A 60,948-nucleotide genomic window follows, 5' to 3' on the forward strand; every position below is an offset into this window, starting at 1 on the left:
AATGAATTGATTTCACATAAATATACAAGTATGATGTAATTTAAAAGGCCTATATCCATGCAAAATCACAAAACAAGTACAACAAAATCATAAAGTAACGTTCAAATTCCCGTTACCTTTTCTTGTTCACAATGCTTTCTTGGAGCATAGATGAAAGAACTAGGACGAGTTTCTCCCGGACTCCCGAAAAAGATTTGTTTAACGTTAGATATCGCCTAATTTTATATACATAGGCTCATCAGCTAAAGAAGTAATTGAAAATCCACGTTTGGCTCGATTTTTTAAAGTGTATGTAGCAGGAAAAACTCAATAATCTCAAACAATTATTCTGATCACGTCTCTGATTCATTCAGTTTGGAGGGCATCTTTTTAACCACCCAATGTAAGAGTTAAACAGCATTCCCTTCCGACACGATTTAATTGGTTCATTAACATGCCGAGAACATACTTGTTTACCTAAAAAAGCTCCCAAAAGATCACAGTCGCTTGCGTAATATAAAATTAAATCAATTTATAAGTGGGAGAGAGATGGGGAAGGAAAGAGATGAAGAACAGAGCACATGAAAGAGGCAGGAGAGGAGAGGGTGAGGGGAGATAGAGGAAAGAGGAAATTGGGAGAGAAGAGAGGAGACGAGAGGGAGAGAGAGGGAGGGGGAGACGAGGGAGAGAGTGAGAGAAAGAGAGAGAGAGAGAGAAAGAGGAGAGGAGAGAAAGAGAGAGAGAGAGAGAGAGAGAGGGAGAGGAGAGTTTAAATAGAGGTAGAGGGGATGAGAGAGAAGGGGATGAGAAAGAGAGAGAGACATAAACAGAGGGGGGAGAGAGGAGATGAGAGAGAAAAAACGAGAGCCAGCGACAGAGAGACAAAGAGAACAGAAAAACAGAGAGAGAGAGAGAAAAAGACACAGAGAGAGAGAAAGACAGAGAGAGAGAAAGGGCGGGAGGAGAAAGAGAGGATATTTAGATTCAGATTCAGATTCAACTTGTATTGTCGACTTTAACGAACACGGAAATGTGGCATTCACTAGCAGAAGATAACAATAAATGACATAAGAATAAATGTGCACAAAACAAAAACATCAACATCAAACATATATATAGGGAGGTGAGAGAGAGAGAAAGAGGATACGGGGAGGTGAGAGGGGGGACCTCAGTAATGAATGTATTTGGAGCAGAGTAATGCATTGCTATTCGCCCATTTCCCCTCACGTCAAATTGAGTTAGCTGGCAGATGTAGCACCAACAAAACTGCATCATTGAATAAATTCCTCTAAAATGAGGGCTTTCTAAACGGAATGAATTGTACCTGTGGATATCATCGGTCTTACGAGTGACGAAGGCAAACTCAGGTCACCAAAAACATTAACTTTATAAACCTGCGTCTTATATCGACATGCTGTACTATTGTAGGTAGATAACCAGCGTTCTTCTCCTCCCTTCAAAAAAATGTTTCATTTAATACTAAGCCAATTTCTTACTTTATTATTTTAATTTTAACTGAGGGCTGCAAGCACATCAAGCTTCATGCATACGCTGTATTCTTCCTTCATCATGTTTATTATATGCATTAAGCGTGTAACTTAATTTCTCACCTATACTATATACAATGTATACATTGGAAAACAAATGTATCGAACGTGAATTTATCTAATGTAAATGTCACATTAATGCAAATTAATGTGTATGTTTTAAAAAATGATACAGAAGTCAGTATATGGATCAATCTTATCAATGATCAACAATAAGAAGCAAAATAAGTTATAAGAGTGTGATAAAGATAATGATGTTGATTAAACTGATTACAATAATAATGACATTACACCAGCTACTATGACCACCACCACCACCATCACCACCAATGATTCTCCATCTTCATCTTCTTCTTCTTCTTCTTTTTCTTCTTCTTCTCCATCTTAATAACAAGTTTGTGTCGAGAGCTCCGTAAATAACAATACCGCTGGGACACTAGATTATGAGGCAATATCAAAAGTTTACCGTCTTTTAAAATGTTAAGCGTGGTCATGTGAATTCCGCTGATATTTTGCTGACTTAATATTTAGAGAGTCTCCAATGTCGCCGTTTATGATCTGAATATACATTGCTTTTTTATTGGTACTTATATTCGCAATGTCGCTGTATTGACTTAATAATTGACAATGGCGGATCCAGGATTCCGTGGGCCATAAGTCCGAAGTAAATAGAACAAGCAAGAGGAATAATGATAAGTAAATAAATAAAAGCTATGACATTTTCTTCCCATATGGCAAACACGATCACACTTCATTTTTTTCAAAAACGTTCCCCATTCGTTTGTCCGACCTTAAAAGGAACTATTTTGTTCATTTGATTCGGACGAACGCCATGACCTTGACTGTGAGTTTTCATCTAAGTAGCGATCAGCATTAGCTTTTAAGCTCTTAATATCCAAAAAATGTCATGTTCGCATGTCCGATTAGTTCTATATAAATCGAACTCCGTTCACTTGAAACACGTTATTTCTAGCATCATATGATGCGTATCTTCTTGTCATCCACGTGACTGCTTTAGAAGTGCTCCATTTTCCCCGGTGACAGATATTTGTCAACAGTAACGGTAGTTTCAGCCATTTTCGGTTTTTATGTGACAATGTGTTTTCAAACTATTGTAATGCTGTATGAGAAAATACACATGTAACCAAATTACGTCACTGACATAAATACTTTTCCAAAAGTTAGTAAGAACATGTACTACGTCAAACATTAATTCAAGAACTGAAATTTCTTTAAACATAATTCAATTGAATTATTATTTCTGTGCAATATTGCTCTGCAAACATAAAAATGGTCTTTTGCCTAAAAGTATATGCTTTATGCTCACTTCGAATAGTTCGGTACATCATTACGATACCAGAAAGGCGACAAAATAACAGTTATGGGTTGTTGATAACATTTGTATGGAATTCTCTTTCAAATGAAAAGAAACGATTTAAAAAAAAATGGTTTTAAGAGAAAATTAAAACCACTCTTCCCATTTTCTGAATTTGAAATCTAAAGCTGTATCGTTTGTTGCCAAGATTTGTTCAGGGTTGTCTGGTCTTTCCCTTTAAAAATATATTTATATGTGTTATTACATCTTTTAATTATTTTAATGAGTTTTTGTTGTCTTTTTTTTGTTTTGTTGCATATTGATGTTGGTAAATGTTTGAATATGTTGTACTCTCCTCTTGCTTTCAAGCCCTTTCAATTTTGTTCATATGGATACCATCTCGACAAGACCGCCTTAGTCTTTAATGGTATCCTTGATTCTATGTATAATGATTTACCTTTGTGCTGTATTTCTGAGTCGTATGCGTATATGCTTTTACTGGAATATAATAACATCGAAATTGAAATTGAAATCGTAACTACGGGGTACAGGGTCAAGAATTCCAATTAAAAACAGTCCAATTAGTTCCAATTCGGTCATTATGTCATCGTTGAAACTTGAATAAACCGTTTTGTGTCACCTCTGAACATACTTTCCGATTATTCTCCGTGATCCCGATGCGCTAAAAGCCTTTTACACGGTTACCATGGTAAGGAATGTAGCTTGATTAATGATAGATTAACGAAAAAGTCATGATCAATCGAGAGTGACTTTATTACTTACCTAAATGGAAAACCCTATTCGGATCCTCCAGTACGTAATTACGGAGATGATTTTTGTAATCACCCCCCCCCTCCCCCAAGAATATAACATTATCTATAGCTGTTCGAATGACTGTGAAATGCTAATAACGATGATTGACTCCGTGCAAGTAAAATTAAGAAATCGTCTGGTGGCGTTACATAACGTTTGCAAACATAAAATGTCATTAAGAAATACATTTTGTGGAAAACAAGCTCTTCCCCTCTCTCTCTCTCTCTCTCTCTCTCTCTCTCTCTCTCTCTCTCTCTCATTATTGGTGCCCATTTTGATCCGCTTACACTACTACAGAGGCTCATTATTACTAGTCGTCATACAAAGTATTAGCAAATAGCAATTAATTGCTGTTTCTCGCATATGAGAAGAACCTTTATTACGTATTTCAAACATTAAATCGTGAACCACTTTAGTAAAAGGAAAACACCAGGATATGACAAATTTGTTATCATTGATAATTATTTTTGCTCATATATCTATGACGAAAGAAGACAGAATCTCTCTCTCTCTTACACACACACACACTTTCATTCTCTCTTATTGCTTTATGATAAAATGTTCGGTAGAATATTAAAGTAAAACGACAATCTCAGCCAGTAGATGTACCATTATAATAAAAGCGCATTATATGATACCATTTGATGCGCTTTAACCTTCTTTTTCTTTCTATAATTGTCAGATTGTCAGGTAGACCGATGATGAAATGACATTGTCGAATTCCCTAATCGAGGAGAACTTCAGAGCTGGAAAGGTCGGCAGATAAAGAAAGGATCGATTTCTGAATTTTCTTTTGGATATACATGTATTATCGTAAGGCGTATGATAATAATTTCTAAAATGTTTTTATAACCACCAGTATTTCTTGATTTGACAACTCGTTTATACGTTTGTCTCGGGAATTCCCTTGAAGTCACCCTTTGTAATGCCGCTAATGTACTTCACCATGAATAGCTCACGGTTACAAGGAGCTCGGGAATTATAATTGAAAGAGATGCGGCTCTATTTACCTCGGCAAATCATTGAATGAATATTGAAAAGACATGCTGTTACCGTAGAAACCAAGAAACGAGATTTTACGTTTAGAATTTTCTTTCTTTTTTTCATTTCCATGTGTCCCTAACTCTCTGAAGGAACTGATTCAACAAAAGAGAAAGACAAATCATTATTACAAATGGATATGGCGTCGGCTATTTTTTAATCGTTTTGCCTTGATATCTCCTGTCGAAACAATTGATTTTCTACCGTTTTGGTAAAACATATAATATGACATCACCTATTTGACTGTATGCATAAAATATACCGATAACGCTGTGAGTTGTTGTTTTGTTCGCATATTTTCAATTAATGATGGAAGAGAATTACGGAAATTGCCTCAGGTTGAGTTTTCGAGAGTCTTTGCTACCCTATTCGATATGATCCCCCCTCCCTTCACAAACATTTTATGCTGCTTTAGAGTGGTGTGTAAGTAAAATAAAAAAAAGTGAAGACCTTCTAATTAGTATAAAACAATTCTTTAAGAAAAACACCAGAAGTATAGAATAAAAACAAATATAATCAGAAAGAAAAAATAGTAAAGCTCCTCATAGGCATGTCAGAAAGGATCTTTTCTTTCACATGTTCACACGTATTCATCATGTAACTCACTTGCTCACTCGGTTTATCTTTATGGGTAGCAGACAGGTTGAAATATAATTTTTACAGATTTTCATTTACGTTTGGCGAATGATGTTTCAACAAAGTGAGTGGTTTATTTCAATCTTTAAAACAAAGGCAGACGCTGTTCTTGAATGTTTCATTTCCTACGCAATTAGGTTTTTCGGGACGTTGTTACCATATCTTGTAACAAAATTACTTTGATATTATCATCACATTCCGTCTGGAGCTTTACATTCTCAAAACTCCAGATTTCTTTCTATAAGCCATATATATATATATATATATATATAAGTAGGCGTGGTTGGGGGAGAACCTCCACTATAGAATGCTCTTCCAAAGATTCCAAAGATTTGTAATAACAGATCACTTGAAGTTTTCAAAAACAATCTGAAAATGTATACTTTTGATTCGGCATGTAATTTATCCTTTGCCTTCATTTTCGTACATTCTTTCATGCTTCTGTTCATAATGTAGATGTTTTCATGTGATTTCACAGTTTTGCACACGTGCACCCTTAAGTATTTGATTTCAAATGACATCGACGCATTACTAATCTTATATATTTTATCTTGCAACGAAATTCGAAGTTTTTAATTTCACGTGTTTAAGCATGGAATCGAATTCCTGACTTCCTATCGAGTTGTTGATTGAGCGTTCACTTACCAATATCACAGCATTTAATCCTTTGTTGAATGGCAGCCTGAGACTTTTAACCACCGAATTTCAGAAAAGAATCCATAGTCGTGTTTTACATCGGATATCATCTGACTGTTGTGGTAAAATTCACTTCCAGTCCTTTCTGGATCTCCTGGTCTGATGAGAGATGGCCCGCTGAAGAAGCAACAATGTTCGTTTGACAAGTGAGAGAGAATTGAGTGAGGTATACTCGTTCTCATCCAGCGACGCCGAAATCGGCCGAAAAGCATAAAACAACCAGAGCGACCAAAGATCGCAAACCGTTTGAATATCGTTGATGTGTGGCTTCCGCGATACAAGCACGCACTCACAATATTGACTATTGATTCTACGTTGAGTTTCTGTTGTCTGTGATTGGCTAAACGCGCACGTACCACGTGTGTAACACAATAGTGGCATGGGCAACGCACACTCGGTCTTATTGCAAAGGATGGCTCGTCAATACTTGATTGTGACTCTCCTTGGTAAAGTGGATTATTGAGAGAATATCAACTCGAGCTGTTACCAATCCTTGAGTTGACTGACATATCAATCGATTTCACGCTGCTGTGATGCCAAAATGACACCGAAGGTGATCATGGTATAGATTTAAGGACTTATTAATTAACGTCAATTCATATCTGTCACAGATTTTTGATCTAGGCCCATATCATGATTTTTATAAAAAGGCAACTTTATACATCTTTAAACAAATTTCTCGTTTTCTCCTTATTGTTTCTTATACCAAATCTTTTTTCCTTTATCTTTTAATAGGTGTTCGTATCCACAGAACATCTCATTAATACCCTCCCTCTCAATCTCTCTCTCTCTCTCTCTCTCTCTCACTCTCTCTACCTCTGTCGCTGTTTTTGCTTCTTCTTTTCCCCTCTCTTTTTGTTCTTCTTTGTCTTCTCCTCCTTCTTAACTGATTGAAACGGGGAAACAGTCAGGTTTAAGGGAGAATTTACCTCTTTATTTCTTCATTGAACATGCTTCCCTCATTGACCAGATCCCAATTTTCTACATGGTATTAACTCAGAGGAGTTTTCATCATAGCTCTGAATCCAAGCAGGTTATCATTGGTAGTGTTTCGTATTCAGAAGCTCAAAATATCCCCTGGGTCCAATGTAGCACCCGCACAAATGCCGAATAGCTCGAATGACTTGATTCGTCATACGGAATCTACACACTATGAAATAAGGTGCAATTGGTGGCAGATTTGCATCCACCTACGCGTATTTGGCAGAATGTGTTGCTTTTCTTGCAGAATTGTATCCTTATTTCTTAGTGTGTACTCCGTTCTATTAACATTCAGTTTGACCCATTATTTTTGTATTTTTATGGGAATAGTCCCATCTCTAACCGACTCCATACCTACTTCAGACCAATCTCCATTCGAACTAATACTCCAGTCACACCAACTAGTCCAACACCAGGGGTGTGTTTCACAAAGACTAAGATCGACTTTAAGTTGGACTTAACTATGGCAGGCCTTTCATGCCACTAGTGGTCTCACCATTGGTCTCTCAATTATGATCTTTAGATACTATTTATTTCCTTGAATAATAAACTATCAAACAGGTAAATTCTGTACATTTGTGACCACGAATTGCACGTCCTATGAGAAACCAATACCAGGAATGGTTAGAGGAACTAGTGGCGTGAACGGCCTGCCATAGTTAAGTCCAATTTAAAGTCAATCTTAGTCTTTGTGAAACACCCCCCAGGTCCTATATCCATTAAACCTTACTAAGCTAGCTGTCAACTAATTTCATAGGCTGTAGTTGGTTGTCAACTAGGTTTTACCTCAGTCACACCGCCAAGCCGATATCAAACCGACCACAAACCGAGAGAATCTGTTCCAATCGGGACGAAGCGTCAGTTGGCTGTCAGCCCCCACCAATTACAGATAAGACGAAATGCTAGTTGTGCATGTTTCTGTATGCATTTTGGCTATCGGTTTTGAAGTTGAAACTGGCTAGATGCAATCGAGCTGCGAACCAGCTCAGTTCGGGATCTTCGGTTTGTTGTCGGGAATGCATCGGTCCTCGACACACCGGAAGTTGAGAATTTTTGATCGATTTGTTGTCTGTTTTCTTTCGGTCCTCTCGGTGTGACTGCAGCATCAGAAAGGTTTCATGGACCCAAACCGACCACAGACCGCTCAACAAATTACATTACCTCAAATGACATGGAATAACATGGCTAAAGTAAAAATAAGGTAAGTATTTGTTTGTCTGTCATCGATCTGGAGTTAGAGTCTCGTCTGCGTGACTGGGATATGAAGTGAGCTGTCAGTGACGGAATTAGCGTAAACTCTGATGATAATTCTCAGGATTGAACAGACCGTGCGTTCGTGATAAACATTCACAATCGGACTTCCTGTAAAGATGATGATAGATCTACAGCTTGAGGATGTACAGAAGGAGAAAGACGGATGGTGGGCTGGAGGAATAAGAAGATGTATTTTTAAAATGAATATAGAGATGAAAGAAAGAGGCGGCCTTAAAGGGATTGGGTAACTTTGTCTCAGATTCTGAAACAAAATCCTGGATTTAGCTCATGCTGCAATCATAATTATAAACCTTTAGGTCAGTCAGGAACCCCATGACTCTTACAAGCCGATTGCTGTCTGATTATCAAGATATTTATGATTGGAATCGAAATCAAATTTTGCGTTTTCCTAACAGTTTTCATAACACTAAGTCTATTGAGGGAAATGAGTATGGTAAAACCGGTTACTCAAAGATTTTCACCTGTTTGAGGCACTTCATATTCATTTTGAAACGCAGTTTTTGTTAGGGCTTTAATATTACACCATATCACAGACACTGATAACACGTACGGCCATGCATCCCAGATTTAAAATTAATTAAACGATGCCTTTAAGTCACGAGGAGAAGAGGGAGACTCCGTAAAATGCCATGGTAATTTTTTAGTCAAGTACTTATTATGCTAATGCAGTCATTGTCGTCATCATCTTTTATAACGATTAGTGTTATTGGTGAAATTGATTTGATAATTGGTGAACGCGAGGAAAGGTGTGAGTATGATTTAACGTTGATGGTAACTTACGTAGACCGAACACACTCAATCTATTTCGGAAGGCCCAAAATGAATGGATACTAGATTTTGATGTATAAACTTTGGTGTAAACGGGGAGGGGGATAGTAACAGTCGTATTCATAATGTGTTATAGAGGGTTTGGGAGGGGGTTGTAGATAATTCGTTTGTAATGTTATATTTTTGTAATTTTTTTTTCCTTTTTTCTATGTTTGATTATGTCTGGACCTCTAGGAAGAACAGAGCCTTTTTAATAATGGCTCTCAATAGAGCTTTCCAGCCGTTTTTTAATTCTTGATTTGTATCATTTGTAAATTGTATTCTTGTGTATATTTGAATTTTTAAACGGAAAATAAAACCAAACCAAACCAATGATAATGAAGATGACGATGACGATTATGGTTTAAGAAGAACCATGGAATATACAAGTAAGCCTTTACTTATACTGCCCTTTGGCTCACGTCATATTGATTAACACAATTTCTACAAAGATTTGCTACAAAAAGGATATAGAATGTGTCAAGGAACATTAAATCAAATATTTGGATTTCCTTAAAAGGTGGCGGCGTCAATGTCCTCTCAAACGAATGCTTTCAATACCAACCTTTGCTGAATGCATGTTCGGGCCTCTTCCTTATTGACTTATGAAATGCGTGAACGAATTTTACGTGACAGTTTTATGGAATTAAGTCTTTCTTTTATTTGTTATGATTGCAAGCGGCCTCATTCATTTTCCATCATCCCACATATAAACGCGTGCGCATACCCTTACACACCCCCACAAACACGCACACACACATACACGCACGCATTCACCACCCACACACTCTCACATTATCTTTTCCTTCTATTTTTGTCCTATAGATAAGACCGGTACCAGACCGACAACAGATCGACCCCCCCCCCCCCCAAAAAAAAAAAAAAAAAAAAAAAAAAAAAGTCGGTTCGGAGTCGGTCTGGAGTCGGTTTCGCAGTGTAACTGTGGTATTCAACACTTTGCGTCCCACAGGGTATTAATCTATCCCTTTCCTTTGTCTATTTTCTTTCATGTATACATGTATACTTCCATACAAAATGAAACAACAACACACAACAATAAACAAAAACACGACAATACAAGACAAATCAAATTTTTTAAATCTCGTTCGAACTACCATGCCTCTACTTTTGTTTTTGCCCTCGTGCCCTGCAAGAGCCATCGAGTAGGATTATTGATATGGACGTTGAGAAGCGACCCTCTGACGATGACAGCTATCGTGCTGAAAGTCAACACAAAATCAGTTTGTTTAACGGCGGCGCAAATGAAGATCGACTTGGTGGAGAACATCTGGCCTCTTAAGAGCCAATCGATCAAAAATCTAAAAATGGGATTATAAAGAGATTGTAAGGAATCCTCGTTAAAGTGCCTTTTGAAAATGGCGGATGGATTGAATGATGATCAAATGCAGTATGTTTGCTCATATGAACCGGATTCCCCACCCCTTCCTCAATTTTTCTTCAATGACATACAATAGATGTGGGAGAGTTAGTCATTTAACACTATTTTGAAAACACTTAACAACAATTACTTTGACTGTTTGGTGGCCTTTTTTTTCTTTTTCTTTAAGATACTTGGTAACATTGTTCAGAAGAGAGAAGTGGTTCTAAAGTAGTGACTTCAATGCTACTTTTTCAATTACAGATAATCTGAACGTTTGAGTGAAAACGGACCATTAATAATGAGGTAAATCAGGAAAAACTGATCTATTCGATTCCTTAATTCTCCAAACTATTTCATTATTACAATTTAATTGCATTTTAGGTGAATGTTAATCGTCACAAAGCAATGAATTTGCTCTACACCTGTATTTCCTATTCCAGACATTTAAGTGTTGAAATATTTTTTAAAGCCTGTCTTATGTCTTTTTTTTCCATGGAAATACGGTTGAGAAAATTAAAAAATGGTTGGGAGAATTTACTGTTAACCACTGTTAGAGGGTGTTCCACAGTGACACCTTCAAAGAAAACCATAGATACCTTTGTGGTTTGATAATTTTTGGGGGATTTGTTTGCATGTTAGAGGGTGTGTACAGTAAAAGGAAAATAAAAAGTAATTTTTTTTCAAAATGTATGCATCTTTTTCATCAGCTTTAACATTAAGAGGGGAAGGAATGACAGGGAAAATGTACAGATGAAAGTAGTATGAGTGTGTGTGTGTGTGTGTGTGTGCTCTCACCTCAGCATACTTGTGGGGTTTTATGTGCGCTTCACATACCCCTTGTGAGGCATTTTTACTTTGTGGGGTATTTTTTCAGGACCCCACAGAGTAAAGTCTTTCAAATGACTGTATATTCGGTGTCCTATGCCCTGCGGGGCATTAGAAGTGGTACCCCATAAATGACTTTTTGTGAGCGTGTGCTAAAACTTGCACACTTTTTTATGGTAACATCGTAAGCACACCGCCGGGTTGTTATCGCCAGGTTGTACATACCCCACTAGTAGGGGACCACAAGGTATATCTGGAACACACAGAAATACCCCACAATCAGGTGCCCCACAAAGGCCCTGATGTGAGAATGCGTGTGTGTGTGTGTGAGAGAGAGATAGAGAGAGGGAGATGGGAGTAAGATAAAGAGGCGGGAGTAAGAGAGAGAGAGAGAGAGAGAGAGAGAGAGAGATATTGCGTGAGTGAGAAACGGTGAGAAAGAGAAGGAGAGAGGTGAGCGTGAGAGAGAAAGAGAAAATGCGAGGGGGAGAGAGAAGTGGGCGTGAGGGAGAGAGGGCGGTATATATCCAGAAATTGGAAGACACAGGACAGAGACAGACGGAGAGAAATGGCTTTTTATTTGACGAAAATCTCTTTTTTTTTTAAATGGCAGCTAGGACGTAAGTCAGGAGGTGAGAAGTAAAAATACCCTCAACTTGAGATTGCGGGAAGGAGACTGCACAAATATCCCCACTTTTCAAGTAAATAATAAAGTTAGAATCCATCGGTTGTTGGAGAAAGTTTTGACACAATACATATACATGACTTGTATAGTAGTGATAGTTTCTCTTACAAATGTAATAGTCTGTGTTTGTGCAAATGTGTACACATGTGTGTAATGTAGGTGTATACAAAGGATATGTGTGGGGATGTTTACACAAGGAATCCCGCAATAATATGTATCCTTTAAAGGGTCCATGACATCGAAATACAAGTGTATTCCTGTTAGTGTGCAGTCCTGCATACCGTCTCACATTTTGATATGTAAACTTCTGAATTAGTTTCATAGATTTTTAAATATTCTTTTAAATATTTGTTTTTCAAACTTGCTAAGCTCCATCTCCACTACCTCCAGATCTCATTCCCCTTGTGACATCGAGTCTGTCAGTCATCAATAAGCCAACTTGAGAAAGTGGCATGTAACTTTGCCAAAGTTGACCACCTGTTACAATACCACAAACAATAGCAATATATAAGTTGATATGTCAGACATGTCAGACTAAACTAATATTCTAGAATATACAATGGTATGTAATTTCTCCCAGCTTAGCATACGTTCATAATAGAATTGCATGCTTCCTTACATATGTACAATACATCATCATTGCCTTTGTCTTCCTTGTGATACTACAGCATGTCTGACATAGCAACTTTTATGTTTTATTTAAGCTTACCATTATATGCATCTGGCTCGAATTTTGCTTAGGTATTTTGTACTGGATGATTAAAAGTGTAAAAGTGAACTTGTGTCCTATTGATTCTAGTCTTATCCATTTTTATTTTTTTTATTCATTCAAGTTCGATTGTTTTCTGACTGTTTTCAAGACAATATCTTTTTGTCGATCATAGTTCTATGTAGCTTGATATCTCATGGTAATTTTGAGGGAAAGCAATCCAAACAACGATTTCTGAATTGTAGCGCCGATCGTTCGCCTTTGCTGCTCTTCAATAATACTATGACAAGCAGTATTAATTTAATTTTTCAAGGACTCATGATAAATTCCCCTCGGTTAATTCATTTGTTCGCATTATTTGGCGGGGAGAGATAGAAGTGAATGGTCTCACGCTTAACGATGTTGTATATTCTTATTTGTTCATCGTCTCTACGATGCCCTTTGAATCAAAAACAGCTTTTATTGTTAGGCTTCCTGACAGAAATTTCGATTGTTGTTAAGAATTTTTTGGTTGCACTCTGTAGATTATGATGATGTGTTTTAGATGTTATTGAAAACAAGATCAAACACATGATGGAAATATACTGGGTGCATGCCAATAAGTTATTTACAACAATAAACAAAAATGAGGTGCTATTTCGTTTGGCGTACACATGGCAATCACATGGTAGATAAATGATCATCAGTACCGGGTCTAATAAATTAGAGAGAAGTGAATTTGAACCCAGGCCATAGGCTCCCCCCTCTCTCTATCTCTCTCTCTCTTTGTCATTGCCCTTCCTTTCCCCCGCTTATTTCCTTTTTGCCACGGAGTATGTACATGTAATGTGCATGTGCAGGCGCGTACGCAGGAAGGGGGGATGTTTTGGGAGTTAACCCCCCCCCCTCAATTTGTTTTGGGGTGTGCTGAGTAGAAGAAAACAAATCGTTTAACAGTTGATTCCCCTCGGTTGATTCTTTCGTTCGGATTATTTGGCGGGGAGAGATAGAAGTGAACGGTCTCATGCTTAACGACGTTCTATTATTATTCTTATTTGTTCATCATCTCTACGATGCTCTTTGAATAAAAAAAAGCTTTTATTGTTAGGCTTCCTGTAAAAAAAATCAATTGTTGTCAAGACATTTATCTTTTGCCAGTGTACACGTATGTGTCGAATGATCTTAATATATGTTTAATATATTTTTGCTATACGTCTGTGAACCTGTATGTGTTAAATGTTTAATATATATATTTTTTAATTTGACCCAATAAACAGAACACTAAAAAGTAACCTCTTTTGGGAGTGTATTTTAAGTGATTTTAAAGTATAGTGCCTTTTGAACTAGATTTAAACGTTATCGACACGTGCCTTCATTTAAACAATAAAGGTACTCCTGTTCATGTTTTCATCTAACCTAAAAACCACCAGTTTATCACGCGACTGGAGTAACGTGATTCCACTTACCTCTGTAAATCAGGTGTTTATGACCGAATAACCACTTGACCAAGCAACGAGTTTTTTGTCAGTTAACCGATGGTGGCGATAAATACGTAATTATTTGGTCTTGTAAGCACCTTTATTGATTGGTTTCACAGGTTATCCAAGGTTGATGGTAATAATCACGTTACTTACACCGGCTAATCGTCTTATTGTTCTGTCCGTGAATCTCTGGTTATATTCAACTAGTAATTCTGAGGTGTCTTACACACCTCTTTAAAAGGTTTCAAAGTTACCATAAATTTCTTGGTTATGATCACGTGGCTCAAGCTGATTACTAATCTAAGCTGTGAAAACGTGATATGTAGGTGTGAAAATTAGTAATTATTAAGTGTGTTAAAACACCTTTTTAAATGGTAGTCAAAGTTGCCATAAGTTTCGCGGTGATGATCTCGTGACTCAAATGGATTATTGATCTAAGCTGGTCATACGTGACTTTTAGGTGTGAAAAATTAGTCATTATTAGGTGTCTTAAAATACCTATTTAAATGGTTTCAAAGTTACCATAACTTTCTTGGTGATGATCACGTAGTTAAAACTGATTACTAATCTAAGCTGGGCATACGTGACTTTTAGGTTTGAAAAATTAGTCATGATTAGGTGTCTTAAAACCCCTATTTAATTAAATCATAGTCAAAGTTGCCAGCAGTTCCGCGGTGATGATCGCGTGACTCAAACGGATTATTAATATAAGCTGGGCATTCCGTGTTTTCCATGTGTGAAAATGAGTTATTCTTGGGTGTCTCAATGGTTTCACAGTTACCATTTAAGTTCCGTGGTGATAATCCCGTGACTGTTGGCATATTTCTATGTTCACCAGTTGATAACTGACTGTTGGCATATTTTCATTGCACCAGTTGATAACTGGAGTGTGCATATTTCCAGTTGCACCAGTTGATGACTGAGCGTTGGTATATTTCGAGTTGACCCAGCTGACACCAATTCATTTGCATATTGAATATGGGGTGCGTGCAGATCTATGTTTTTTAAACAATTTATCTAAATTTACAGCATATTTCTTAATTACTGATGATTTAATTATATGCAATTCATTTCGAAAATACTACAAATATAAATTGCCAGTTATTAGGACATTTCGCTACTTCGTATAAATTACATTTAGTTAAACATGAATAAGGGAAACATTAACTGTGAACTAAAATAATTTCAATAAAGTACAAGTATACGAATTTTTTTCGTTTAATTCAATTATGTAAGTCTACTTATTACCAATGCCCTTACATTGGAAATACAGACGTTCCAGTATTGAAGTATTGTTGCTGTTCAACTGGTTGGAAGTTTTACGAAATGGTTCTCATGGCTCAGCTAGACCAGTTGAATTATAACTGGCCTGGATCAACTGGATCATTTAGCCCATTTCAATTTCCAGGGTTACCAGTTGGCATTAAATGGTTCATCAACTGGACCAGTTGCAACTAGCTTTCTCTTCTGGGATGTTTGCACCCACCCATCCCCCCCCCCCCCCCGATCAACCCCTTCTAATCCCAAACTGCTTCCGGCGCGCCTGGACGTAATTATGGAAGATCCAAGACACGATGTTCAGAAACGGGATGAGAACGTCATTATTTTGGTTCATTTATTGTGTAACATTTGCGTAATTATTGGGTTGAACACGGGTAACAGTAACATACTTCCTCTTCGACGTAAATTTCACGTGAATGAAGAACATGATTCATCTCAAGTCAGCCTCGTAATATTCACGTGAATTTCACGCAGACATTTTGACTAAAACTATCACTAACGCTTCACGTGTTTCTGTAACGCGATAATTTCGTGTAGGAAGATGTAATTTCATAACCAAACAAACACGGGAGTATTAGGTTTACAAACCATGGTCTCCAAGGTAGGGATAATCACGTTATTATAATGGTGATATTGCAGTGACAATTGCGTGATTTAGTGTACGTGTGTTTTAAGTTACCTAATGCAATAAACGTATTAACACATTTACGTTAATGTCCGGTGTTTGAAGAACGTAACTCTCCTCATATCGATACCTTGATATTGACGTGATTTTCACGTGATTTTGTTTATTGGGGATTATTTTGTAAAGAGGTCTGTATAAACGTATAAAGTTCATCATATTTCTCTCAATTTACTATAACTTTCTCTTTCTCGTCATTTTAATTTATGTTATCCATGAATTGAGTTCACATCTTATCGTTTAAATAAAAAATGAGTGTTACAGTTTGGATCATGCATTAAGTTCCGTTGATTATCATTCTGTTCATTTGATCTTGCATTAGGTCACGTACGATGATTGTGTAGCATTCAAATTCATTCCACTTTTCATCCGGAATGATACTCGTTAAATTACCTAAAAAATAATTATTACACTGTACTTCTGGAATCTCATTTCAACAAATTCAATTCTAATTAATTCCATTTCCAAATCAATAAAAACGAGCATAAATGCACATAAATATCATAAACAGAAAATGACAACGACCAATATTTGTTTTTTGAATGATTGAAAAGGTTTTATTATAATTGCACTTCGCAGCCAGATGGCTGAATTATGAACAATGTTATCCTAAAATCGCAACTCATACACACATCTGTGCGTGCACCTTACCAATTTGAAACGACTAGTATGTGATGGCGTCCTTGCGACTAAGCTATCATACAGGCAAGATTTACAGTAATAACTAAATTACTCATACCCTTACCAATCTTTTCAATTTGTTTGAGTATGTGAAAAATTGATTTGTCCCGACTTATGTTTCTTGATAATTTAACATTTTTAGAAGTTAAGTCTAAAACTATTCGACAAAGGCCATAATTCAACCAGTCCGCCTTCCATTTTTGAGTTACAAAAATCAAAAGTAACATCAAATTTACAAGTCTAGATGTTAATTATTCAGTTGTTAAATGCATATATTCTACTGGGTCTGATCTGGGTTTTCTTTCGTTGAGAACAAATATTTTCCCATTGTAAGTTTATTTTGAACAAAAGCAAAATGGGTCTATACCTGAGCTATATATATTTTTGTTATTTTATTTACAGCTGCAATACATACTTTAACAACACTACAACCAACATGTTATAACTACTCAAATATCAATCGATCTTATTTACTGGGTGTAAGCCACAAATATGTTTAAACTACTCAAATATTGTGTACATTTATACTAACAGCGTGAATTTTGAAATTGTTGATTCACATATTGATAGTGTATAAGGGATGGCGAAGATGAACTCGCCGTAAACAAAACACAGAATATGAAAGGTTAGAAACATGAGAAGCCTACAAATGGAATATAACCCTTTAAGATTCATCTGCAGATAACCACATATTGAAATAAGACACGATCGCAAAGACTTTCGAAAAAAATCAGCCTGGATTAATCTCACTAAAGTTGTCCATCACCCTTCAAAATGAGCGAACAATACAATGACGTATTACGTAATTCGTATATCATATTCTTACTCCAGCTAGAGCTTAGCCGCCATAATAAGGCGCTAAAGAAATCAAGGAATTCCTTCTTCCGGGTTCCATTTAACGTCTCCTGGTGAAGAGTGGCAAATGCAGATTAATTTCTTTCCAAAAGACATATCTTGTCAAAAAACAATTTATATCGATAAATAATTTCTATTGAAACAAATGATAAGCCTATTTACAACGTAGCCTTTGAAACATTTGATAAGCCTACAACGTAGCCTTTGATATACGTGAATACACCTATTTTCAGGAAAGGAGCAGTTTTTTTCCTATACGAACCACCAAAATGCAAAAAAACATCTACTTATGATTTGTTAATTAAAAATTCCCTACACTACAAAATACACATAACTCCTTATCTATCTAATAACAATTGGGGGAGGAAAAAAAACTCTACAAAACTCTAAGAAGTAAGAAATTACAATATACAAAGCATCCCTATGCTTACACCCTATTCTTTAGAAAAAGCACGCAAGACTTTATAACTTACTCAAAAATTACAAATGTTAATACAAAAGTAAGAAATTGCAATCCACAAAGCCTCTCTATACTTACACCCTATCCTTTAAAATTGCAAGTAAAACCTTCTAAATGACTCGAACCACGACACCCTAGACCTAGATTAGGTAAAATATTGCCTAATTCAAACCGATTTTTAGCGAAACTATATAATTCATTTGTGTTCGTCAATGAAGTAAGAAGTGTAGGCCTATAATTCGGTCGTATGGGTTTCCATTCTGCACCATTACATTGGTGGAGGTATTTGGACTACTCATTCTAGTAACGTCTAATTAGCCCAAGAAAGGTATATGTATACAGGCCATAGCAAATTTGTTTAGGTGTTATATATGTGGGAGTTAAAGCAAATTATCGCCTCCCTTTTTTCTAGAGATTCTTGGTGATCTCGGAGGCTACTACTTCCTCGGCGCTTAGTTTGTCCTATCGACTCAGTGAGAAAAATTTGTCCTGTCGAGTTGGTGAGAAAGTTTGTCCTATCGTCTCGGTGAGAATAGTTTGTGCCATCTTCCTTACAATCGGTCATTGTTATTTATCAACTTCAATAGCTCAACCAAAAGTTGACCACCCCTGTATCCGGTCCTTTTTTCATCCCAAGAACTGACGACAAATGATTATCCAATAATGGTTTGTCGGACTCTATAGGACAGGTTTACTTGTCCGTCCGGATCATATTTTTTGACCTCTCATTGACTACACTATTCTTTTAATTCACATTCACATTCGTTACATTATGATATAAATCAAAACGCTTAGAACCTTAACTAATAATTGAAAGCTCCGAGGGAATTTCCCTCGTCAATAAATAATTAAGAAAATACACGGTAAGCACGTTACTGGCGGAAGGTAACTCCTAACAGCAGGTGATTGCTCGACAGTGAGGCCGTTTCAATGGTGAAAAAGTGCTAGAAAATGAATTCTAAGTACAAACTGAAACTAGCTTTTTTGTAAAATATGCTGCTTGGAATCGTTGCAGTTATCTTACCTATGAGGGATGTACTGGATAAATCAATTGTAAACCTCATCTGTGCGAAGTTTGGACTTGTTGTTTTCAGACTTTTTTTATGTTATTGCTTGCGATCTTGATATCCTAATGTATCATTCCTGTTGATGATATCAGCAAACCCCTTTGTCAATAAATTTCTTTTTCTTGTTCAGCTTATTGAAAAAATTGTTAATGCCTTTAGCACTTATACATCTGAACAAGAACAATAATTTACCAAATATCACATTCTTAAAAACCATTGAAAAGTATGCGAGTTTAGACACCGCATCTTACTCAACGAACGCAACACTTTGTTTTTCATTCCGGGATGTTTAAAACTATGTATAATGTAATGTTAGCAAAATTGTACTTAAGTACATTATGTAGCGCCTTGTAACATTGTAAGCGCCTTGAGAACCCTCTAGGTGGATATGTTGCGCGTTATAAATGTCTGTATTATTATTATTATATGTATTATGGTATGGTGTCCTGCTTTGTAGGGATCAACGACTTAGCCGTAGAGAATCAATGAAATTAGATATTTTAAGATGCTTCTTATCCCATCTTCTGCAGCTGTCTTACAACAGTAATTGACATACTGTAAGAAAAGAGCCAGTGCACCTAATATCCATCCATCCATCACCCCAAAAGCTGTTTATCACTACACAGTTCTCAGTGGTTTCAGGTCCATTCGGCTCGCCGAGTAACCAATCTGCGTGAATAAGAATAATTTTTAAGGTAATTTCATCAATTTTGAGATGATTTTTGTCAAAATATGTCCAAACATTGTAGCAACAGCATATAAGATCCCAAATGCAAACTACTACTTTAAAATTGCATTTAATAGGCAAAGACGAAAATTGTTTTATTACATCTTAAAGTGTGGCTAACCAGAAATAGTAACAGTGATACTATTATAAAGAAGGAGAAAGAGAATAACAACACCAATCAACAACAACAAATTTAATAGATTAAAAATCATATTCATGCTTCAAAGGACGGAACAAAACAGAAGAAAAATAGAACTAAAGGCATCGTTTACATGGGAAGGTTTGTCTGCTTTTATTCTACGGTTGGGCCATTTTAATGACGTTTGTATGTGATAAATATAACATTAATGATAGAACGGATGACAAGGGTCAGATACAGTAACATTCATAGCCTGTTTAATCTTTTTCCAGTTAATTCTCATATCATGTTTGTATAATACAAACACATTTTCAAAATATATTTTTCGTTTCCAAACGAATAAACTTAGTCCAAATATTCTTGTAAGATTTATATTTAACTTGTAATCGTTATGTGCCTTTTAAGTTATATCTATAACAAAAATTATTTTTCCAGTTTATCGAACGTAATATTGATTTAGAGATCCAAGGGAGCCTTGGTGTTTTTTTAATAATTGTTAGTTTTTATTTCTATGTTTAGGTATGCAAGTATCTCATTGGTTATTCAAAATATCGCAAAAATTGTCGTAAGAGAAATTCGCTCCATCTACACCATAAACAGGAGACCAATTTCTATGTTCAAGACTAGAATTGATTGAGACATATTATAATGTGTTACAATGGGATAATGGTCGGTTAAGTCTGAAGGAACAATAACAGAGTCAGGGTGGGAGATTACATTTGAAGAAATATTATCTATCAATGAGGCAGAGGAGTTTGATGCACGAGAGTGCTTAGAAATAAAAGGTAAAAAAGAGGCAGAAAGGAGAGTCTAAATAAACTTTTGTGACACATTATCATGTTCCTGATTTAATAAATTTATATTAAAGTCCGCCACTAAAAGAAAATATTTATTAATAAACGCTAGACTTCGCAATAAGTCAGATAACTGTATTAAAAATGATCTTGGTTTTGAATTAGGGGGTCGATAGATTAGTCCAACCATTATACATGTTTATCTCTAGGATTCATACATTCAATAAAAAGAGTTTCAAAGACATTATTAATTATTGAATTATTATCGATTGATTGATTGATTTTATTCGTCAAGTATAGTACATTGAATGCATACATAAAGCAAATGGAACGAGAAGATACATTGACAGGATAACCCATGAAAGCCGGAAAAGGCTTATTTCCAACGGGGTCCTATTAAGTACGTGTACAGTACGGCATGAGAATAAAATATCACAACTAATAACTACTACGAATATTACGAATAAATAATATAACATAAACAACAACAAAAATTTCTAGAACTTATAGCAAACAATGATCTACGGTATATTATGCAAGATTAAACTTAAAAACATGCGCTACACATAATGAACTGTGATTTAAGATAACTGATATTACTGTTCTTGAAGGGATTCATGCTTTAGGTATTGTTTTAATACACTTTTAAAGTGTGAAAAATTCTTAACTATTTTGACATGTTTTGGGAGAGAATTCCAAAATTGGATACCATTAAAATAAAAAGAGTTTCCAATTTGTCCTTTTCGCTTGGGTAAAACAAAATTAAAATGACTATTTCTTGTATCGTATCCATGGATATTTGAGACACGAGTAAAATTATTAGTAATATAATGATCTACATCTGAGTAGTATATTTTATGGACATGGTGTAACACGAGTTGTTTAGACCTTTGACCTACATGGAGTATACCTGCTTCTTCAAGTTCATTTTTCCCGACGTGTGTTCTTGGGCCTAAGCAATTAATAAATCTTACCATCTTATTCTGAATTATTCTTAACTTTTTCTTATCCATCTTGCCCAGACTACTGTACCAAGCAGCATTAGCATAATCAAATAAACATTGTATCAAAGCAAAACACAAAATACGTCTCGACTTCATGTTCATACAAGTTTGGTATCTATACAAAAATTTTAAGCGAGAATTAGCCTTTTTGGCAATTGAATCTACCAAACCTGTCCATGACAGATCACTAGTTAAATTTATTCCTAAATATTTTACTGAATCTTTTCTCTCAATCACTTGATTATTATAGGTAACCTTGAAGTCACGTGTATATTTAAACTTTCCCTTCGAACAAAATAAAATACTTTCTGTTTTTCCAACATGTAAACTAAGCTTGTTGTCTGTCATCCATTCGATGCATTTTGCCAATTCTGCACTTAGTTTTTCTTCAATTGACTTAGGATTTGTATCTGAATATAGTAACACACTATCGTCAGCATATAAAAGTAATTTAGAATCATTAACACAAGTACACATATCATTAATATAACACATAAAGAGAATGGGGCCTAAAATGCTCCCTTGTGGAACCCCGCATTTAATAGGCAGGGAATCAGATATTACCTTCTGCATAGTTACCACTTGATGACGATTAGTTAAATATGATCTAAACCATTTAACACATGCCGAATCCAAACCCATCACTTCCAATTTCTTTAACAGTATGTTATGATTTACAGTATCAAAGGCTTTTTGTAAGTCCAGAAGAACCATTCCAACAAAGCGCCCTTGAGAAACTTCATTCCTAACAAAATCCGATAAATGTATTAAACATGTTTCAGTGGAATATCCGTTACGAAAGCCGGACTGAAATTCATATATTAACTTTTTTTCTTGAAAATATTTCTCTATTTGAGCATGAACCGATTTTTCCAAAATTTTTGAAACTACGCTTAAAACACTGATAGGCCTATAATTACCAACGTCAGTTTTGTCTTTCTATCATGTACAACATCATAAACACATATAAAGCAACACCACCGCCGACTCTTCATTGCTTATTTTTGAAGACAAAATCATAATTACCGATTAAAAAGGGTAAATAAAAATCATGGGATAACCAAATTTTCTGTCAGTCCAATCCAAAAAAGCTGTGTATTGGAATGGTTATCTGAAAATTTATTGCAATTCATCAAAATGCTAATTCAAACTTCGTATATTTAATTGCAATAAAGAGAATGTATCACTATCAAAATCTTAAATGATATCATAAAATTGTGCATTTGTTTTATACTTTGTAAAATAATGTTGTGATGGATCCTCCTGATCAAAATTCAAATTCAACTCTTGGGATGATAATTTAAATTTTCAACAACAATTTCATCAAAGGTTCCTGGAAGATTAACAAAGGGTTGATTACTAGCTTGAATAGGTCTTTATAAATCAAAGAGGTCATCGTCGCTCACAGACTCAAAAGGTAAGTGGTGATCTAAATTAGCCATAATAATAATAATAAACAAAATCAAAATCTGAGCAACCCAAACCTGAAAGCATAATCAGCATCAATGTAAGATTCGCAGCGCTAACTAATTCAGATGGCGGATCAAACATAGCACCTGTCACCGACGCCATCAGATAACGCCTCGTGTTCAACGGCCATAAAAAAACTATAATAACGATTCTGTTACCGATGATTTCAATTGTATAGCATACGTACATTTTGTAGTTTCCCTGGTCCCCGCTCCATCAACGTCACAGATGAAATCCCCTTCGTTTAGCATGTCGTTGCAGTTGATCCAGACAACCTGACCACGTAAACTCATCCCGTTCATGACGTCACGGTACCCCTCGATATCAACGAAAAGGAGAGACGGGTTTTTTACTCCTGATACTGTAGTGATTGGCGACAGGTTACGACAAAAGCTTTGTGCATTTTGCCAGGTCCGCTTTTCTGCGTCAATCCGGTAGCACTTAAAGGAAATGCACATCCAATCAGGATCTATATTCAAAGCATAGGGGAAATGGAAAGTTTAGTGTTTTCTTATAATAAATTGTGTGTTTAGGTTTGTTAGCTTTTTTTCTGGACAGGAGTTCCAGTGTGTGGAGTTTGTGTAAGAAATGCCCAATATGATCACAGCAAGTGGTTCGGAGGGAGGGGCGGGCTGAAGCCCCAACAAATGTGAAGTCCTTCCCCGAAGATTGTTGATTATAAATGATTTTAAGCTTTAAACATGTAGAAATATATGCGAGAACCCATGCAAGCCCTCGAAAGCGCCACTCCCGAAAGAAACAAAAATCTTCTACAACTGCTCCTCATGATTACAGTTCCAAAAGGTATATACAGGGTAATGAATTGAAGCGTCATTTTAATAAAAAGACAAAGTAGATATATTACTATTAACTGAAAGTGTGCACATATGCTAAAATACATTTTAAAATTATTTTTAAAAACTTCTCCAAAACTATATTCAATTTTCATCAGCCTTTATTCATAGCTAGCTGTTTCCTTAACCCTTACTGTTCTGGGCTATTTTGAGCACCCTCTGACTGGGGGGCTATGATCTCGGCCGTCGAATGTCCGATGAACACGAAAATTTGCATATTTGTAGATATTTACGTAAGGAACAATTATTTTTTTCCTATTATGCAAATTTTTGTCGTTATAGCCTAATTAATTATGCAAAATGCTAATTTTATGCATTTTACCGAAAACTCTACAAATTTGTCCGTAGACTTGTGAAGAATCTTGAAAATGTATTGAATAAATGTTTCCTTCATCTCAAATTCATGAGGTTTCATTATTTTTATGATATTTGAAAATACATTATAATTTGCATAAATTATGAATACGCAAATTACGCATTCATGAATATCAAATCTGGAACTATATTTAGGGAACTAGGATCATTACAAAAATTGTCAGACTCCACTTTTTGAATGTTTTAACTCATTATTCATATGAAACATCTTTTCTAACGCAAAATAGTTATTTGATGTAATTAATAATGATAATTTATGCAAATTTGATGCGATTTTCAACAATTTATTTTCTTATGTATTTTATTGTTTTTTATTTCTTATTATATCTATTGTTTTATTTCTAATGTATTCTTTTGTTCTGGAATACATCAAATTACTCTGAGAAACATATAAAAGCAATTTGATATCAATTCATATCTTCACATTTCTGCTTGTACATGAATATATGCAATTATAGCACTTTTTTGATGACATGCGCATACTAATTATTTATGTAACACCTTACAGGTATATCCGATTTTGACGAAAATGGTATCAAAATGTGCGCAAGACTTGAGGGAAAAAAGTCATGAAACGACAATTCGAAATTCCAAGCGGTTGCGGCGCGATCTCCGAAAATGTCGAGGGGGGGCCTCCCAGGCCCCCCCCCCCCCCCAGTACAGTAAGGGTTAAGAAATAACAACATCGTATTGATTTCAGACTGCTAAGATTTCTTTCAATGCATTTTCTTTTCAATTGGTTAGGTAAACAACAACATTATATCTAAAGAAAACGGTGATTGTGTCACTTTTTAGCGTAATGTAAGTGTCAATTCTATAAATTTTGTTACACAAAATTCTATCCAATGCATATCCAGTAAAATGTAACATTTTACCATCAAGGAATAGCTTAAGGATCTGCTGTAAGAATCACTATCACTTCCAGTATGGAGGATCAAGAATGTGGGTCTGCTGTTGTGTTGGGTCTAAATTTGCCCAACATTGGATAGTATCCGATTAAATTTTGGACAGTGGTGGAGGTAACATGGAATATTTGTGCTCACTTTGTACGGAAAAAATGATCGTCAGTGATTGGGCATAACTTAAGTGGCCAGGAATAAACCCTGAAGTTGTCGGATACGAATTAACAGGTAATTTTTACCCATCGAATCATACAGATTGCAACGTGAGAATAATGTAGCCAAGGGCGTAGGAAGTTGGGGTTAGATGTGTGGGAATTGTGCGTGCGCAGCGTAGACATGAGTGTTAGTGGTGTCGTTTTGCCACCCAATCCCGAAACAACATTTTGACCATGTTCCTTTAAGAAGATTTCCGATATGCCAATATAATTCAATAATGATTTTATTCAATGTTCGTGTCTATGTGGGGTGGTAATGTGTGTGAGGTGTTTTTTGTACTTTTAATGAAATTTAAAAATAGGACGAACCCAAATCTAGATTTGAGGAGATTATCGACTCCTGCAGAGGATTAAAATAATTTATTTTTTGTTTTATATCACGTAAGATAATGTTGTATGGGTTTAATCGTAGAGTAATGATAATAATAGAAATAATAACAATAATGATAATGATAATGATAACAATAATAATAATAATCAAACAATTAATTATGTTTATCCAGGAAGCCTCATCAGCTCCAATGATCTTCATCTTAAGAGTCTTATAAGTACTAATACCCTAGCGGTTGCCGGGTACCCTTCACATCTGGGTGGAGAGTGACGATCATTGATCAATATCTTGCAAAAATACGTTAACTTAATAGTGCCTGAATGGGATCCGAACCCTCAACCCTTGGATCGAGAGTCATATGAATGAACCCCGACACCACGACACCCCAAAGTGTGTATAATATATCAGCCACGGTAATGCAAAGATTGATAAGCATCATAGGCTATGGATTATGATTCTACCATTACTGACCCATGACTGGAGGTTCCCCATACAGCTCCATACGAAGTGCTATTTTCGAGAACCAGTCCACAGGTAGGAGACGTACATAGCGACACACCTTGGGTTGTGGTAAGGCGTTGTAGACCACAGTGTCAGTGTCACTATTACCCGCGAACACCTTAAATAGCAATGAATATCAAATTGCTTCTTGATTATTCGTCTGGAGTTGTGAACGAAACTTACACTGAATGTTCAAGATTACAAATAAATGTCATTCGCCAAACAATTTGGTAGAAAATGTATACTGGCTGAGTAATGAGCATAGAAAGATAAGGAAATCAAGGTAAGTAACCCCGACACCATTTGTGTAGTCCCATATACATCTTTCTGTGTACAGTGCTTGTTACTTTACCAAGTCTGGGTTAAATTTATTAAGATTTTGATGACTCCAGAACCTTGCAGTACACACCAATAGCTACATGCTACATGATAAACTTTTTTCTGATCCATTCCACACCTTTTCTTTCACAATGCAATTGCATGACTAGAACTCAACTTTATCTTTAAGAAGCCCCAAAACCAGATGCAATTACATAATATATTTCTAGATATTTCAAGATATATAGTTTGCTCGTTGTCCAGAATTCCTCAGATTTTGATTTATTCAATTCCAGAACAAACATATATAACAACAAAGACACTGATGCTGGTTAAACAAGGAAAGGAGTTGCCCCTACTGTGGGGCTTTGGAATGATTTTTTTCAAAAAAGGACCCAGTCCTGTTAATGCCTGGATTACATTTAGCCTGCGATTACTCTACGAAGCCCGTATCCTGCCCGTATCCCCTTTTCCGTGCGGCCTCCGTGCGGAGGCAGGAGGCGGCCGTGAGATTTTCGTACGGATTCACGGACTACGCGGCCCTTACGATTTTGTTTCGCAGAAAGTTAAACAAATTTGAAAAGTCGTAAGCCCGTAGTCCGTAGACATGTCGTAGGTGTCATTGCACAATCCCCGCAAGGATGACTCGCGCTGATCGTGCAGCGAAGGTACGATTTTTCGGTGAACATTGAGGCAAAAAAAACCTTAAAACGGCACGACGGCTGTACGGTCTCCGCGCAACCTTTGCACGGAAGCTGCAAGGGCTCCGTACGATTTCCGTGCGGAGGCTGCGGAGACTGCACGGCTACTGCATTAAAATTGAACGATTGCCGTACAATCTCCGAGCAGCATTTGTACGGATTTGCCCCGGCCTGCCCCCAAGGGCCAATACAAGAAATGGCACGATGCTCGTAGATAATGTAAACACAAACAGCGAAAATTCCCCAAAATCGCACGAAAAATCGTAGACTAATTTATCGTACGGCGCCCGGTGCAAATGTAATCCAGGCATAACTAATCACGTGCACTGCACAGAAAACTTGGTATATAGTACTGGACATCCATGTACATCAAAGTTTGGCCAAATTATCTCTCGTCCTATTTTTTATATAATGATTTTTGAGGAACAATCCTTCCCAGAGGACGTTCGTCACATACTTCCTAACTGACTTTACAAAAATGAGGAGGCTGGCAAATAAGCTTCCATCGGATCGTAGCTTTCTCTCTATACAATTTCTTTGAGAGAACACAATATTATGATATAATAATATTCGGTTCTTGTATAGCGCATAATAATTATCACATTATACAACGTCTCTATGCGCTTCCAAAGACTTTGGAAATTATTACCCTAGCTTTAGCTCCGGCAGCCGTAATCAGCACACAGTGCATTTCAAGGAACAATCCTACCAGGTACCCATTTACCTCACCTGGGTCGAGTGTGGCAAATGTAGATTAATATCTTGCCAAAGGACATTAGTGCCCCAGCGGTAGTCGAACCACGGACCTTGTGATCCACAGTCCGGTGACATATCCGCTCGGCCACGACACCTCATGCTCATATTAGGTATACTAGCATGACTAGTCGAAAGTAATAAAAACGAATGAATACACCAACCTTGTCAGTTGCGGGGTATGTGAGGATGTCCTGTACTGTATCAAAGGTAATACCGTCTACGCTATAGTTGATCTTGTAGTCAGTTACCCACTGGACACGATGTACACGTCCTTGCGTCGAAACTCCATCAATACGGTACATGGTTAACAGATCGACCTTGGGCATATAAATTAAAATCATGTTTATTATCTAAAATATCAATAGATATCCAAAGTTTAAATATGTAATATCTTACTAACTACTTTTTGTAGAATCGGAAAACCACACTCAGGAATTATCAATAACTACGGAGAGAATTCCTTGGGATACATGTATTTATTTGTACGGGCTACATTCATCATAAATTTCATGGTTCGTCGTTAGATTATCAGGGACTTTTAGATTTGCACGACGAGAACGTGGACAGGTACGTGTGACATCCTTATAAGGCAATGTGACGTCCTTTTAAAGATACTATGTCCCTTTTGCAGCCAACATCGAATTCTGTAGAACTTTGCAGGAATTATGAATATGTCATGTATGTCCTATCTGTCAAATTTAAACGTAAGCAGGAAACCCGTTTACTTGCAAGACTACACTGTTAGACACTATTGAGTGACTGACTGGCCCTTTTCTTCTTTCGTAATAACATACATAAAATGAGCTGTAAAAGGAACATGAGCATTTGTCTACATCAATAACCCACTTCTTGTAAAGGCCTAAATTAAACTGATTGATCTTTGGGCAGCATAAAACGTACGACCATTCGGTACAATGGTCTGAAAATCAGACTATGATTTACTGGCTCTATAGCTCTTAAGTCGTTTCTAAAACCAATAGTCGTTATTTTCCCACTTGAATACATTTTCAAGCTCCCCCCCTTTTTTAAGGGAAGTTCAAAAATTAGTATTATCTTTCAAATGCCGTTGGAATTTAACCTTTTCATTTGTTTTGGCCTGCAAATGAGACATAGGTACCTTAAAGGCACTGGCAGGGCCAATCAGTGCCTTAAAAGGACGTCACATTGCCTTAAAAGGATGTCACACGTAGCGGTCCACGTTCTCGTCGTGCTAATCTAAAAGTCCCCATTTTAATGGTTTGATGGTAATTTTGTTTTCCCTGACTGCTAAAGAAGCATTTGTTCGCCTGTAAATAAGCAACCGTGGGAGCGACGGCTCTAAGTCGTCCCCGAGGGACTTGGTAATAAGGATTATTGCCTCAACAAAAGGGCACTAGCGCACTGACTAGGGATCGGGGCACGGGAGGGCATATCGGACTACCGGTCTACGGAGAGAAATTAAAAACTTCCAACACCTGCCTTTATGGAAGCCTTTCCGTCGATCACGCCGATCTCACCTGTATCCATTGATTCGTATCGCGGTAGTGCGATAACCAGGCTCCACATAAGAAGTTCTCTCCTTTTTCTTCCCTGACAAGGTGTAAGCGCGCCCTCTCAGGAAAACACTGATTAACACTATCCCATGCACTAGAAGCTGTCATGGATGAATCTGGAATGGCTCCACTCTCTATGCCCACAGGGTCCAGAAAAGCATCTGATGATAGAATAAGAAGTTTAATTTCTTACTTTTGCATGAAATATAACAACAGATCAGAATTTGCACACCAGTGTGGTAGAGTTTACTCATTAATAAATATGATTTTAATAGACTTGCCGAAGTGTAAGAGTAAAGATCCCGGACACTAATATGCCCTCAAGGGTCGGTTAGAAAATGACCAAACGCTGGGCAATTTCTGCTTGACGTTATTGATCAATTCCCCCTGATCAGATTTGGGCTAGAGTATACAACTTTGGGAAATTTTTTAACCAACTGTCTGTCACCCAACTTAATTTACCAATTGTTTTAAGAGTGGACACCGATGCATGTTGAAGATTTCGAAGGAGAAAAAAAATGATGCAGATAAGCTAATGTCTCAAGGGCAATTATCGTCTAATTAATGTGGGAAAAAGTTTGAATGAAGATGATAAATACATATATGAATATCATGATTTAATTCGACTTGATTCGATTTACTTCTCTTCATGATCTTTTTCAAAAGTTATAAACTGAATACAACATAATCATGGTTATAAACAAATGATATAATATACAAATTATAAACGTAAAATACTTGCATTGCATTATTATCAACAAGCGATCATGAAGAAGGATTGCCATATAAGCTAAGCTTGAAGGCAATCCCATTTATCCCATATACATGGCAATCCCATACAAATCTTACTAATTCCTGTATACTAAAGGATTTTTTTTTTTTTTTTTGGGGGGGGGGGGGGGTAATGGAAAAGATCTACGGGGAGATGACAAGAGGGTGTGGTAAATAGAGTGACAAAGGTGATGGCTTTGTTGAAGAGATACAGAGAATTAGGCACAAAAGCAGAAGTGAGGTGATGAAAGGTGCAGATCAAGAGGGACGGAGGAGAGGATAGAGACGGAAGGGGAGATAGAGACAGACAGATACAAAGAGAGAGACAGACAGATACAAAGAGAGAGACAGAGAGAGAAAGAGCGAGAGAGAGACAGGAAGACATATATACATGTATAAGAAACTTTTTCTGTAAGAAGATCTCATTGGATTCCATTTTTGGATAAATGCGATGAATCGTACGGTTCCTTTTTCTTGGTTTATTTTTTAAAATCCTTTTTATCCTACAAAGAATCCTAAATTGGTTAGGAATTTGAAATAAATAAAGCGAGGATAAGTATTTACAGGTGTTGATGGTGATTGTGAAGTTACACGTTGCTTGATTTCCGCTCTCATCGGCAAAGACGTGCTCAACGACGGTTGACCCGACTGGGAATCCGTCACCCGAGCCATAATTTGAGGAGACCAATAAAGCCGTGCCTGACATATCAGTAGCCGATGGTTGTATGAACTCGATGGATGTTTTCGGAGCAGACATACCGAGTTCGACAGTGACGGTGATATCGTCATTACATACTACATCAGGAGCGACCGTATCAACTGATTGAGAAATTAAGAGAAATTAGATTTGGTTTTAATTAACTTTTATTAGCCTCAAGTAATCGTGTAACTGATTTTGGAAGACTCATTAGTTATTCAAATATATGTTCATTTCACTCATATAAAGTTTCCGATTAATGAATATGTCAAGAAATCTATGCATGACAAAACGATGATTTTTGAATGGAAGGTACAGCATACAAGAAATTACTGCTATACATTAAAGGAATTGGGTATCTCAAATTCTGGAACAAAATCCTGGATTAAGCTCATGCTATAATGATAATTATAAACCTTTAGGTCAGTCAAAAAACCCATGTCTTTTACAAGCCGATCGCCAGTCTGATCATCAAAATATTTATAATTTGAATTCGAAATGTCAAAAACCGTTTTCTTAACGGTTTTTATAACACAACCTATAACACCATATCACAGACGCTAATAACACCAGTATAAACCAGCATTCAGGGACTGACTGGTTAGCGAGAGTTTGAGATTTTACCCACGGTCCACTTGAGATCTGTGCTTGAAGGCCGGACGGTTTCTGGTCGAGTGCAGGATGGTATATCTATATTAAGGTAGGATCAAACTTTCCAAGCTGTTTTTCAGTCCCAGTCCGCCCCTGCCTGATACACCCTTATGGCTATCCTGGATGGCTTACCTCGAACCATAGGTTCATCGCGTCCGGTCGAGAAGTCGCGTCGCACGACCTTTCGTGAAACAAAAGCGGAAGATGACGTGACCTTTCGTAGATTTCCCGTAGGGTTATCACTAAGTGTCGGGTTGAGTGGACCAGACCATTTGTAGATGAGAGAGGTTTATATTAAAACATTACCCATGATTTTCCGTGAATAAAGGGGAATGTTTTTCACTAAAGGTCGGGTTACGCGAACACCCGACCCGACGCAATGACCCCATGATTCGAAGTAAGCCTGCTGGATACACCACTGACTCTTTTGATTTTTCGTTTGGGTTCTACTTACTTGAGTTGACGATTACGGTGAAATTGCAAGTTGCCTCATTTCCGCTCTCGTCAGCAAAGACGTACTCAACGACGGTTGCCCCGACCGGGAATTCGTCACCCGAGTCATAATTTGAGGAGACCAGTAAATCCGTGCCTGACGTATCAGTAGCCGACGGCTGTATGAACTCGACGGATGTATTCGGAGTAGGCCTACCAAGTTCGACAGTGATTGTGATATCCTCACTACAGACTACATCAGGAGCGGTCGTATCAACTGATTTAGAAATTCAGAGAAATTAGATTTGGTTTTTATTTAATTTGTATTATCCCGAAGCAATCGTGTAACTGATTCAGAAAATTAAAGGCCAAGTCCACTCCAATAATAATTTGCTTTTAATAGATGTAAAAAACACACAAGAGAAACAGAGCAGAGGTAATTTGAGAATCGGATAACTAATCAGGAAGTTATGAATTTTTGAATTAGTATAACAAACTATGGAACAATGGACATGACTATTATTGTCAATTTGGTCAATTTGTGACGTCATCGCCTCACTTTTTATCAATTGCTTTATATATTTTTATCCTATTAATCTTTTTTCTCTTTCTATCCCAGAAACTTGATTTCCCTATGCCTTTGCCCATGTTATATGATTTGTATCATATTGCGTGCATGACATTTCACAAAATCTTTTATAAACTTTGAAGGATTCATACTATTTTCTGAATATTGTATTCAAAATCAATGTTTTTTTAATAAATATTTTATCAAAATTAACATTGGTCTTGATTTAACTGAAAAGAATTACTCTATATCAGTGCACCCACACGAAAACATATTACTGTCAATATAACTTGGATGCTGGTGTGAGGAAATAAGGGGTAAAATGGGAAATTAATGTTATCAATATAAAGAAAACAATTAGTGAGGCAATGATGTCACAGAATCATGAGGGAGTTGAAAATTTGTCTTGTGATTTTCAAAGTTTTTCATGTCATTAACAATTCATAACTTTCTTATTAGTTATCAGAATTTGCTCAAACTTTTTTTCGATTGGTTTGTCTGATTATTTTGCTTCTATTGAAAGTAAGTTATTCTTAGAGTCAACATGCCCTTTTTAATGATTTTGTTATTGGTACATTAGTGTATTCAAATATATGCATATTTCACTCATGTAAAGCTTCCGATTATGTCAAGAGCTCTATGCATAACGAAACGATGATTTTTGTATGGAAGGTACAGCATACAAGAACTTACTGCTATTCAATAAAGGGATCTATTAGGTAGAATCAAACTTTCCAAGCTGTTTTTCAGTCCCAGTCCGCCCCTGCCTGGTACTATCCTGGATGGCTTACCTCGAATCATAGGTTCGTCGCGTCCGGTCGGGTGGCCGAGTTATACGACCTTTCGTGAAACGGAAGTGGAAGTTGACGTAACCTTTCGTAGATTTCCCGTAGGGTTTTCACCAAGTGTCGGGTTGATTGGACCAGGCAATTTGTAGATGAGAAAGGTTTATATCACAAACATTACCCCCGATATTTCGTGAATAAAGGGGCATGTTTTCACTATAAGAAAGGTCGGTTAACGCGACCACCCGACCCGACACCACTGACTTTCCGTTTGGGTTCTACTTACTTGAATTGACGATAACGGTGAAATTGCAAGTTGCCTTATTTCCGCTCTCATCAGCAAAGACGTACTCAACGACGGTTGCCCCAACCGGGAATTCGTCACCCGAGGCATAATTTGTGGAGACCAATAAAGCCGTGCCTGACGTATCAGTAGCCGATGGCTGTATGAACTCGACGGATGTATTCGGAGTAGGCCTGCCAAGTTCGACAGTAACGGTGATGTTCTCAATACAAACTACATCTGGAGCGGTCGTATCAACTGATTCAAAAATTTAGAAAAATTAGATTTGGTTCTATTTCATTTTTATACGCCCTCAAGAAATCGTGTAACTGATTCAGAATAGTAATGATTTTGAAAGACACATTAGTATATTTCAATTCATGCACATTTCATTCATTCACGTAAAGCTTCCGATAAATGAATATGTCAAGGAGTCTATGTCTGATGAAACGATAATTTTCTAAGAAAGATACAGCACACAAGAATTTACTGCTATACATTAATGCCATACACGTATACACCAGCTATATGGGACTGACTGGGTATTGAGAGTTTGAGAGTTTAACCCACGGTCCACTCGATATCTGTGCTTGAAGACCAGTCGTATTCTGGTCGAGGTCCGGATGTTATATCTATTAGGTTGAGTGGGCCGGTAGCATCAAACTTTCCAAGCTGATTTTTCAGTCGCAGTCAGCTTCTGCACGTTACACCCTTTTGTCTATATTGGATGGCTCACTTCGAATCATAGTTTCACTGTGTCTTTTCGGATGGTCGAGTGCACGAATTTTTGTAAAACGAAAGCGAAAGAAGACGTACACGAACACCCGACCCGACGCAATGACCCGATAAATCGAAGTAAGCCTCCAAGATACAGCTATGACTCTATTTCATTGTAGTTTCTACTTACTTGAGTTGACGATTACGGTGAAATTGCAAGTTGCCTCATTTCCACTCTCGTCAGTAAAGACGTACTCAACGACGGTTGCCCCGACCGGGAATTCGTCACCCGAGTCATAATTTGAGGAGACCAGTAAATCCGTGCCTGACATATCAGTGGCCGATGGACGTTTGTACTCGACCGATGTATTGGGAGTAGGCTTACCAAGTTCGACAGTAACGGTGATATCCTCAATACATACTACATCTGGAGCGGTCGTATCAACTGATTCAGAAATTTAGAGAAATTAGATTTGGTTCTATTTTATTTGTATTAGCCCCCAGAAAGCGTGTAATTGATTCAGAACATTTATGATTTTGAAAGGCACATTTTTATATTCCAATAAATGCACATTTCATTCATTCATGTAAGGTTTCCGATTAATGCATATGTCAAGAGGTCTATGCATGACGAAACGATGATTTTCTAAGAAAAATACAGCACACAAGAAATTACTGCTATATATTAATGCCATACACGTATACACATGGGGGTGTTTCATAAAGCTGATTGTAAAGTTACGCATGACTTTACGAAAGACTTGAATATGAAGCGCCAGACAGGATGACCAAAGTCTTTCCTGATGTTTTCACAAAGTGTGACTATATTTCAAATAACCTCAATTAAATTATGGCAAAAAATGTACCTTGCCATAGAAATGTTTGTCACGATAAGAATGTTAATCTAAATCTGCACAGTTTAACTTTAGTTGATGCACTTAATAATGATTGAGCATCCCCTTTGGCTTTTCATATTTAAGTCATTCGTAAAGTCATGCGTAATGTACGAACAGCTTTTGAAACACTCCACAGTTAGCTATAAGGGACTGACTGGGCATTGAGAGTTTGAGAGTTTAACCCATGGTTCACTCGATACCTGTGCTTGAAGACCAGTCGTATTCTGGTTGAGGGCCGGATGGTATATCTATTAGGTAAAGTGGGCCGGTAGCATTAAACTTTCCACGCAGATTTGTCAGTCGCAGTCAGCTTCTGCACGTTACACCCTTTTGTCGATATTGGATGGCTCACTTCGAATCATAGTTTCACTGTGTCTTGTCGGATGGTCGAGTGCACGAATTTTTGTAAAACGAAAGCGAAAGAAGACGTACACGAACACCCGACCCGACACAATGACCCGATAAATCGAAGTAAGCCTCCAAGATACAGCTATGACTCTATTTCATTGTAGGTTCTACTTACTTGAGTTGACGATTACGGTGAAATTGCAAGTTGCCTCATTTCCACTCTCGTCAGCAAAGACGTACTCAACGACGGTTGCCCCGACCGGGAATTCGTCACCCGAGTCATAATTTGAGGAGACCAGTAAATCCGTGCCTGACATATCAGTGGCCGATGGACGTTTGTACTCGACCGATGTATTGGGAGTAGGCTTACCAAGTTCGACAGTAACGGTGATATCCTCAATACATACTACATCTGGAGCGGTCGTATCAACTGATTCAGAAATTTAGAGAAATTAGATTTGGTTCTATTTTATTTGTATTAGCCCCCAGAAAGCGTGTAATTGATTCAGAACATTTATGATTTTGAAAGGCACATTTTTATATTCCAATAAATGCACATTTCATTCATTCATGTAAAGTTTCCGATTAATGCATATGTCAAGAGGTCTATGCATGACGAAACGATGATTTTCTAAGAAAAATACAGCACACAAGAAATTACTGCTATATATTAATGCCATACACGTATACACATGGGGGTGTTTCATAAAGCTGATTGTAAAGTTACGCATGACTTTACGAACGACTTGAATATGAAGCGCCAGACAGGATGACCAAAGTCTTTCCTGATGTTTTCACAAAGTGTGACTATATTTCAAATAACCTCAATTAAATTATGGCAAAAAATGTACCTTGCCATAGAAATGTTTGTCATGATAAGAATGTTAATTTAAATCTGCACAGTTTAACTTTAGTTGATGCACTTAATAATGATTGAGCATCCCCTTTGGCTTTTCATATTTAAGTCATTCGTAAAGTCATGCGTAATGTACGAACAGCTTTTGAAACACTCCACAGTTAGCTATAAGGGACTGACTGGGCATTGAGAGTTTGAGAGTTTAACCCATGGTTCACTCGATACCTGTGCTTGAAGACCAGTCGTATTCTGGTTGAGGGCCGGATGGTATATCTATTAGGTAAAGTGGGCCGGTAGCATTAAACTTTCCACGCAGATTTGTCAGTCGCAGTCAGCTTCTGCACGTTACACCCTTTTGTCGATATTGGATGGCTCACTTTGAATCATAGTTTCACTGTGTCTTGTCGGATGGTCGAGTGCACGAATTTTCGTGAAACGAAAGCGAAAGGGGACGTGAACTTTCATGGATTTGCCGTAATGTTTTCACAAAGTTTCGGGTTAATTGGACCAGACCATTTGTAGAAGAGAGGGGTTTATTTCACAAACCATACCCCAGACAGTTTTTTAATAAAGGGTCATGTTTTGACAAAAGGTCGGGTAACACGACAACCCGACCCGACGCAATGATCCGATGATTCGAAGTAAGCCTCGTGGATACACCAATGACTCTATTTCCTTGTAGTTTCTACTTACTTGAGTTGACGATTACGGTGAAATTGCAAGTTGCCTTATTTCCGCTCTCATCAGCAAAGACGTACTCAACGACGGTTGCCCCGACTTGGAATTCGTCACCCGAGTCATAATTTGAGGAGACCAGTAAAACCGTGCCTGACATATCAGTAGCCGATGGCTGTATGAACTCGACGGATGTATTCGGAGTAGGCCTACCAAGTTCGACAGTGATGGTGATATCTTCCACACAGGTAACATTAGGAGGAGTGACGTCACCTGATCCTATCACACGATAGTTGATGAAGAAAGACATTATTATAACTTGTTGTGGGGGGGGGGGGGCTGGGTGTACTTACACTCTAAAATATTACTTTATTTTATTCCATTAACAAGCATTGCCCATGATGTTGACGAATGATATTTTACTCGAATGACCTTTTGAAGGTTAAGTGTAGCATATCCATGATACTTGTGAACATAAATTCACAATTTCACCATGAGGGTAGTCCTGAAAAGCCCTGTTCTGTTTGAAAGGACAATATTAACACTATATTCTATGCCCCTATAAATCATGTTATGGTTACATAATACTTCAATTTAATACTCGTATATGTCAATAAGTGAATCACAAAGCTTTTGAAATTGCCTTAGATTTATTTTTTAAAGAAGTTGCTAACGTGATTACTGTACATGCATCTCGAGTTGTCCAATTAGACAGACAGACAATATCCTAAAATTTGATCAAAGCTTTTAAGACTTTTGGCCAACATTTATTAATGATTTGATTGTAGTCCAACAAGGTGCATTAATATATATGCGGCCTTGTTCAACTATATGAAATTCCTATTTTTAACGGAATTATTTTTTGTTTTAATTGTCTTACGTTCATTACAAGCTTTGCCTTCATATCCAGGTGAGCAGTGGCATTCATAGCCTTCCATAGTCTCCTCACACCATCCGTTTTCACATGGTTTCCGTTCGCAATCTTGGGAATAAAAAAAGAAACGGTATACATTAAGGCTAAATATCCACAATAAAGTAACTTTATGATCCCTACGTGAATAAATGGTTTGCTTGCAACACGTTCTCCTGGATTGAGAAAGTCATCATGATTATTATACTTTCAATGTCTTCAGGATATGTAGCAGTCTATAAAGAAGTGGAACGTGACCACCGAGACGGTCGAAAGCCAGATGGGAAGCCCCGCCATATCCTTATAAAGCTTTTATCCCCCGCGATAAAGTTCAAGTAAATGAAAACATCTATAAATTAAAGTAAAATGATCAACCATTCTTTATCCTCGACGATCTAAACTGGGTATCTCACTGAGTATCCCCTACTTTAATACTATCACTCTTAAGAAGATGCCCTTAACAAAAATACGTTCACAAAGTCACCGTAAAACCCGTTTCGAAGGAAACTCCACTTATCGGCGCGAGCGTTGATCCAACTAATATACTGCTATCTGGTAATGACCAGGGGGTGTTTCAAAAAGATTCAAAGTCCAAGTTGGACTTCAAAATCATGGAGAGCCATTTTTAGTCTCAAACTGAAATATATTTAAAAGCGAAAATTCAAATATTTTAGAGTTTTCATAAATTCCACATCAAGAACATGAAATCTCCTTGATAACAGAAAATATTAATGATTAGAATCACGTTTTATGCCTTTTAAAATAACTTTTACTAAATATTTTCATGGATGCTAACAGCTTTCCATAATTGTTATGTCCAACTTAGAGATAAGATCAACTTAGGATCTTTATGAAATACCCCATGGACTGTTAATGTAATAATCCAGATAATTTTGTATCGCAATTCATTGACAATCACTGTAAACAAAAAAATAAACTCATTCAGTATCTTACACTCTAAAGCAAGAAGCCTCAATAACACCTTTGAATTCATTGAAACTCTCCAATACATGCTACAAAAAATTCCCTTCTCTGTAATAGCCATCTCCGCAACATTGTTAATTAAAAATTCCCCTCCCTTATTTAATTTAGGATATTAAACAATGATTGGAGCAGATCGAGCATCAGGAAAAGAAGGTGTGATTGCTTTATATATTTATGACGAGTTCAATTTTAAACCAAAACTGGATGTTAACATTGAAGGAATGGAATCATAGTCTGCAAAATACTCTGCAAACAGCCTTACTTTTTTAGTTTCCGTTTCTATTGATCGATTTCGGCTTTCTGTTTCATTCTTGCGTTTTACTCTGATGAGTGCAAGTCGAAAAGCTTTAGTTATGTCTCTTTTCAACGCTCTTCTCTGTAGTACCAATCGTCTTTTCAGCCTTGCTTATGTTTAAGTATCACTACACCAGGTTCAATCCCCCCATGTGATATATCTATGCTAAATAGACAGAGACATAGCCTTTCATGTCCAACCCGTTACATTAATAATTACCACTTTTTTGTTTATTTGTATATAAATGTACATAATTCGACCTTCCGTTTCGCCAAGCGTACTGTAGACTAATTTACTGTATTAATGATATGTGACAAACGATCGGAAAGACTTTCGATTAATCAAATTCAATGCCATGTTAATACCTTACTGTATATTCAACAATGATGTGTAATCGTCCATGATCTATCATCGTTTATCCATTTATAAATGAACCTGCATTCAATCAGCAGATGCATGAGATTTATTGTATTATTACCAACGCTCCTTCTCTCCCCTCCCTTTTCTTCTCTGCAAGTCACTCTTTTCCACCCTTGTTTTAATTGTTCTATCTAAGTTGAGGGCTGTGGGCACGTCAAGCTACTTTGCTTATTTCTGTAGCCCTCCTGCATCTGATGTATGTTAATTATGCATTCAATATTTGTTTAATTTCGTTTATTATCTGTATAAAATTATATACACTAAACAATTTGTATCAAACCATATTATGTTCTTTAAAATGTATGATCAAAAAAGAAGAAGATGCAGAAACCAATAAATCAAATCAAATCAAATACCCATCGGATCGTATCAGGACAATTACCCCCTGGGCAATCACCCCCCGGAAAATAACCCCCCGGAAGACTACCCCTGTAGGACGATTACCCCCCGGAAAATTACCCCCCCCCCCCAGGGCAATTACCCCCTCCCCCCGGAAAATTACCCCCCGGAGAAATACCCCCCCGAGGACAACTACCCCCCGGGGACAATTACCCCCCCGAGGACAACTACCCCCGAGGACAATTACCACCCGAGGACAATTACCCCCCCCCCCAGGACAACTACCCCCGAAGACAATTACCCCCCCCCCCCATGGACACTGCTGGATATGGTGGCTCAGTGGTTAAAGCGCCCGCCTCATGAACGGGAGGTCGTGGGTTCGAACCCCGGCCGAGTCATACCAAAGACTTATAACCATGGGACCTTATGCCTTCTAGCTAGGCGCTCAGCATATTAGATTCGAGAAGAGTACTAATAACATATTATATTATGCAGGGCCCGCTGGAAGAGACGTTTCATAACTGAAGTGGCTACCCTGGGTAAATAAAACGTTATTATTATTATTATCATTACCCTCGAGGACAACTATCACCCAGAAAACCACCCCGAGGACAATTAACCCCGAGGACAACTACCCCTCCCCCTTCGAGTACAACTCCACCCCACCCCCCCCCCCCCCTCGAGGACAATAACCCCCGGAGGACAACTACCCCTACTGACAATCACCCCCGAGCAATTTATAACACTGTGACGTATAACACAAGCTTCTCTCCAAATTGCTATTTACAGAAAATTGCATAAACCTTCATTTTCTTTGTTATTTATGAAGTTCATTTCAGTCTTTTCAAATTATTCAATTCGATATGGGGGGGGGGTGGAGGTTGCCCAATTCCCCTGTAGTTTTGCTACCGAGTAAAGAACAGAAATTACATTTCTTAGAAATTGAACAATACATTGCGCGCAGATGAGTACGCGTTACAGCCTCTGTCACCATCAATGGCACAACAAAGAAATTAGGATGTAAGATTTCCTTTATGTATCCTCTGTAACTTCTAACAGCTGATCGTGTATTTGTCTTTGTATGTATAATGGGCCCTCATCCATGCCATGATCCATAATTAAGGTTTTCTTCACGTTATCTATTTATTTCTGTTCATGCTGAACTTGCTGAAGTATAATATGTTTTCGTGTACGTTAAATTATTTTGAAATATAAATTGCCTTCAAGTTATTTGTACGGTGCCATGTCAAATAAAATAAATATCCGCTCTCTGGTAATTCATCTCGTTTGATTTTGTAACTCCAGCACAGCGTTTTTCAACCGGGGTGCCGCAATAGAACGATTTGGAAAACGTTGATTTTGTTTTAAAAAATCAAATACCAGAAACGGTTAAAATATGTAATTACATGAGAAAATAAAATTTTGAAGATACTAAAGTTATTTCCTTCAACGAGAGGCCCGAACATCCTCATATTCGTGTATCAAGGTCATGACCGAATATATCACTTGTTATTTAGGTACATTCGGCGGCAAGGTGCCCGCATACAGTACTTTAAATAGTTTCTAGTGTGTGGATTACAAACTAATTTGTTACCAGTTTGAAAATGTCTTCTCCTTTTTATTCTTAAATGTGCCCATACGTCTGTGCATAGCACTTGACGAGAGCCAGAGCAAAGTTAATAGTCTGTAAAGACTTTGGGATTTGGGAGAAAATTTTTAATTTCTTAAGAGGGTACCGTGACTAACAAAAAGTTGAAAATAACGCTGCTCCAGAGAAATGTATTTTTATGCATTTTGAATAGCGTTGGATAATTACCTAAAACTTACATCCTTCGTGGAAATTAGCAACCGCACTGGCGTTGCATAAATTGTAATGAAAGGAAAATGTGTAGTAATGAGGAAGACAACGTGCTATAGTATTTGAAAGAATATGGGTTCATGCAGGGGACCTTATGGGCTCGTAGCCATCTCTCAATGTATCAGATCCTCTTTTGCTATTGAATTCTGATTGTCCACAGGGGTAGTTGTCCTCGGGGGGTAATTGTCATCGGGGGAATTGTCCTCGGGGGGTAATTATCACCGAGGGGGATAGTTGTCCTCGGGGGGTAATTGTTCTAGGGGGTAATTGTCCTCGGGGGGTAATAATCCTAGGGGTTAATTTTCCTCGGGGGTAATTGTCCTCGGGGGGTAATTCTCCGGGGGGTGATTGTCCTTGGGGATAGTTGTCCTCGGGGGATGATTCTCCGGGGGGTAATATTCCAGGGGGTAATTGTCCTTTGGGGGTAGTTTTCCGGGGGTAATTTTCCGGAGGGTAATTGCCCAGGGGGTAATTGTCCTAGAACCCCATCGGATTGATGTTTGGATTGTGTAATATGTCATTTCTAAGTTCGTACATGTCACTAGGTGACACACAAGGCTAAATGAAAGTGACTTGGGACTATTTGTTCTTGCCCTTGCGATTACAATTATAATAAGTACAAAGTAAAAATACAATCATGTCTCCAGATAAAAGCCAAAATGGAAAAAAAAAAAAAAAAAAAATTGGCATCATAAGAGACTTGGTCGGATTGAAAGAACAATAATGACGATGGATGTAATTATAATTATCTTCCAAGCATAGCGCTTATTTGAAACGCTAGGCCAACCAAGCTCACGAACAAAAGAGAGTGAAGGCTCCTATTCCTCCTTTTGTGTGTGTTTTATTCTAACGAAGAAGATTTTGTGGGCATTTTATTTCATCATTCTGTAGTATAGAAACTCAAACAGGCTGAAGAGAAGTTCTTCTTTCTTTGACCAGAAACAGAATTGCATTAATTCGTAAAATAGTGATACTCGACATGATGAGAAATAAAATTAACGCAACAAGCAAAAAGAAGGGGAACGGGGATACCTTGTTATCAGTGTTTAAGTTAGCGTTCAGCAATTTTAAACCCAAAACATGAACAATGAAGGAAAGTTAGTCCACGTTATTTTGGCTTACTTCGAATTATCGGGTCATCGCGTTCGTTTGGGTGTTCGCGTTACACGACCTTTCGTGAAACGAAAACAGACGATCATGTAAAGATTCTACGCGACCTTTCGTAGATATGCCGTAGTATTTTTACAAAGTTTCTGGTAAATTGGACCAGACCATTTGTAGATGATAGGGGTTTATTTCACAAACATTACCCACGACATTTCTGGAAGTAAAGGGCATGTTTCCTCAAAAGGTCGGGTAACGCGTCCTCCCGACCCGACGCGATGACCCGATGATTCGACGTAAGCCAGTTATTTTGGTGTCGGCGTGCAAGGCAGGTCTGTGAGCAACTGATGGGCTAGAATATATAATGTCTTGAAATAGATAAACCCAGCAGAAAACAGTAGGAACAGTGAAAGTGAAGGGGTTATATTCGAGTGGTTTAAGCACTTCACTGGACTTCCAAAGTCCTGGGTTCGATATCCGGCTTGGCACTAATGTCCTTCTGGTCAGACATTTTTTCAAAATTGCCCACTGTTCATCCAGGTGTTTAATTGGTATCCAGAAGGTTGCAAACATTGGTATGGTTGGATTCGTATGTGTCGGCATTGTAAAATGGCTCCTGCCTTGAATACTCCAAAGGGAGCGGAGCGTGTACGCACTATAATCTGCGATTTAACAATTAAATCCAATGACCGATGTAATATCAATTGTAATGTTAAACGTTTAGAAACGTAGTTACTATTTGTTATATTGTTATTATTTTGATTATTCTCCTTCTAATAATATTATTATTATAAATATTATTATTATTATCATCATCTTCATCACCGATATTGGTATTATCATCATAATTGCTATGTTTTCATTATTATTACTACATGTACTACTTTTATTATTATGATGATGAGTATTATGTGTTCTTTTCTAAGCGTAAGAGTGCCATAGACACTAAAAACGAACTTGTGTTAATCAGTAACTACAGAATTAAGCCAGCTCATGCATTATATCTTCTCAAAAAATCTCTGAATGAATGAATTCGGAAGACAATATCATGCACTGCAAATAGCTAGCTCACAAAAATAGCTTTGGATAAACAGAGAATTTTTTCATCCGCTGACAGATCATTGTCAAGATCCTCTCTCCCCCTCTCTCTCTCTCTCTCTCTCTCTCTCTTGCTCTCTCCCCCTCTCTCTCTCTCCCCCTCTCTTCCTTCTCTCTCTTTCTCCCCTCTTTGAATGCGACGCTTTTAAAATTTCGTATAATTTGATCAAAGACGGCAATCATTGTAATTACTACATTAATTATTCATAAAAGCAATCGACCTTTAGATTCTTGTGAGCATCTGAAGCCAGGCTTAAGCACTCACTATCATACACCTAATTATTGTTAATAACAAACTGCGATAACACGTTCTACAGATAACACAATAGCAGCTACTTTTGAAAATCAACCTTAGGCAATTTCAATAGCCTTCGGTGTCACCCACTGAAATATTACCACTTTACATATTGCGAACACGATTTCTATACAATAGGGCATCCAAGTTGCCCTTGAGTATTGTCTTGTCCCTTTCTCGTCTCTGTTGGACTCCCCTTTTTTCCCCCCTATTTTGTAGTTCCTTTTGTAGTTACAGATTAGTTAATTTAATTACTCATTATTCCTAAGTTTCATTTGAGGTGTTCACACTTGTACAAGCATTGCTTTTTAGTGGACCCCTCTGTTTCCAAAATGTATTTCTTAAATTTATTTTAAATGCTTATAATTGATTTGTAATGTTTTGTTCGAAACATGAATAAATTTGAAAAATCTTGAAAATCTTGAAATTTTGAGTTGACGTTTCGAAACTATTTGTTACCCTGTAAGAGGGTTTTCTTTTCGGAGCACTTTGATATTTAGAGATATATTCAGATTATCAAATTCCTGACCTGCGTTTGACCTTTGACTAGGCATGTTACCTACATTTATCACATGTTTATGCATTGATCCACTAGGGCTAGGATAAAGATTAACACACGAATTTGCGAGCGTTTTGGGAAATTATATCAAAAAATGTTATGCACCATTTTTTTTCTTCTTCATTTCATTTTTTCATTCTCCAAACATAAGTTTAAAAATATAACATGAAGACATGTGCATGGTCTGGTTGATAATCACCAACAAAACTCACAATAAATAAATATATTATATGACATGGTTCATACAAAATTAACGATTACCTAATTATCAAACACCTTAACAAAGCAAGGCATGAAAACAAGAAAAGATGTTTGGAAACGCAATGCCAACATGGAAGCCATAGGATTGATGACCACAGGCAAAAGAGCAAACTTACTCGCACACACACACACACACACACACACACAAGAGCACGGTATGAATATAGGGGAACTGAAAAGGGGAAAAAGGGGGAGAGGCGGGGCGGTTGGGGTGACCTGGCATGTCTCGCTAAATCCGGTAGATCCGCATAAAATGGATAACAGATGTATAATAACAAAATTTTAAAAAAAAACAATCAAGAAATAAACGTTTCCACGCACGCAAAAAAGAACAGGCCGAAAATATCTCTAAATATCATAGTGCTCTGAAAAGGAAACTCTCTTACAGGCCGAGCTTAGATTAAGATGATAAAAAGGCTTTAAAAAAGTGGGAAAAGGAATATGGTTATAACCCTATGAAGAATATGATTTCAATGAATTAACGAATAGTTAGTATTATTTCTTAAAACCTCTTTTTTCCCATTTTAAATACAATGAGATAATCGGAAAGTGAAAGACAATACATGAGCCTGTGGGGGGGGGGGTGCGTTATGTTGTGTTTTTTTTTGGGGGGGGGAGGCTTTACGGGGGTTATAAGATTAATTTTCTGAGTGTACCTCGCGCAAAGTGTTGGGACTATACAAATTTTCTTTTTTTATTAAGAACTTCCCTAAAACCGCAACTGAGTATTTCTCAAGGGCTGGAAAATAGAGATTCATTGTTGAACTCTAGAGAAGTAACAAGAGCAAGAGATTCAGGGTCGAATATCGAACACAATCTTTTTTTTGATGATTACATTGCCTTGCTCATCTTTGAGTTCAGTTTTATATCAACGGTCATCCAAACAAAATATTTTATTTTCTTACGCTGTCACAGGGACTATGTCGTGTTGTAATACTCATGTATTCTCCTGTAAGTATACTGAATAATCTTCTCCCATCATTCAGCAATATTCCGCCTAGGAAATTCTCCACTTTCTAATTATCTGAATTTCCTTTAAGGGATAGTTGAGTTTTGTTGCAGAGGGTGCTACATAAAGTAATTGTTTGTGAGATAATGCAAAACTGAGTGTCAAATTTGAAAGAACGTACAATTTAAATGAAAAAATCTTCTTTGTTTGATCAAAATCGGTTCAGTGACGGCTGAAATATCCATAAATATAACCATTCTAAATATTGTGGGGCACCACAAATATTCGATAATTTTGAACCAGCCGTTGAAAAAACGATTTAGCGCATTATACGTTTTAATCCAGCCAATGCCAATGTTTGCTTTTTGTTGGCTTTTCATGATGGTTATAAAATGCACAACCAGCTGTCCCTTGTATTGATATCATTAATTAATTAACTAATTAACGGCCCGTGTATTGATATTATCAACGGCTCGTGTATTGATACTATTAATTAATTAACTGATAAACAGTAACCGTATTTCTATTTTAAAGGGTAGCTTAATTGATACTCGTGTTTAATTTTAATTTCACACATTTTACAGACTAAAAGTACCTTCATAGCAATTTTAGATCCTAAAAGGGTGCTAGAAATATCATGAATAAGAATAAAAGCAATTACCATTCCATTTGAAGGAATTTGCGGTCTTAAACAAGAACTCAACTATCCCTTTAATCCCTTTTTTCCTTCACACCCTTAATTATTATTTTTTTAATACCATCTGATGTCCCCCTTGCAATTGTTAGATTGTTATACCTTTTGATTTAACTTTCCTTATGGAAACATCGTTTATTCTACTCCCCCAATTACTTTTCTTTACTCTTCGGTATTTTGTCAATTATCTCTTACCACTCTCGTTTGGAGTATACTAATGTCGTTATGTTGATTTGAGGCCATTCACTATTAAATTGTGCTACTATTTAAATGTTGTCTATTTAAAGGTATAGACCAGTTTTAGAAACGCCCCATCTCAAAATGAAATGGAAGCTCTTATTACCAATCATGTAAAAAAATATGTTTTTACTAGTACGTGATGATACAAATTTTGCCGGGAATCCGTCTAATAATTGATATTATAATAAATTATCATATCGTTCCGGCCTTGATAGATATCGCGAATGCACTTCAGCATTTGGGCATAATTTCTGCTTTTTTGCGAATTTAGGTTGAAATATTGCCATCTAAACATCTGAAGGCAATTATTTAAACAATATTGAATGGATATTTTGCACCCAAAACCCTTAAACCGCAATTTTACCATTACCGGTCTATACCTTTAAAGGCAATGCAATGCAATACAATGAAGTAATTTCTATAGCGCTCTTACAAACTAACTGTTGTTTCACAGACAACACATTAAGTCACATTTTTCAGTCGTTGACGATGGTCTTAATAAAGTGATCTAAAATTTGTGAACTCGAAAACAAGACTCTTGCCGGAGTTTTTTGTTCAGTGATTTTATGTATGTCTGTGTGTATCATCAGTGGCCAGTGGCGGATCCAGGGGGGGGGGCCCGGGGGGCCGGGCCCCCCCCCCCTTGAGAAAAAATCATGTAAAATCACGTGATTTTTACGATTTTTGGGGTTGGGCCCCCCCCCTGGCGCTCAAGGGGGGGTGCAAATTGAAATTTTTTTGAGGATCAAAAAAAAAAAAATGTGCTCACTACCCCCCCCCCCCCCCCCCCCCCCCCCCCCCCCCCCCCCCCCCACTGAGCGAATTTTTGGCAGGCGCGTTTTTCAAATTTTCGGGAGCAAAAAAAAAAAAAAAAAAAAAAAAAAAAAAAAAAAAAATTGTGCTCTGTACCACCCTCCCCCCCCCCCCCCACTGAGCGAATTTTCGGCCGGCGCGATTTTCAAATTTTCGGGAGCAAAAAAAAAAAAAGTTGGGCCCCCTCCCCTAAGAAATCCTGGATCCGCGCCTGTCAGTGGCAACCTAGGATGCCTTCATCTCTTTCAGACTATGTATTCATGTTTCTTCAATATTTATTAATAAAAGTTGAACAAAACGTTTATCGCATGTTAATGCAAGTAGAAGCGTTCTTGATACTATTTAAACCAATATATATTATATTATTTCGATAAATGAGTAAAAAATTTGTGATGAAATAGTTTAATCATATGTCAAAACGCTGCTACATGAACACACATTCAGTGGATATAGGGGCAGGATGGTGAACAGTACTCCTGTAGGATCAAAAATATTGATTGGACTAAGGAGCAAGTTAAGGGATTTATTCATGATTCAGAATACAAGTTTTATTGGGGACAGTTTGAAGTGGAAACTGAAACCAGACAAGTAATATGCAGAGAATTAGAGCAGTGTAAGCACGAAGAAGGCATCACAGAATGGACTACCTTGAAAATTTAGGACCGAATCTCCCAGTCTCCAAAAAAAAGACATTTTTGTTTAGTATCAGCCTATTTTCATCTTATTCATACATATTTTGTTTATTGTCAAATAGGAGAGAAAATGGCAGAATAAGGAATATACACTGCAACTTTTTTTCGCCCCTTGACAAGAAGTAGACTTCTTTAAATACCAGAAACACTTCATAGAATGTGATGACATGAAGCGATAAAAAGGGTTAGTTATATCTATGCTTAGCTGGATATTTACCAGGGTGTCTGCAAACTCTGTAGGTGTGAGGTCTTCCTGGTGTACCCTCTCTTATAGGGCATCTAGCAAAGATGTCAAGAGATATGAGCTTTGGGATGGTCTGTACTAGGCTGCCATTAGAATGTTGTCTTTTCCTACACTCCTTAAACATTGGTAGTGTGTAGTTCAAGCCAAGTCCATCTGTACAACATGAATTTGCTCCGTCGGTTACTTCTGATGACACCAGTAAGACTGTGAGTGAGATTTATTTCAAAGAACAGAAAATAATAAAATCATTCGTAACCGTGAACATCTGATACAAAATAAGGAGGTTATGAATGCGTTAAGCAAGCAAAATCGAGCAAAAGAAAATCAAGCACCATTCATGATTATTGTTATTATTTGTATTGTTATTATCATTAACATCATTATTATCATCATTATCATATTTTATCATCATCATACATGATATCAAATGTGATTTCTTGCATACAGACTGTTTGTGACACCTCAACAGACATGAGATTCTCAAGCATTCGAAGAACCAAAGCACTGCTCAATACATATCAGGGAAAAAGGAATCAAATAGTTCATGTTATATTAAAGCAGTACGTACCGATGGACAAACAAGTTGTAATGCCATGTAGTATCTTCCAACGAGTCATCTGTTCCATATTCTGTGGGTAAAAGGGAACACAAAAAAGTAATAATCAGATCTTCATTATTTTCACAGTCTTTTTGTATCATTGAAAATGTCGTAGCACCACTGTTTGTTTTTACCGTTGCTTCGACAAGATTGGATCCTCTACAAGTTCGAGTTCAAAGTAACATTTGCTTTCTTTCATTTTTCTTTCATTTCTTCATGTCAATAAAATACTCAAGTGACAAATATGGATATGTATTATAGGAACTTAAACAATTTTCAGAGCCTAATACAAGCTTTAATACAAGAAAGAAGATTTCGAACTTGGAGGTTGATTGCAACATTCTTCCCACACGTCTCAGTTATCTGCCATTTCAATACACGCTTGCAGTGTCATTCCACACCAGGGGAGTGTTACACAAGACTAAGATTAAGATTAAGACTTAATTATGGCAGACCACACTTGCCACTATTTGCTCTCGCCATTGCGATCTTTAGATAATATGTTTTCCTTTAATAATGAACTATCCAAAAAATATAAATTCTCTATATTTGTGACCACAATTTATATGTCCCTTGAGAAACCAATGTCAGGAATGTTAAGAGGAACTAGTGGAATGAACCTAACTAAAAATCGATCTTAGTCTTTGTGAAACACCCCCCAGGTATTTATGTTCTCCTCCCAGTTGGTTCTTGGCTTCCCTCTCGGCTTAGTACCGTCTACCTCTCCCTCTAATATATCTTTCAAGAGACTCTGACGTCTTTTAATATGACCACGACATTTCTCGCCTATCTTTCTCTAACTATTCTCATATTGATATCTTGTTTAAGCCCTGCTATACGCAATATTTCTCTGCTAGTTTCCAAATGCTCATGATATTCTCACCATTCTCATGTTAGCCCAAATTTCTAAAGATGTGAGTTTTCTTTTTCATAACGTTGGTTCAATGTCCATGTTTCCGCTCCATGCAACCGAATGGACATAGCAGTTTATCAGTTTCATTCCAAGTTCAAATTCTTTTTTTCTTGTTGTAAATAAGTAAATAAGTGTAAAGACTCTCTTAGCATTCACTATTTGAATTCAATTATTGAAATTTATAATTTATGGGGGGTGGGGGTTAACTGTATAATATTACAGAAGACAGTTTGCTACAACTCACCATTTTTGAAAAGCTAAAAAATAAATCCTTAGGAGTCATTGATGAGATCCGATAACGATCAGTGCTGCAGATATATTCATTTCTTCAATCGACAGGGAAATGTTGACAATATAAAATATTATTGTTATCCAATATACTCGAGGAGAATACGTTCATCATTGTAAAGTGAAATCATTCTTTAAAAATCCCCAAACGCACTCATGGTGTTCAATCGATCAATCGAATTGAATCGTTCGAATTTTAGTGAAGCAATTTTGGTAAGTATCTTTTCCTTCACTCCTTCAATAATGAGAGTCGGGTTACAATGAGCGACAGCGTGAACCAATGAAACCTTTGCTTGGTCATTAAACCATGGTCATCACTATAGAAACAACGTGTCTAAGTGTGAGATTAGCCAGCCCTAGTGTTCTGTGTTTTACTATAGAAACGTGTCTATGTATGAGATAACCCAGCCCTAGTGTTCTGTGTTTCGCTGTTGATCGGTCACGATCTCTGAATAAATACGTGGTTTCGAGCATGAACCTTTAGTCATTATTATTTTTAATGCAGTTGAGGAGCATTAGATTCATCAAAAACGATATATCCACAGCGTTTATTGAGCATCTCTCAAAGTAAATTTAAGTCACTTTAGGTTACCAAGCAACTATTTTACCCTGTCTTTGCGAAATATACATCATATTGCTAATAAGATGTTTCACAATATATGTTTGTCTAGAGTAAGGCTTTTATTTATTCGCTAATGCCACTGGAAGTGTTATTTTGATAAAAAAAAATAATCTTAATTATATATACATGTACTATTATATATCACAGTTTAGGTTGCTTATTTCCTTTTTGTTTTCCTAAAAAGAATTCCACAAAGGTTGTCGCATTTTAGTTGCCTTTCCACTGGGGAAGCCCAGGATTTTCCTCAGTGCGCCCTGGAAAAAAACGGAGGTGGTACAGTAATCCTCCCCCCCCCCCTCCCCCTCCCCACCCCGACCGGCTCCCATGTTCATGCTAAAACTCTTTGGTTTGTTTGTGCTTGGTTACATAAGGGGGAAAGGATTTAAAAATGACAGGTCTGCAAACTTGAAATTCAGATCTTAAAGATAAAGGTGAGTTCTGGTCATCGATTACATTGTGAAAGAAAAGGTGTGGAATGGATGGATCAGAAAAATTTGATCATGTATCATGCAAGTATTGGTGTGTACTGCAAAGTTCTGGAGTCATCAAAATCATAATAAATTTGGCCCAGTCTTAGTCAAGTAACAAGCACTGTACACAGAAAGATATATATGGCACTACACAAATGGTGTCGGGGCTACTAACCTTGATTTCCTAACCTTTTTATGCTCATTACTCAGCTAGTATACATTTTCTACCCAAATTGTTTGGCAAATGACATATATTTATTATCTTGAACATGTAATGTAATTTTTGTTTGATATTGTGAGAACTTTTTTTATATTTTCTTTACCAGAACTCACCTTTATTTTTAATTATCTCAATAACGAACAAAACACAGACAACTCTTTGACATTCCAATCAATGGAAACTTGTAGACACATATAATGATAAGGCAATGATTTATTTATACATGTATAACAAATATAGGCATGACAATAATTTTATGAGACATATCTCTTGCAGAAAGGTTAAAGTACAAGTCCACTCCAGAAATAACTTACTTTCAATAGAAGCAGAAAAATCAGACAAACCAATCAAAACAAGTTTGAGCAAAATCGAATAACTAATAAGAAAGTTATGAATTTTTGAAAAAGTATATAAATGGAACAATGAAAATCACTACACAAATTGCCAATTTTGTTTTCAGTTTGTGACGTCATGTCCTCACTATTTAACAATTGCTCATATAGTTTAATAACATTAATTTCCCTTTATATCCCCCAAAACTTGATTCCCCTATACCTTCGCCCAGGTTATATGATTTGATCTACATTGCGTGCATGACATTTCAACAACAACAAAAAATTATGAACTTTGAAGAATTGATACTATTTTCTGAATATTGTATATTACACAGTTATTGACTGGCAGGGGGTGTAATATTATAGTATTAATGACTGCTTTGAGAGAAATAGTTGTTTTTAAATACGCTCAAGGGAAGGTTAGAATTGTGCTATTGCCCGAGGCGTGCCCAGGGCAATAGCCCAATTATAACCTTCCCGAGAGCGTATAAAAACAACTATTTCTCGAATATTAAAGCAGTCATTAATACTTTTAGATGCCGTAAAACAAAAGAGTCAACTAATGACACCACCTTGGCCTTTCTCTAGTTTATCTGCACGGTTGTTTTTATGAGTGTATCTTTGAGAGTAGACTAGATCTAGATTCTAGTCTAAGCAAGATATTTTTACAATTTTGGGGGTGGGCCGGTCCTGTGGGAAATATGGAGAAGAACCTGCGCTTTCATATGACACCTCACTTATTGAGTATCACCTTCAGGATCAGAACAGATAAAGGTTTGAATCTCAAATTGAAAAAAAAAAAATTGACTTTTTTTGCATGGTCGCGCAATGCACGTAGACTGCATAGAGACTGCATTGCGTGCAATCTCTATGGGAAGAATTTCAGCACACAACATCGGGTGGGCGATCAGACATCCTGACTACTAGGCCTAGATCTATTTTCGTCTACGTCTATGCTGGTACTCCATTTTCAGCAACTAAACGAACATGTTTATGGATAATTTCACGTACCCTTTTTTTGTTGTTCTTGCTGTCGTGCCAGCGAGTCTTGCATTTGATAAGTTGATATCTTGGGAGAGTTTCTTTAGCCATTTTTGTCTTGTTTGGAATTGTCTTGTCTTGTATGAAAATACCGACCAATTCTTCGCACACGTACGGTATCCTCGATCGCTCAAACCATTTCACCAAGACTGAACTATTTTTCCGGTAACCATGGTAACTGGGATTTTAGAACTGTTTTCCCGGTAATCATGGTTACTGGGATTTTAGAACTATTTTTTAAAACTATTACATGGGTTTGGAATTTTACAAGGAATTTTACAGGAATAATTAAAGTTTATGAATGCAATTTCGACCAATCAGATGGCTGGTTCCAGTTGAAACCAATTGAATACAGCCAACTGGATCCAGTAAGTTGAAACCTATTGAACATTCCAAACTGGTTCCAATTGTAACCAATTGAAACCAGTTGGAGATTTCAAGTGGTTTCAATTGGATTTTGGTCCTGAGATAGTAATATTATCATGTGAAATGAACGAGTTGTCTTTTTCTTGACTGTTTTTTTTTCCAAGAAGGTTGATGTTTATGCTCGTTTACTTTGATATGACCATGATAGATTCGTGTGACAACGTGCGCATGCGTCCATCTTCCTCCTGTGAGCATAACGACCGCCAAAACGACATCAATGCGTCCAGCTTTTCAGCCGATGCTGTTTTCCGCAAGTACGCTGTACACGTTATGAAATCAGCTAGTTTGTCCCCTAGCTCCGACTCCTCATCAAATAGATCCGTGAGATCCAACGTTATATCCAGCTTCTTTGTACTAACGGTATATCCTTTTTGCTCGGACACCTTGCGTATTTCATCAGAAAGTGATTTTCCGGTTACGCGGAAACTTAACGGGAGCCATGTATTCTGAAGGAAGGTTTCTTTTATCAGTTTGCATTCTGAAATGGAACGGATATATCAAGAAAATAAAACTGGAACGAGATTCCAAATAGTTATTTAAATAAAAACGATTGAGGCATTCAATTGAGAAAATTATAACGAGATCGAAAAGATTTTCGAGAAAGTAATTGAAGGAAATATATCCTACTGTATATCCCAGGGAAATCAATATTGGTCTACGTAATACGCCATCCTCATGATTGCAAAATTTAATTTGTGATGTCCAAGGCTATCGAAAGTGCAAAAAGTTGATTTTTGCGAAAGTTCTTGTAATCATCATTTTCTTGATACGGCATAACCGTTTTATTTTATGGTTTGAACCAACGATATCAACTGGGGGGGGGGGGGGGCTTTCACTTCTTATTGGAAATTGTAACCGTTCGTTCCTTTAGAGGAAAGGAAAGAAAAACTAATTCAAATTTGATAAGGATTGCTAATTCGATGATTTAAATTTAAAACCGAAATCACGATTTGGCAATTGTCTCACTAGGTATTTTCGTTTGTTGTGTTGCATGGGCACGATACCTTTATTATTTAATTTTCTAATTGATTCGTTGAACGAAAGCCTACCTGACAATACAATGATCTTGATGCCATTGTCTTTTAGCATTGACATCAGCCTGGTGAAGGTCGTCTCAAGGTCACCAGTATGATACATCGAGTGTATAGCACTGATTAGGTTGTACTGGCACTTCGCCAAAGGATTTTCAGAAAAGAACTGCGAGAGAGGACCAGTGAACCACCGGGAATCATGATTGGATTTATCATCAGAACTCCATGCAGCTGCGTTGGTTTTGAATGTTTCGAATAAGCTTTGATTTGGCTCTACAGCTACATTTCTTATTGACGTGAAGTGAGATCCAAGACTCTTTAGAAAGTGAAGTTCATGATGGCCTGTAAAGAATGGGTGAAATTACGAAGAGCACTCATATTATTTAACTGATTGAGTTGCCACATTTTCGAAGAAGAAAAGGGAATATAAATCAGTCAATTTTAATTGGATACGACATAGGCTTTATGTCTGTTGTATATTTTCCTTCACATCCATCGCATATTATTAAAAGTAATACAAAGTTTTGAGAAATTTGAAAATTGGCTGGATAGTGATTCTTTACAATTTTAAAATATTTGGATGCCCCTGTTGATTGTAATATAAGCACTAGAAAAGTTAGCCCTTAAAACGCTTCTGCTTTTGAGAAAAATTGAATAGCAAAATTTACCGGTGCTCCCGGTAAATTTTGATAAAATCAAATAGAGCTTACTATATTAGTAATTAGTACAAAGGTAGCTGCGACCATGAAAATCTCGGAATATTTAGTTGTGATATATAATTTCCAAGCGGGAATAGCCAATCGGTCGATTTACGTCAAGAAACCTTGTTTTATGACTTAATTAATATCTTGACACTGAGAGGGAGCTTTTCAACATACAGAGTTTATTATTTACAATTTCATAACTTAAGACTCGATTTCAACCGCGACAATGATCACTGAATATTGAAGGATCGCATATGCTTCCACTATGTTCATTTGAACCAGATTCATGACCCATACTGCCATTTTGTATTACCTTTAATGGAACCGAAAAAAGGAAAAGGCAAATGAAAAGGGGAACGTATGTTGAGGTCTTAAAGTGTAACATGGTCTTAAAGTGTAACACGGTGCCTAAGTTCCTGAAAAATTAGTCGATGCGCACAGCGCCTTGGCATAATACATCTAGCCAAGTGTTTGCTGTTCACTCGAACTAACCAGCTGGCCGCAGCAATGTCTCGCCGAATTAACTAACTAATCAATATATTCAGGGGGGGGGGGGACAAAAAAAAAGACACTTTCTGGGGGGGGGGAGGGCACATACAAAGGGAAATCTCAAAGCAAAAATATAAAATTGTTTACATTGTGGTCACAATAATGAGGGATGATTTCAATATTTGTTTCTCAGACTCTTTTAACTGAACATGCATGGTCCAATTAGCTACTGTTTAAGCATCATGTTACTTTGCACAATCTGAATATTCACTTACATGACATGGAAGCAAAAGTTTCAAGATAAGTGAGGTCGCTGTGCGAAAAATTACAGCTTGGGATTTTAATCACGATGATGAAAGACTGAAAACTATATAACACACTTATATCAACTATAAATGCGATCTAGCGTAGACACAAGCTTGGGGGGGGGGTTAAAGAAAAAGAGTTGCTCTTAGTCGCTTAAAAAATAGGGGCACATGTTATGGATAAATGAAAATGGAGCACTCAGATGGAAAAAGGACACTTATTTGAAAAGAAAAGGAACATGTGTCTAAGTAAAAGGGGCAGTAATCAGTGGTGAAAACGGGGCATTTCTCGCACCTGAAAAGGGGCACTCACCAGAGATTTTTAAAAGGGGCACTAATGATAATGAAAAATGGGCATTTGTCGCAGGAAAAGGGGAACCTATAAGATTTTAATAGGGGCATTTATCAAAGATGAAAAGGGGTATTTATGAAAAGGAGAGGGGCCGTATAAAAAAGGGAAAAGGGGCACCCATTAGGAGGGAAAGGGTAATTACAAGAAAGGAAAAGGAGGCATGTGTCAAAGAGGAATTTATGAGAAAGGGAAGGGGCTCTTATTAAAAAGGGGAAAGTGGCACATATCAAAAAGTAAAAGGGCACTTATTAGAGGGGACGCGTGTCAAGGTAAACAATAAAAAGGGCTATTATCAGATATCATAAGGGGCACTTATGAACTTGTGACAAACATACAATCCAGATGAAATACGCCATAGGATGAAATCATTTTTTCACAGTATACGAGTAAGGAAAGAAAAATATAAGAAACCAAGATTACTTTTAAAATTAGAGAAAAAAATAAGAAAAAGATAAAGGAAAGAAGGGAAAAAAAGGTAGCCAGGCCTATAAAAAAAAAACAAGAGGTTGACTAGAAGTGAAGACATGGTATCAATATTATCTTGCTCCTTTCCCTTCTTCTTTCGTCTTCTTTTCATTTCAATTTTCGTTCAATTTATTTCTATCTTTCTTGGTTTCTTTTTCCTATATTCTATTCATTTATTATTTATATTTATTTTCTTTTTTTACTTTTTCTTTTTTCTTTCTTATCCCATTTTCTTTCTTCCTTTCCTTCCTTCTGCTTCTTCAATTTCTTTTTCATTTGTTTTCTTTTCTTTGCGGCTTACTTTCCGGCATATTTTCATCATCAAGAGAAGTTAAATGTGCTAGATAGATGTAATCAGAAACAATGATATCTCCAAATTCTAATGGCAACTGGTATTGCTATTAGACTGAAGTCACTTGATGAAACACGCCAGAATTACGTAGTAGGTAGGTGATGGCTTTGTCCCCCCATAACGAATGGCGATTAACACGGTCTGCTGTGCATGTAGCGCAGTCGGAGCGCAGTCTATAAATGCTTCGCGGTAAAGCTACAGTCCCATATACGTCCCGGACCGTCCCGGACCATCCCGGACCCCATCCGGGGTGATCCGGGATTCGGTCCGTGTTGACACCGTGTTGGCACCGGGGTGGTCCTGGATGGTCCTGGATGGTCCTGGATGGTCCTGGATGGTCCTGGGCGGTCCGGGAGTCGACCCCGGATGTTTTTGACGGTCAAAAACTGCCGGGGTGGTCCGGGACGGTCCGGGACAATAGTTTGATCCGGGGTGATCCGTGTAGCCACCGTGCTGGGTCCGGGGTCATCCGTAGTGGCGCCGGGGCGGTCCGTGTTGATCCGTGGCAGTCCGGGAGTGAGTTATTGACCGCCCAGGACCATCCAGGACCATCCAGGACCATCCAGGACCACCCCGGTGCCAACACGGTGTCAACACAGACCGAATCCCGGATCACCCCGGATGGGGTCCGGGATGGTCCGGGACGGTCCGGGACATATATGGGACTGTAGCTAAAGCTACGGTCCGGGACAATAGTTTGATCCGGGGTGATCCGTGTAGCCACCGTGCTGGTTCCGGGGTCATCCGTAGTGGCGCCGGGGCGGTCCGTGTTGATCCGTGGCAGTCCGGGAGTGAGTTATTGACCGCCCAGGACCATCCAGGACCACCCCGGTGCCAACACGGTGTCAACACGGACCGAATCCCGGATCACCCCGGATGGAGTCCGGGATGGTCCGGGACGGTCCGGGACGTATATGGGACTGTAGCTTAAAAGCATCACACTTTTTTGAACAAAACATCCCGGACCATCCCGGATCACCCCAGACCATGGTCCGGGATGGTCCGGAGTGGTCCGTGCTCGTCCGTGCTGGTCCGGCTTTATATGGGACTGGGGCTTTAAAAGCATCACACTTTTTTTGAACAAAACATCCCGGACCATCCCGGATCACCCCAGACCATGGTCCGGGATGGTCCGGAGTGGTCCGTGCTCGTCCGTGCTGGTCCGGCTTTATATGGGACTGGGGCTTAAGCGCCGCGCGCACGCAGCGACTCTTTTTTCAGGAGCTAGGGGGTCGTGTTACACTTTAAGACCATGTTACACTTTAAGACCTCAACAAACGTACCTTCACCTACACCAACACCAAGAAGATTAAATTGATCGTCTGCTGGAAATGCGTCGGTCATTTTCTTCATCACGTTGTCGTCAAAATATTGAGACACTTCTTTGAGAACGACATCTTTCATGGCGATCCGAGAGAAACCATTGCAATAAACATCTTGATATCGGTCCTCATTATCAAACAGATTAGTTAAACTAGACATGATATAAGGCCTACAAATGTTTCCACTGCTGAGGAGAGGGTATGTATGTAGATCTGTTTCGATTCCCACTTTTGAGGTATTCGATCCCGTTTCCTTTGAAGCTCTGGTGACTAATAACTAGTTATCTTGTGTAAATGTCACTGGAGTACCGATAATCAGACTTGCCCGAGTGATAAAAATGCCCCTTTTACTCATTACACCACTAAATTCCTCGAGTAGGTTTTCCTTTGGTGTGCGTTATAAGAATGTCACAAGTGATTTAGAATGTAGTTTCCGGAAGCAAAGAGAATATGGACTTTGAACATTCTGGTTTAAAGAGAAGGTTGAGTTCTGGGAAGAGGTGAACAATTATTTGTGAGCGTTATCATTCTTATTATGCAAGTGTGGAAGAACATCAGATAAGACATGTTCCCTGAAAACCATGGCCTTTCAAATGCCATCATATTCTAAATATGTCATGTAACATCGTAAAAATCCGGGTAGGATTTTTACGCCACGTGTTCGTGTAGCCCCATATACATCTTTCTGTGTACAGTGTTTGTAACTTTACCAAGACTTGGCCAAATTTCTTATCATTTTGATGATTCCAGAACCTTGCAATACACACAAATTCTCATATGCTAGATGATCAACCTTTTCTGGTCGATTCCACACCGTTTCTTTCACAATGCAATCGCATGACCAGAACTCAACTTCATCTTTAAAGGCCTAATAGAAACACACATTGAAAAAATATATATACAAACATACATAGAACATGTACATGATGCTGGGGTGGTGAAATGTCAGCGTAGGGTGGTGAAAAATTCATATTAATTTTATCTATAGAAAATGTACACGACGCTGACGTGTTGAAAAGTTGCCCTGACACGGACAATTTTGATACGTAGAAAAAAATATACATGACGGTAACTTGGTGAATAATTTCGGTGATTTGGTAAACTTTTTCGATAGAAAATGTATATGACTTATTAAGGTTAAAGGTGAAGGGATTACAATTTAAAAGAAGACTATAGCATCATTATTATATGAGATTCATTATTTTTGTACTTATTACATAGGTCATAAAATAATTATCTTTTGTTTTACCCCTTAGTTCTGTGTTACCCCCCCCCCCCCCCGCCCCATCCGACTCCCCCTCTTATATCCATCATGCCCATTTTAATTGGTATTGGTAACGATCGCTGCGCTGATACACAAGACACATAGCATATATTGCATATGAATAGTATAGCGGTTGTGCGATCTTTACACTTATCAAATTGGCAATTCCACACATTAATTGGTGGACTTTGAATGGGCTACATTAATTCATCTCCGAATTTGTGAGTGAAAATCAGCTTCGTCCTTTGGTTACCGCTTAAGCAAGGACAAATGAATTCACGACAAAATCACAAAAAATATGCGGCTCTTCGCGAATTTCGCGACAAAATATGCGTCAAGTCGCATAATTTGTTCGTAAAATCCGCGATGTCCTTTCTGGGCTATCACATACATAACAATATTACAAACGATGATGCGTTTAGGGCTCCCTAGAATCACTGCCTCTGTATAAACCGTGTTTTGAAACCCATAAAAGACCAGTTTACTAACATTTTCGAATTGTATGCATACTTTTCAACGAAG

At 37.5% G+C, this 60,948-nt stretch overlaps 3 protein-coding genes across 3 annotated transcripts; all 3 read right to left on the reverse strand.

The window, feature by feature from the left end:
• Positions 1 to 26,450: 26,450 nt before the first annotated feature.
• Positions 26,451 to 28,573, reverse strand: LOC115925819 (retinoschisin-like). Its single transcript, XM_030989787.1, has 2 exons — positions 28,425 to 28,573; positions 26,451 to 26,606 (listed from the first exon to the last, which is right to left on the reverse strand). The coding sequence occupies exons 1-2, from the start codon at positions 28,563 to 28,565 to the stop codon at positions 26,451 to 26,453; spliced, it is 297 nt and encodes a 98-aa protein (XP_030845647.1). The 5' UTR covers positions 28,566 to 28,573.
• Positions 28,574 to 29,657: 1,084 nt separating this feature from the next.
• LOC115925820 (hyalin-like) lies at positions 29,658 to 33,715 on the reverse strand. The gene is made up of 4 exons (XM_030989788.1): positions 33,706 to 33,715; positions 32,369 to 32,623; positions 31,131 to 31,385; positions 29,658 to 29,956 (listed from the first exon to the last, which is right to left on the reverse strand). Exons 1-4 carry the CDS (start codon positions 33,713 to 33,715, stop codon positions 29,745 to 29,747), a joined length of 732 nt encoding a protein of 243 aa, XP_030845648.1. The 3' UTR covers positions 29,658 to 29,744.
• Positions 33,716 to 54,215: 20,500 nt separating this feature from the next.
• On the reverse strand, positions 54,216 to 59,452 carry LOC115926043. Its single transcript, XM_030990328.1, has 3 exons — positions 59,124 to 59,452; positions 55,192 to 55,515; positions 54,216 to 54,620 (listed from the first exon to the last, which is right to left on the reverse strand). Exons 1-3 carry the CDS (start codon positions 59,320 to 59,322, stop codon positions 54,268 to 54,270), a joined length of 876 nt encoding a protein of 291 aa, XP_030846188.1. The 5' UTR covers positions 59,323 to 59,452; the 3' UTR covers positions 54,216 to 54,267.
• Positions 59,453 to 60,948: the final 1,496 nt, after the last annotated feature.

The sequence above is a fragment of the Strongylocentrotus purpuratus genome, unplaced genomic scaffold (assembly GCF_000002235.5).
Source record: "Strongylocentrotus purpuratus isolate Spur 01 unplaced genomic scaffold, Spur_5.0 spur5_scaffold_19, whole genome shotgun sequence".
NCBI lineage: Eukaryota > Metazoa > Echinodermata > Echinoidea > Camarodonta > Strongylocentrotidae > Strongylocentrotus > Strongylocentrotus purpuratus.

What these genes read in the sequence shown, in the direction of transcription:
- LOC115925819 (XM_030989787.1), bottom strand. Translation starts at nt 28,565, where the DNA reads ATGTACCGTATTGATGGAGTTTCGACGCAAGGACGTGTACATCGTGTC. An exon ending in CATACCCCGCAACTGACAAG is followed by an intron (nt 26,607 to 28,424) that starts GTTGGTGTATTC and finishes TTGCTATTTAAG; the next exon opens with GTGTTCGCGGGTAATAGTGA.
- LOC115925820 (XM_030989788.1), bottom strand. An exon ending in CACCGTAATCGTCAACTCAA is followed by an intron (nt 31,386 to 32,368) that starts GTAAGTAGAACC and finishes TTTCTCAATCAG; the next exon opens with TTGATACGGTCGCTCCTGAT. An exon ending in CACAATCACCATCAACACCT is followed by an intron (nt 29,957 to 31,130) that starts GTAAATACTTAT and finishes TTCTATCATCAG; the next exon opens with ATGCTTTTCTGGACCCTGTG.
- LOC115926043 (XM_030990328.1), bottom strand. Translation starts at nt 59,322, where the DNA reads ATGTCTAGTTTAACTAATCTGTTTGATAATGAGGACCGATATCAAGAT. An exon ending in TGGTGTTGGTGTAGGTGAAG is followed by an intron (nt 55,516 to 59,123) that starts GTACGTTTGTTG and finishes CATTCTTTACAG; the next exon opens with GCCATCATGAACTTCACTTT. An exon ending in CAAGATCATTGTATTGTCAG is followed by an intron (nt 54,621 to 55,191) that starts GTAGGCTTTCGT and finishes GTTCCATTTCAG; the next exon opens with AATGCAAACTGATAAAAGAA.